Below are 54515 nucleotides of genomic sequence, written 5' to 3'. Positions count from 1 at the left end.
AATGAAGATCTGCAAAGCTGTCATTCAGAATAAACTCTTATACTGTTGAATCCTTCTATACTGTTGTCTTGTCCCACTCCTTCATGTTCCTCTTCATACAGGATTCTCAGTTGTGTATCCCACTGTTTCAGATGTTTTGACGTACAATGTTAAGAGTATACTAACCTTCTGTAGCTTGCTTTTCTCTCTCATTCTTTATTGATGAATATTTAGGTTGTTTATTTTTCACCGGGACAAGTCAATGGAATGGAATTTGAAGTGCTTAGAGCTCAGTATCAGAATCAAGTGAGAGCACTCTGGTAGGGTTTTCATACTTTGATTTTTCTTTCTGTGAGGTACTTTCAGTGTCTTGAAATACTGATCACAGCAAACTATATTTCACTGTTGTAGAGAATTTGTCTTATCTAGATGCATAGTTTATACTTCAGTGAACTGTGACTCCTAGATTTTCTTCTCTGTAGTCTGTGAAACTGGAGGGAAGCTTTCTCATAAAATTCTGGGATGGCAGATCTGTATTCCTACCTAGCGTTTACATTCTACTAAACATGCAAGTTAGAAGAACAAAACATGATACTCAAGAAGCTAATGATTTGCACTGTACAGTCAGAAGGTTTTTTCTTGTTTTTTTTTTTTTTTTTTTTTTTTAATTTAAGCTGTCCTGTTATACAACACAGGCTGGCCTAGAATACTCTCAGTAACCCAGACTGTCTTTGAACTCGTGATCTTCCTGCCTTGGGATCCTGAGAATACAGGAATATACCACTGTAGATGGCTAGGAATTGTATGGGTATTCTTACAGTAAGAAAACTCCCTGGATATTGATTTGGTTAGAATGAGCACTTTACACTTTCCCCAAAACTCATCATTCTATATTTCAATTTATTTCCTTAATTTTGTCTTTTATTCTTCAGAGTGCTAATTACACAGTTATTATACAAACTAATGAGTGAAGATTTATGCTGTCACAGTGAGTGGTTGATTTGGTTTGTGATAGGTGTTTCCTGACCACTTTGTATGGGCAAAAACAAAAGTTCTGTTTCAGTCACAATGTAAAAGAACAAAAACTGACATTAAACCAGCCAGCACAATTACTAGGTTATGTCAAAACTCAGACTATCCTACTAGCCATACTGTAATTTTTGCAAGAATACTTTTTAATTTTACTCCTGTTTTTTTTGTAATGTGGTACTTTGAACTGATTGCTTTTGACTCGTGACATTCCTTTCCTGAAAGCCTTGTATTTTGCTACTTCACCGAGATACAGAAATCTTTTGCCTAGCATGCACTTACAAAAAATATTAATGTCCTCAAATACAGTTTAAAACTGACCCTTCCCAGAAAGAATTTCTTGGTTGGGTATCTTTTAAAGGGTATTAGCTAAGTAAGGCTTGCAGTCTGTCTTGCACAAAACCTTAAAATATGAATTATAACAGGAGCCTCATGTTGGTGTGCTATCTGTAGCATGTCTTCTTAAATGGGCTGTGTACCTAGATGTTGATCCCTGCAACCTACGATTAGCAAGCTGACTTCCTATTTCCTGTAGTGTGTCAGTAACAGTATGCTTTACCAAGATCAGTATTTTCTATACATGATGTGATTTAAAACAGTTCTGTAATAATTTGTAGATTCAAAGCACTGGTTTCCTATTTACCAGACTTACAATGCCTACAAGTCATTGTATGAATGACTTGACACTGACTTGACATTGGCAAGGTCACAAGTTACAGAAAAATATTGGAGAGCTTTTGGAACATCTTCTATTATTACAAACCTTTCACTATGGTCATTTTAAACACAGAAAGAATTACTCAAATGCTATATTGTTTCCTATGGTTGTCCTTAATTAGCCTAAGATCTTTGCTTTTTAGGAACATTTGTAGTGAACCAGACTGCAGCACCTTTCTTTTAAAGCTCTCATTACCATGTTAGGTTTCCAACATGCTAAATAAGGAAGTATCCTGACTATCTGCAACACATATCTAACTCATAAAAATGTAACAGAAATATAGTATATTCAGGTACAGATGGTCCCCAACTAAGATTTTTTTTTATACTTCAAAATGGTGTGGTCTAGTTTTTCATTTTCAGATCTCAGGAAACTATGCATATTATTTATTACTAAATAGGCATATGCTATCGATAACTTTAACTAGACAAGGCTAGTAATGTTTAAGATAAGCTAGGTTAAGCCAGGATGCGACATGTTCAGTGTACTTTTTATCGCTAATGGGACTTGAAATCAGGGCGTGGGTGCCATCCCTGAGGTCTTTCACTCTACCATTTTGAGCCACAGCACCACTTCGGGATTTCTGGTGGTTAACTGGAAATTAGAGTCTCATGGACTTTCCTGCCCAGGATGGCTTGAGATCCTCAGATCTCAGCCTCTTGAGTAGTGTTACAAAGCATGCACCCTGTGCATTTTTGATCTTTAATGTTTTCAATTTAGAATGGCTTTATTTAGGATGTACCCCCTTTGTAAGGCAAGGAGCAGCTGTGTATCTTGGAAAAAACAGAAGTCATGTCAGACAGAATTCTTGATTCCAATATTCACTGAGATGACCTTTCTAACCACAGGCTTCACAGTTGTTTGCACTTCTAGTGTCCTCCTCCCCCCACCCATCATTTCCTTAGGTCAAAACTTATTACAGATCACTCTCAAATTTAAGCATACCACACTAATATTTGCTTCCTACATTTCTAGGTTATTCTTTGTAGTATTCAGTGTAAATGTTGATTGTTCCACATTTTAACTATCCGTCCCCTTTTCTTATGTAATTTCCCTGCTTACCTACCTTAAATCCCAGACTATCACTGCAATCTTATCCTTTTCATCTTGGGCAAAACCACAGCCTTCGTTAATTCAATCCATGCACTCCACACCTGTACTTAGTGCAGCTTTCCATTATTTGCCACTAATTGCAAGCTGCATTTCCTTTTGCCTAACTGTCCAACTGCTTCCCAGGCTCAGTCACTTTCCTATTCTCCAAACTAAAAGCATCCTCTTCCATATTTGACTGTTACATGGTATTACTCATAAAAATCTTAAACTGAGCTCCTAACTAGCCCAGGCTTCTGACCATAACCACTTAGTTGGTCTGTCCAGAATCTTCTGCAATTCCTCAAAGCCCTAAGCCTCCTCCTTGGTTGTTTTATCTCATGTTCCACACCAATCTCTCAGCAGATTTCTCATTTTACCTGCAGCTTCACCAAGTCTATAGCTACCCATGGTCTGGCTAAGCCAACACTCTTTCAACTGGACTACTAGCTCGCCTAGTTGTTTTCTCTGGTTCTTTGATTCCATATTTTAGCCTATTCAACACAGCAGCTATTAGAGTTGCTACTCAAATTGTAGCCATAAGCTTTAAGGTATTTTAGATTTTCTTCTTTAATAAGGTGCCATTTGTAGACTATAAAAGACAAGTCTTTGGTAAACATGATTTTGCATTATGTTCTCAATTATTTTGACTAAAACTTATTTTTTATTCTATATTATGTAACTAGAGCCAAAGTATTGACCTTTATGGGATATAAGCACATAATAGCCCAACTGACCCAACGAAGCTAATCAATTACAAATTTTATCTAGTGGTTACTTGAGAATCACCATCAAATTTTAGAAGTCTTTTTTAAAAATAGAGCAGATAGTAATAATGTTAGCAATTAATTTTCCCTAGCAATCCTACTATGCCCAAACTAGTAAAACTAAAGAGAAAATTATTTAGCCAAAAATGTCATAATTTCGTATTATATTCTCAGTGGTTTCAAATCTCAAGATGATTTTTAAAAGAAACAACATGCTTTGAGAGAACTTTTTAGAATCTATACAATTCAAGCTAATGAAATATTTTATTATACATAATAAAAGTGGGGTTTTATTTGTTTTTCTTTTTCTTTTTTTTTAAGAAACATTTCCAGACATGTAGGAGTATGTGAGGAATGGATTCCACTCAATTATAAGAAGCAAAACTACTGAATGAAACCATAAAACTCTTTGTAGTAAATACTCACATTCACTACAGGCTTGAAACTCCTGTAGTATCAGTAAATCTACTTTAAAAAATATTACAAGCATGCTTCTGATGCATAGGAAGATGGGAAAAACGTAAAACTATGTAACTGCATACCATATGTACTCTCAGCTTTCCTAATTTAAAACCAGTTAAGAATTACAATATCCAAAGAAAGTATCTTAAAATAGTATATGACTCACTGGTAAGTGCTTTTTCTACTCAAATAAATAGGAAAATTTTCATTTTTAACATCACGTTGAATTTAAGTACTTATCAATCCAAGGAAAAAAATAAACTGAGACAGGCTCATGAGTTCAGGATTATATATATTACAATTTGCCTTGTTATAATACATTTGTGGCTTTGTGATAAAAATAACTCAGGGACATATGGAATTCAAGCTAATTTGCGTAACTGTCACAAGAAAAAAAGCATTAAATGCATTTCTGAAATAAGTATTCTCATTTAATTTCAGAATCTCAAAACAGCAATAGATTTTGGCCTTGTTTTTTAAAAAAAAGTTTAGTTAAACACTAAGCTAGCTAAATAACCTTACCGAAAGGTCTAAACATAAAGTGATCTAGAAAACACTTTCCCTCTAATCTCAATCTTTCATCAGTGGAAGAGGTGAGGAGAAAAGGTAGACAATTTCTTTAGCAGCATACATGGCTAAGTCCATCAACCACCTTAAACTAGAATGTCCATTAGTGACCCCATTAAAAAGAATTGGGCTAATAGCAAAAGTTACCCATTTCGTAAGCCAAAAGGTAACAATTTTAGGGTTACAGTAAGTAAAATACTTTCGAAATACTTCAAAAACTTTTCACCATAAACTAGAGGAATCATCTCTTCATTTTAAGAAAGGAATAACAAAGTAAGAGGCATTTAAACTAAATTCATTTTCAATCCTCTTAGAACAAAAGAAGTGAAAAATAATGGTTGATTAGCTAAGCTTTGTGCTCTAACCAAACTAATTAATTACAGTGATTTTAAATGGCAACAGCCCATCTGACTGGGCAGTCTGACAGTTCTGAATACTTTTGCAATAATTTTTTTTCTTAACGCAAAGACGCTGAAATGATCCGGTCATGCAATGTTCATCTTATGCATTCTGCATCTCTTTGCCGATCTTGTAGCTAAGGATCTTGTTCCAATCAATCTTAGTACGTGTAACTGGCAACTGTCGACGTAAGGCTTTGAAAGTAGTATCCGACATTGTCTGGTAATTCTCACTGATGGCAGTCTATGAAGAACAATAGTTAGAAGTTTAAAGTAAATGAAAGGAATAAACAATTTACAAGGCACTTTTATACTTTTAAATTATGATTATTAACTTATGATAATTATTAAATTTAATGGAATGAAATTATAAATTGGATTTATTTATATTTTACTATTTCCATTAGAACAATCACAAATTACTGCGGGTGGCTCATTCCTGTAATCCTTGCTACTCAAGCGGCTGAGATCTAGATGACTGAGGCTCATAGTCAGCCTAGAAATAAAAAGCTTTTGAGAGATTCCATCTATAAAATAACCAGCAAATGCTGAGCAGGAGACATGGTTCAGCAGTAAGCAAGTAAGCAGAGCAAGTATGAAGCCCTGAGGTCAAATATCAGTCATCACTAAAAATCAAGTAGAGCGCAAAATATGATCTAAACAGATTACCTAGAGTCCAAATGATTTACAAAGTATTTAAATTGAAATTTCAATCAAATAAAATAGCCATTTAAAATCTTGGAATATTTGACCAACATTTAGAAACTATAGTTAATTAGCTAAAGTTAAAATTTTTTTTTTTTTTTGAGACAAGGTCTTGCTTTGTAGCTCAGGCTAGCCTCAAACTGAAGATCCTTCATGCCCAGCCCTAATGTTATTTTTCTTTTGACATACTGGAACTTGAATTCAGAGAACCTTACTATTTAATTCACATCTCTGGCTCTTCTTGCTTTCATTACTTTTTGGACTAGGGTGTTACATTTTTGCTGGCCTGGACCATGATCTTCCTATTTATGCCTACCATGTAGGTGAGGTGACAGGCTTGAGATATCACACTGAGCATTTTAGTTGAGATGCTCAGACTGTCCTTGAATCACAATCCTACGCAGCGAGAATTACAGGTCTGAGTCTTGACATCTTGTTAAATACAAAATCTTAATTGAATTTACTATATTTAATATCCTTTTAAACTGTTTTTACAACCTCACCGTTGTACTAAAAGCAAACATACAACAAAAATAATCTTGTATAATAAAGCAATCAAAATACTCAGGAAAATTGTAGTATTGTTCACAAGTGAACACAGATTAATGTTTCAAAAAAATCATACCTGGTATTCATTTTCTGCAGCTTCTACAATCTTTATAAATTCTTTTGCTGTTTGCACCTCATTCTAAATGGAAAAAAAAAGGAACTGAAACAACAATTTAAAACTAAGGCATTATTATTTAAAATATGTATGAAATGAAATTAATGAAATGTAATTTAATAAATAGCCCAGATGAGGATTATAACAAGGGACAACTGTAATACTGATCACTCTATGTTAAATGTGAATAGGCAAAAATATGATAAAAGTTGATAAAATAAGCAGTATATTTCTTGTTAAGGTAAGTTAAATCTTAATAATCACATGTAAATGTAGCATGTAACATGCATGCCATATACAACCTTTATGTGTAAGAGGTTATCTTTGATCCAAAAAACAAAACAAAAAACAAAGAAATCATAAAAATGTACCCTACCAAACAGGGAGAATATATTTTAAAGTTTAGGGTGAATTTTACTATGCTACAACCACAAATATTACAAGTGTAATATTAATCAAGTTTTAATTACTATGACTAACACATATAACTCCACAAATCTATTATTTTCTAAACATTTCTCTTAAGAAGTAACTTTCCATGTCAAACTCCTCAAAGAAGATATATCAAAGGTACTTTTGCTATATAAATAATACAAGTGACAGTTACATACAATATATAATTATACTAAATACAATGTCTCTTAAAAGTCCACACATTATTAAATTTCACTGCAAATTCTGTAAGGAAAAGTACTACTTGGCACCAAGTAGAAATCTCCCCAGTGTTAATAAAAATATTAAAAAAAAATAAACCAGAAAACCAAAACATCCAGGCTATACTGTAAGATCTTGTCTCTAAAATCAAAAAGAAACAAAAATCACTAACACACAAGAAAAACTAGTTCTCTGTCTTCTCAGGTAACATATTCATTCACACATGCTGTATATACAATTAAAAGAATGGTGAAAGAACTCTGTGAAAAAATAAAATCCAGTACAAAAAATCTTGAATATAAGTGCTGAACTTACAACGTATAACCCAGTTTAAAAATTATTTATAAAATCAGACACAGGAGAAAGCAGAGGTAAGCTTTATGTCCTTTGGTTAGGGAGTAGTGGCCATTAATATGCCAAACGCACTTTAAATGACAAAAGAAAACCAACCACAGACCTACATGTGGAACATACAAACAAATTACACATATTATAGGTAAAAAGGGTATGTCCATACAATAGATTGACAACTAGAAGGAATAAACTACTGACACATGGTTTGACTTTTTATGTGATTCTAGCTACATGAAAGGTCCAGAATAGGCAAATCCACTGAGGCAGAAAGTAGAATAATAGTTTATTTAGTACTGGGAAAGATAGAAAATGATTACTCATTGGGATGGGTTTTGCCTAAGAAGCATGAAAAGAAGCTGGTTCTGGGGTCATGCCTATAATCATAGCTGCTCAGGAGGAGTAGCTGATATCTGAGGGTCACGGTTTGAAATCAGCGAGGCAGAAGGGACCTTCAGACTCTATCTCCAATTAACCAAAAAAATACCTGGTCTGGAGGTATGGCTCAAATATGCCAGCCAAGAGTAAAAAAGCTGAGAATGAAAGGTCGTGAGTTCAAGCCCTAGTACTAGCATCAAGAAAATGAAAGGAAGAAAGAGGAAGAAAAGGGAAGAAATAGAAGGGGAAGATGAAAAGGGGAGGGTGAAAATGCTCAAAAATTAGGTATGGTTATTGGAGCACAACCTTATTAGTTTAAAACCATTACATTATAAAAGCATGAACTGCATGGTATATAGATCCTAAAAATGGTTAGGCAGAGAACGGCAATTCCCTACCAACTTGAATTATATGAAAAGCATATGAAGCAAAAATGTTCACTCAGAACCTGTCTTAATTTACAGAAGTATTTGGTTGCTTTAGTATTATAGAATTACTTACAGACACTGTTAGAAAATCTTGTATATCTTTATGACTCACTAGCTGAACATTACCATCTTCATAATAATGAACCTATTAGGAAAAGAAAGTAAGGAAAACACATTATAGGAATCATCAAGATCCTCAGGTGCCAGCAATCACACTGAGGCAGCTGACCACCAATTTCAGCTCTAGTCCCAACTTCCCAACTCCAGTGAAAGTCTTCCTACTCTTCAATCTATAGTGAGGAGACAGATCAAAATGTTCCTGCAATTGGGAGATAGTTAGCTGTTTTTACTTCATTGTCATTGTACATAGACCAACACCCAAGTTGTCTAAAATTGAGCACACAATATTCTAGCACTCCTTCCATTCCCACAAACTATTTACTTGCCCAAATTCAAAGACAAATTATTCATGAAACATTAATTCACTACTATAAATACTACTACATAAGTTTGTAAACATATAGACAAAAAAACAACAAAAGCCAGGCACCAATGGCTCACACCTGTGATCCTAGCTACTGGCAACTAGGATATGAGGAATCTGGTTCAAAGCTAGCTGGGGCAAGAAAGTCTGTGAGACTCTTATCTCCAATTAACCACCAAAAAGCTGGAAGTGGAACTGTGGCTCAAATAGTAGAGCACTAGCCTTGTGCCTAGGCCCAGAGTTCAAGCCCCAGGACAATCACAAAAAAAAAAAGGTAAGAGATATGTACAAACAATTAATAATACTCCAGACTTCCTCAGAGGTTAAAATGGACTTTGGCATGTATCTACAGAAAGAAATGGAGGTATTTATGGTTGGAATGCATAGAAGGCAGGGGTGAGGGAATAATAGCTAGAGAAATACATAGGTTGTACACAACTCAACTTGGGCCTTGTACACTATGCAAATATAGGTCTTGACTACTAGCTAGGTTAAGAATTAACCATTAAATAGTCTTAAGTTGCTAAATACTATCTTCTAATAGCAATGTGAAAAATGGACTGCAGGGTGCCAAAGTAGTAACTCAACAAAATAAAGAAACAGTTAAATTATATGCTAAATGTTGAAGATAGAACTATGAGATCCAATCCCTATTTCAACAAGTTTTGGTCCAGTTCATCATATCATTTTAAGATAGTGATGTAATTATCTAGGTAACAGCTATTAAAGGCCTACCTATTAATGGGAACAGTGTTAATGGTACTGAACAACTGTGTCTGACATTGTCCTCACCATTCCATATTAACTAATCCTCAAAAAAAATCATGCAAGTTTTTTGCCTTTTATTTTTTGGTCAATGTTCTGATACTGGGGCTTGAACTCAAGACCCAAATGCTGTCACTTAGCTTTCTCACTTGAGTCTGGTACTCGACCATTTGAGCCACAGCTCTACTTCTGGCTTTTTGCTAGTTAATTGGAGATGAGAATCTCATAGACTTTTCTGCCTGGATTGGCTTTGAATCTCAATCCTCAGATCTTAGTAGGTAGATTATAGGTATGAGTCACCAGTGCCCAGCCACACAAGTTTTAAAAACGCTGTTCTTTAACAATTAACAAAATAAGCTGAAAGAGCTTAATATGACTTCCTGATGTCACTGGCAGTGCTGGGATGCAATTTACACAGTGTGATTTCAAACCCCAGGCCTTCAATTTCTATTTTCTGGTCCTCAATAGACCAGGCACCAAGACTTAAAGACAATGAGGTAAAAAAGACTAGAAATGTATATCAAAAGCAATGGAGCTGCAATGTCTGATTTGTCTAAATTCCTTTGTAGCTAGTAGCATACAACTTTTCATAAATAGTTGATCCACAAATTTTTTGATCAAATAAGGAAAAGACGAGTCAGTACTTTCCTATAACTTATGTAAAACTAGTAATATGTACTAGTATTTCTATTCAAATAATTATTAAATGTTCTATATAAACAGTAAAGGGTATATAAACAGTATAAACAGTATATAAACAGTATATTTATATAACAGTATTATTTATATATCAGTATCTTTATATAACAGTATATATCTATATAAACAGTAATTTAATAATTCAATTCCACTGGAATACCAAATACCAGTACAAGAGATAGTTAAAACATAGATGTAATATATGTAACAAAATATATATACAATATGCACATGCAATATATATTTATGCATTCCCATGCATACATTAATATTATGCTTCAACCACCTACACTCAATTTATACGAGAACATAATTCAAACTCAGATACTTATGAACAAATTCTATGAGAAGAGCAAATGGTAACATCTAATTTTAGCTGTGTTTTAGAATCTGTCAACTATCTTTGCAGATTTTTGATGATAAGGGAACAAAATGCAATGTTACTTAACATGGGAAACAGCACTAGTTGTTTTTCTCTTTGCCCTAAAACAAGTCTGGACGGAAAAGAATATTATGTACTACGAAAATGTAAGCTTATAAATTAGCTGGTACTTTTGTTTAAAAAAATATGGACAGCATAAACAAATTCCTTATTGTGTACCTGAATTTTCAAGATGCCAACCACTTGAGTGCTTGAAGGACTGATTGTAAACTTCCATTCTGACCTCCAACGACCATTCCTTAAAAATAAAAACAGCAGCTGTAAATAAGGTAGGGAAAATAATTTGAATCAATATTAAATTTCAAATTTAAATTTAATGCTATAGTATGAGGGAGTGTGAAGAAGAAATGCTGGACATTGTTTTTTTAACCACCAAAATATTCAAAAGAATCAAAAGATTAAATTCAGTTATGAAACATATTTAGTCTTTACCTTGCTAATAAAATACCTGAGGCCAGGTGCTAGTGGCTCACACCTGTAATCTTATATACTCACGAGACTGAGATCTAAGGATCATGGTTCAAAGCCAGCCCTCACAAGAAAGTCTGTGAGACTCTTAACCACGAGAAAAGCAAAAGTGGCACTGTGGCTCAAAGAGGTAAGAGTGCTAGTTTTGGGCAAAGAGCTCAGGGACAGCACCCAAGCCCTGAGTTCAATCCCCATGACTGACAAAAACAAAGAAAATACCTGAATAATAGGTGTAATATTAGAATGGTAAAGCTGCTAAACTTCAAATCTAAATCATGTAAAATACTTCTTGAAGAAAAATTTTAAGGTATTTCTTCAAGTTAAAAATGGACTCTAGGGGCTGGGAATATGGCCTATTGGCAAGAGTGCTTGCCTTGTATACATGAAGTCCTGGGTTTGATTCCTCAGCACCACATATTTACAAAAGCCCAGAAGTGGCGCTGTGGCTCAAGAGGCAAAGTGCTAGCCTTGAGCAAAAAGAAGCTAGGGACAGTGCCCAGGCCCTGAGTCCAAGCCCCAAGACTGGGGGGAAAAAATGGACTTTATCAGAAGTAGCATAACAGTCAAGAATAATCTGAGTAACATTTAGATTATGGTATTATGGTGGCCTTTTATCAATACAATTAAAACAGTTTAACAAAATAGAGCAGTTTGACAATTTTATTGTTATTATTAAAGTGTTGTACTATTATTAAAGTATTATTATTAAAGTGTGTAAAGTGTTGCCATTTCACAACTCAGGTAATGAGTACAATTCCTTTTGGACAACATTATCCTTTCCGGGGCTGGGGATATGGCCTAGTGGCAAGAATGCTTGCCTCGTATACATGAAGCCTGGGGTTCAATTCCCCAGCACCACATATATAGAAAACGGCCATAAGTGGCACTGTGGCTGAAGTGGCAGAGTGCTAGCCTTGAGCAAAAAGAAGCCAGGGACAGTGCTCAGGCCCTGATTCCAAACAAAAAACAAAACAAAAAAAACCCCAAAAACCCCAACATTATCCTTTCCTTCGCTTTCCCCAAGTTTTCCCTGCTTGTCCTTCCCACAAGTTGCAGTTTTTTTTTAAATTGCTAGGAAATGTTATATCCGTTCAGACTTGTTTTAGGGCAAAGAGAAAAACAACTAGTGCTGTTTCCCATGTTAAGTAACATTGCATTTTGTTCCCTTATCATAAAAAATCTGCAAAGATAGTATACTACTCTATAGTAGATTTTGATCTTTACAACTGAAGAATTGTAGTGTTTTAAATACTTTAACCAACTTTAGGATTAAGTCTACATATAGGAGGTACCAATTTCCAAACAAGTTTGGTACATGATACATATTCATGGTTAGAAATTGAGAAATTAAAAACGAGAATTGTAATTTGGGACCAGGATTGCCTAGTATGGATTCAAACTCTAGAAAAATAAGTGAATTAAAAAAAAGAATTTTATAGCATATCTTTTTCTGAGTGACCCATCCAAAAATATTCAAAGCAGCTTGGCTGGGAGAGGGAACAACAACCTAAGACTATGTACTTTTGTTTTATGAGTCCAAAATAAATTATCTTTTTAATTTAGGTATTAATCATGCCTAGCAATTCTAAATATATTATATATGTTAATGACAGCTATGACAATATACGTATTTCACCACTGATTGTGAAAAGAAGAAAAAAAATTGTGGTACCAATCTGAGAACTGTATCTAAAGATTCCTCCAAGTACCTGTTTATCAATGGAGTAAATGCCAGATGTCATAGTCTGTAATAATATTCTGCCCCTCTTTTATTAACTCTCTAATTGTAAATACATACTCTTTCAACTAACACATATTAAGTCCCTAATAATACTAGACATGGAGGAAATTAGAGACAAAGAAGAGAAGGTTTCTAGTTCAGCTTAAAAAGTACCTGAGACTAGTCTCTAAATTTTGTTCTACCTATATTTTGAAACACATTTCTTTGTAATGAAACACTTAGAGTTGACTGAGATCCTTGTGCTATAATAATTATCACTCTGGAGAATAATGTAAATTTAATCTTTTTCAGAAAGTGCAGATCATTTTTAACTTCAATGATGGTGGTTTAGAAAATAATACTAATAATGAAAATAGAAAACTCAACATTTTCTTTATTTTATGTATGTTAAAGTTCAAAGGAGTTGTGTTTTTTGAAAATAAATGTAGTTTATTATAACACCAACAGATTTTTCAATTAAAACTTACTAACAAATTTTCCTTTGGTAGTTGAAACACAAATTTAATGTTTATTATATTCCTATAAATTAATAATTTCTGCAAAGATTGATTATTTTAAAAATTTGATAGATTCATGTTACAAAATTTTGGAAATGTAACAGACAAACTATGATAATGTTAAGTAAATAAAAGTACACATGCATGCCAGAATCGTTAGGAAACTACTGCTTGCCATTAAGGCATATGTTTAAATACAGAAATGATTTTCCTTCAGTGATGGATTGGCATTTCTCCAAATATTCTTGATTGATCGTGTAACACTTCATTTATTTCTGAGATAGTTAAACAGTGAAGCAACCTTGAGCCATAATCCAAACTGGTCTCACAGAGTCACAGAATTCTGTAATTTTCCCTTAACAGCATCACTAGCTAATAAGACTAATGAAAGAAAGACTAATATATAACAAACAGTAGCTCAGAAAGTCTTATCTAACAATAAAAAGAACCAAAGATTTGTCAAACATTTTTACAAGGCATTACTGTAATTTTATTTTTTTGCAACGATCAATATCTAGAAAAATATCTACTTCAGAGTCCCATGTTCACAAAGAATCATCATTCTTTTTTGAAAGTTGTCTCTGTCCTCCTCCCTGACATAAATTTCATTTAAGTGCATCCCCTTCTCAGAATGAGCATATGGGCCTGCCAACTGGTCTGCTTGCATGCACACATGTTCCCTTAGGTTGTTGCCTGCTAGTCTCCAAAAAAAAAGATGCTCTTCTATACTTTTTTCACTAAATGCTACCTTTAATGAGTAGGCTGATTATGAAACAGATACCGTTTATACATCAGAAGGCTGAAGTTTTATATCATTTTCATGTTGCTTTTAGTCAATCCCACACAAACAAGTTATAGTTCCAAACACTAAAGCATTACAAAACAAATAAACAATGTCCAATTTTCTCAACACATAAAACTTCTAACTTACCAAAAGTTTTTTGCTTGGAACTGATGGCTTTCTATACATGCAATAATGGTTTGCTGTCCATCTATTTTTTTACCATACACCTTATTGGTAAAGAAAATAAGCACAAGAGTAAACTTGGGAATATAAAATGGTCAATTTAAAATGTCCATAAAATCCTGAAAATATGTACCGCAGAAACATAATTGAATACAAAGTAGATCCTCATTCCACAAAGTAACTAAATTCTCAAATATGCACACTCAACCATAATCTGTAGATCATAATAAAGGCCACAATTAATAAAATACTGTTGAATAGAAATCGATATACTATAATTGACAAGCATCCTAGATATATCATGCATTCATTATCTAAACACAGGTATCATAAAAAAGTGAATGATTTATTTTAGACATATAGATGCCAATCTGGCTGCTTCAAGTAAAAATGGAAGTGGTTATTACTAGCGGTTATTTTGTTGACTTTACATTCTTAAGAGTTATAGCTGAAAGTCACTTAAAAGAGTATTGAGGTGGTGCTAGTAAGTCATATTTATAATCCTAGTTAAGAGGCTAAGATTAGAGCAATCATGGTTAAAGTCAGCCTAGGCAGAAAAAAAAATCCACAAAAATGGAAGAAGCTGAGTGTGATAGTACAAAATTGACAACGTAGCTACTATGGGAAAGTGTGAAAGAGAAGAATATAGTCCAATGAGAGCATGGCAAAAAGAAAGACACTATCTCAAAACAAGTGAAAAAAGGGTAGAGGCATGGGTCAGCAATAAAGCACCTGTTAAGCAAGCTCAAGGCTCTGAGTTTAAATTTTAGTACTTTCAAAAACAAGTAATGAGATAATTATGGACAGTAATTTACTTATAACTGAGAAAGCCACTAAGAAAATGTCCACGTGATGTTATGATGCTTGCCTTTTGCTTTAAAAGTAATGAATAATTTTGTGCCTTTCAATTTTCCATTAATAAATCTCTCAAGACTAAGAGATCTCAAACATAGCAATTCTCTTATTCTTACTGAGATTTTCTTCCAAAATAATCCTATTCAAGTAATAACTAAAAGGTTAGTTATACTGCTGTATTTCTTAATTATTGAAAGGTTACTTAGATCATTATATGAATTGTCCAAGCTAGGAAATTTCTGAGAAAGAAATGGGATCCTACTGTTGACAATAATTATAGAGAAAGAAAGGTATAAACTATCATGTATGTCAGCAGCAACTGGGGCCAGGATTTGTAGTTCAAATATCTTGTACTATACCGTAAATAAAATCTTAGATTTCAAGGAGGGGATTTTCATTATCTGATCTGCATTTCCAAAGATCACAACAACAAAAGAGAAGAGCACTGAATACAAAGTTTGGTCTTTGTGTTCAAAGTCTGTCCTGGTACAACCTTATGAAAGCTCAAAAAAAAAAAGAAAAAAAAGAAAAAAAGCAGCACTCCCATTCTGTACAGCAGTACATTCTGACAATATGATAATACAAAAATGAATTTAACTTACAAGAGAATTATATAGACCCCACAAAAATTTGATTGTATAATACTTGAGGAGCAAGCAGTTAAATGGCTCACACTTGTAATCCACATTACTCAGGAAGCTGAGGTCTGAAGTTCAAGGTTCAAAGCCAGCTTGGACAGAAAAGTCTGAGAGATTCAAACTCCAATTAATCATTAAAAAGAAAGATGTACTGGAAGCATGGTTTAAGTGGTAGAGCCCCAGCCAAGAGTGGAAAAAGCAGAGAAAGAACACGAAGCCGAGTAAAAGACTCAGTATTAGCATGTACACATGTGTACACAGAAACACATAATAACTTAATAAATTAATAATATGACTCTACTTATAAGTCATTTTGAATTTAATAAGAAGAAATTTGATTTATACTTAACTAAGGTCATGAATATGGAACTAAAGAATCTCACCATACCCTCTAATCCTATGTATTAGAATTCGAATTTGGATTTAATTCAAGGTACAATTAACTTTCCATTTCTGGACATGACAATATATTGTTTAATTTTTTGTTAAAAAAACACACCACAAAACCAACCTGGTACCTTCTTAGGAGTACTTGCCTCAAGAATAACAAGTTGTATTAATTACTTATTAAGTCTATGCATTACTGAAGATTTTAAGAAATTATAGAACTCTGTCATTGTTACAGAAGACACAAAAGAAACCAGGCACTGGTGGCTCACACCTATAATCTCAGCTGATAAGGAGGTTGAGATATGAAAAATGCAGTTCGAAACCAATCCAACCAGATGAATCTGTGTAAGACTCACATTTCTTTCTAATTAACCATCAAAAAGCCCTCTCCCTGACAAAGACACAAAAGATAAAAATCTAACAGCTAACCAATGGTGAACTTACAGTGCAGACCCCATTTGGGTAATGTTCTTTTACATAAGCTCGCAGAGCAGTTTCTACTGAAGTTCTCCAAGATTCGATTGCATTTTCTGCTTCATAAGGTCTTGGATCAGTTGCTTCCTTTCTTAAGTGATCAAATTTGAAGCAGATTCTGTTTTTTGGATCCAAAAACTTTCCATTTCCCAAGTCACCATGTTCTGTTATCAATACCTTCAAGGATGGAATAAATTTAGGAAATAAGTATTTAATACAAGTAAATAGTGATACACAATATATACACTTAAACTTTTTCCTTGAAAATATACAACCATTTTATTTTAAGCAACTGGTTTAATTAAATGGTATGACTATAAAATTCCAAATGAGTAGACCACAAAGACAATGAGACCCTTTTTGATCAGTGTAGACAGATTTTTTCTCCCAATATAAGTTCTAGCTACTACTGAAAACAATACATCCTCTATACTATACTGCTGGAGTCAATCTTCCTCTTGGAGAACTATAAACTTAATATTATTGGTATAGTGATCCACTTCAATCAGGATGGTTACAGAAATTAAGTTCAGGGAGGAAGCCCCTGCTCCATGGCCAGAAAATCACCTGCTCTTAAGCATCTGCTTTGGGTTCTTGTAAACTAACCATTGACAGTTATTCAAAGAGCTCAAAAGTAATTTTTTTAAACAATGTAATTTATCAACTTACATTTAAATTAAATATGTATAAATTTGTTATTTTGTATTTTACTGTAACATTTTTCCCTTTTCTTCTTCTCTTGCAACTCTCCCAATCTTTTGACTCTTCAGGTAATTATTTCATGTATAATTTATGTGAAAAACACAGAACACATCTTCCTCAATTTCTCATGGCTGTAAAATTCCACATGGTAAATACATACACACGTCTATACATGCATGTATATGTATCTAGCTTCTCTACCCGATACCTTAATGAAATTTCTGTCTGCTAAAATATCTCTCAACTTTTTATTTATTTTTTTCTTTTTGGTGCTATCCTGGGACTTAAATTCAAGGCCCTGGCACCATCCCTGAGATTTTTTTATTTAGGGCTAGGGTTCCAACTACTTGAGCCACAGCCAACTTTCAGCTTTTTGCTGGTTAACTGGAGACAAGAGTCTCATGGACTTTTCTATCCAAGTTGGCTTTGAACTATGATCCTCAGATCTGAGCCTCCTGAGTAGCTAGGATTACAGCCATCAACATCTGCTCATTCCTTTGAATGGTTGTATAATTTATTCTTCCAAGTATGCTAGTTGCATGCCATAATCAGTAGATTTACAGATTGTTTTCTTTTATGGAAGAGGAAAAGGCATCATTAGCAACAGTAAAATAATTATTGTTCATCCTTTATCAATGTTTATATTTCTAATAGGTCACTTTCCTTTTCTATTTTTAATTAACACCTAGTATGTTTACATATTTACAGAGCACTAAGTGACCATTACATGTGTACAATGTGCAACAATCAGATCAAATGATGATCTAGCAAGCTGAAACATGAAATTTGTCATTATTATTGGCCTTGCTATTAGAAAAGGATGTTTTCATTTCTATTGGATAGATTCCCAGTAGTACTGGTGGGACAAAAGGAAAATGATACATACGTTAATTAGATTACTTTGCAAAAAGTTGATGAGTCAATCCACATTTCTACACTGCTATGCTGCTGAATAGTTATCACAACTGTTTTCGGTATAATGGGTATTTAAATTGTATTTCTCTGTTGAAAGAGCTTAACAGTGTTTCATGTTCATGGGCCATTTGCTCTTCTGTGAGTAAATATTCTTTAATATTTTTTATCTGGGTTCATATTTTTTTATCAGCTGATGAGTTCTTGAAGTATCTCTTTCAGTCTATAGTTAAAAATATAACACATAGCAAAATGTTCATCTTTTATAGTTTGAATTTCCAATCCTGTTTCACATGGTTTTCCCATACTTAGACCATGTAGACACTTAGGTCATCTTATATTTGACATTGTACACATTTTTCGTATATCTATTTCTGTATATTATATAAAACAACTTTTTGTGGTAGGTATCAGTGTGCCAGATTCTATATAAGTTTTCACGTACTCTAGAACTAAATTCGCAATCTGTATTTTTCTACTCTGGGTTGTTTATCATGTGTGTACATTACCACTTGACCTTACACTTAAGTATCCTCCTCACTATTTTGATTCCTTTTACATTTTTCTTGGTTATTTCAAGCATATCTTTTTTTCAAATAGAATCTTATGAAAATATTGACCAACTTAAAAATACTATGAGGATTCCAATTCAAAGTATATCAGATTTATTAATCAACTTTTCAACAATTTAAGTTTCAACTTAAAAATGAAATGCAATGTACCACCATTTCATCTTATTTTGTTACATGAAGACAACCACAATTTTCTTCACGATTCTATGTTTTTCTTATAAAGCTTATTTCTAGATTGACATATTATACTTACCATTATTTTAAATAAAATTCCCTGCATCATCCTTCCCTTCAATAGTTCTAGTGAATTTCTAGTGAGAATAAGTACTCTCATTTTAGGTGCTCAGTTGCTGCAGCAGTGAACTCAGTAATGAGTTTGTGTATAGTACTTACCTTAAATTCAGCCATTTCCCCAAATTTATTTAAGTCTAGTAGTTTTGGGACTTTTCTGGTACCAGTCCTGGGGGTTTGAACTCAGTGCCTGGGAGTTGTCCCTGAGCTTTGTAGCTCAAAGCTAGTGTTCTACCACTTGGGCCACAGCTCCACTTCCAGCGTTTGGTGGTTAACTAGTTAAGATCTCATGGACTTTCCTGCCCAAGCACGTTCTGAACTATAATTCTCAGGTTTCATCTTCTTGAGTAGCTAGGATTACAGGCATGAGTCAATGGCACCCAGCTAAGTCTAATAGCTTTTTTGAGGTTGGAGGTTAAATATTACTAGAGTGTCTTGGTATTCCTAAATACTTCAGACAGTTACCACCAAAGAATTTTCTTTTTGCTAAGTTTTATAAATTCTCACCTTACTTGCTATACTTTCATCTATGATAACTAAGGAGACAAACCTGTAATGTTAAGTGAAATGGTTTTAGTCTTTGTTATTCATGATATTATTAGTTTGGCACACAATTATATTTAATAAGCTTACTTCACCTCTAGTTTTATTAAAGGTTATTATTTTTAAGTGAGAAATAGCAGCTGGGTTTTTCAAATCCCTTCTCATTGACTTTACACTGATATTAGACTTTTCTTCTTTATTGGGCAATGTGTAAGACCAATAAAACTGCCTGATAAAGGATCATTCCTAGAGTCCTCTAAAAAATTCTGTTTAGGGCTGGGAATATGGCCTAGTGGCAAGAGTGCTTGACCCATATATATGAAGCCCTGGGTTCAATTCCCCAGCACTACATATACAGAAAATGGCCAGAATTGGTTATGTGGCTCAAGTGGCAGAGTGCTAGCCTTGAGCAAAGAGAAGCCAGGGACAGTGCTCAGGCCCTGAGTCCAAGGCCCAGGACTGGCAAATTAAAAAAAAAGAAAAATTCTGTTTAATCTTGGTAAATTAACTTTTTAATATATTTTTGGATCCTATTTGTTAATATCTTACTTGAAGTCTTTAAACCTATAGCTATATATGAAGTTAGTATGAAGTTTACTATTTGATCTTTGTAGGTATAAGTATTAAAATAATGCTAGGCTGAAAAAATGACACTGGAAGCTAGCCAACGTTTAAGAAAAATGTTTTCTCTTGGCCAGCAAATTTTCTCTCAGGGATTTATCCCCCAAAAAAACTATCAGTGTGAACAGTTAAAAGATAATACATTTTATAATAGTAACAGAAAAAGAATCTCTAGAGAAATAAAATGAATTTAGTATAGTAATATAATGAAATGCTATGGATATCTATCCATATATCATTTCATTATAGTAATTATGTTTTATATGATGATACACATGCATATCTATATATAAGCTTAAATATTCCCTTAGTTATATTACCTTTAATTTACCACAAGAGTAAAAATAATGAATGAATGTCAGTTCTTTCCTCATATACATTATACTTCACATAAGCATTACTGAAATTAGTACAACCGCTGTTAAATTATTAGTAACAGTAAACCAAAAAAATAGAGAGCTATAGATTTTTTGTGGCCTATTTTAGCTTAGTAATTCTAACTTGCATTTTGGGAAAAAAACTTAATTATTACTAAATTCTAGTAAAATTACATAAAGAACTGTAGAATTCCAGAGCAACCAAATTATGATATAAATCTTACTAATATAGTATATTCTAGATTTGGGGTTAATTTAGAACTGACACATTTTCCTACAAGAAACAATTAAGGAAATGTAAAATAATTGTTTTCTAAAATCCTGAATTAAATTTGAGTCTTCCTAAGAACACAGAAACATACCTGATCTTCATAACCTTCGATTTTTACTGGTGTAAACTGGTCCAAATTATACTGTGCAAATGCACTAAAAAAGAAAAAAGGTACATTACTTAGAATCATATTTAATGCTTTTTTTATAAAATGACTACCAGTTAATAAAATTCTCTTCCTGCATTGTACATGGCTAGATTAATAAAATTATAAATCTGTTACCATCTCATACTAACTACTGCTATATTAGATGTAAGTATTATAAAAACTGATCAGCCAGGCTCTGGTGGCTCAAGCCTGTAATCCTAGCTACTGAGGAGGCTGAGATCTGAGAATCACAGTTTAAAGTCAGCCCAGGTAGGAAATTCCCTGAGACTCTTATCACCAATAACCACCAGAAAACTGGAGTGATGCTGTTGATCAAAATGAGAGAGCTCTAGCTTTGAGCAAACCAGGGACAGCACACAGGCCCTGAGTTCAAGCCTCATGGATGACAACAAAACAAAACAAAACAAAACAAAACAATGGTAAGTCTTCAGTGCATATCAAAATAAAATAGACAGGTAAATATAACTGGCCTCTCAGTAAAGAACCTGAAAGTGAAGATTTGTAAAATATGTGTCCAATTATTTGGTTTATATATATTAACAGATCAGAAAATATAGACATAACATAAAGCAGAAAATACCACTAAAAGACTTAATGCACTACAGAGAACACACACACACACACACACACACACACACACACACACTTAAATATTACATTTGGTCAAGACAAGCGTAAGCAGAGAAGAGACCTGGTGCAATTTCATTATGGATATGATATTAAGAAATAAGCTTGGGGTTCTGGGGATATGGCCTAGTGGCAAGAGAGCTTGCCTCGTATACATGAGGCCCTGGGTTCGATTCCCCAGCACCACATACACAGAAAATGGCCAGAAGTGGCGCTGTGGCTCAAGTGGCAGAGTGCTTGGCTCAAGTGGCAGAGTGCTAGCCTTGAGCAAAAAGAAGCCAGGGACAGTGCTCAGGCCCTGAGTCCAAGCCCCAGGACTGGCCATAAAAAAAAAAAAAAAAAAAAAGAAAAGAAATAAGCTTGAATAACTAGATAGGCTCTGGTCTTGTAGACACTAAAATGACTGAATATTTCAAATGAGACTGGCCATGTTCAGGGTGGTATGACCATAGATGGCTGTGTGGATGGAATTAATTATTTGAGAGGTAAAACAGCGTCACAGAAAGTTTTCTGAAAAAGGACAACAGAAATGATTTTAAAGATGAATTTGGCATTTTAAAGATGAATCTGGCAGAACTGGGCATCGGAGCAACTAGACCTAGAAAACACACTGATGCTGGTTTCAATGTCCATGTTACAACTGCAGAAAGAAAGCAAGACAGTGATGAGGTAGACTCAAGCATAAAGCTTCTCTATCCTTGTATGAAGAATAATGTATGGCACGCCAGATAATTATTATATATATGACAGAGGAACATTCTCCTAAGATGGAAAAGTATCTAAAAATGACACAAAACTCATACTCTATTCTATGAAATCTGCAACACAGTAAATTACCTCCACTTAACAGAAAAGACAGTGGAATTATCTCTAAAGTTAATCGACTTAAATGCTTTTTAGGTTACTCTGGATGGCCAAATGTCTTCTGAATCTTCAACTATTAGCTCCAGAGTCTGTTCAGAAAGGAAAGTTCAGTTGAACACAGCATTACTGATGAGTTAACAGGAGACTACTAAATGTAAAAATAGCAAAGTAGAATTAAATTACTAGCTGTCAAATTCCTGACACTGCATGTTCAAAGAAGGAGGGAGGAGGGAGGAAGGAGTAAAGGAGCACACTGAAGGTGAGGGACAAAGTAGTATTCATTTCTGATTTTAAAAATTCATAGAACTGTAATTTTCCTAATAGCTTCAAAGTGGCCAGGGAGTAAGTATCTTTAAATAATGTACCTGAAAAATGTTTGTAAACTAAATCATTTGGAATATTCATTTTTCTAATAAACGCTAAATTTAAATGATAACTGTAAACAGTAATTTGGTTCCAAGATGAAGTGAATTCTTTTTATTGACCCTTATCATCAAACACCATTTACCTCTAGCCTAGAGAAGGGTAAAAGAATAGAAAGCTCATAAAGGAAACAACAGGCATGTGTAGTAATATTTGATCTTAAATACTTAAAGTAAGCTAAAAGCTACTATGCAGTATAATGCAAAAGTTAGTCACTAACCCAGGAGTCAGATAATCTGAGTTTTGTTGCTACACTATCATTAACTACTATGGACTTACTCCCAAAGTCTACTCCATTCAGAAAACTCACTTCATACACCTACTCATTCACTCATCCACCCATCCATCTCTTTAAGTATTTACTGAGGTCTTATTGGTACATGACCAGCACTTTACTACGCACAGTACAATAGTCTCCCTGTCCTGTTGAGTTCTGTGGCCCTATGATTCATTTCTTTTCTTTGTTAAATTTAATTTATTCATGTCGGGGGAGGGGAGAGTGTTCTTGAGACAGGGTGTCACCAGGCAGATCTCAAACTCATAATCCTCCCACCCTAGTCTTTCAAGTGCTAGGACTACAAGCATGTACATTCACAGCTGGCTACTCAGATCATTCATCATTGTTCCTATCACACTGGACACTTTCCCTCATGCTTGTCTTAGTTAAGTCACATTATTTTTCTTATTCAATATTCAAATCTTAGTTTGTCATTTAAGAACCTGCTCAACAATTATTACTTCTAAATAGAAACTGAAATAATTTTCTTGCTTTGGGCTCTGCAGGCCTTTATGAGGACTTTTAATATATTTTATCTCATACAGCCTGGTATCTGACATACCTGACTTTCCTTTGGAAAATCCCTAAGAGGATTATTTATCTTAACAGTGAACTTTAACTTTCTGTTTCGTCTGTTCAGTCAAAGGGTATTTCTATTTCAAAGTATTATAGATTTGACAGTACCAACCCCTTGGTAAGTTTAATTGTACTCAATATACTGAGTTTGTGCTTTTCGAAAAAGGTGTCCCACTAGAAGAATGGCCCTATTTTTCCCTACAAAAAGAAAAAAGTTGAGAAAGATGAAGCAACAGGGCAGTTTCCAGAGAAATGCACTGGATACATTCTGACTGTCTTTATGATGCTTTCTATGTTTATACTATGCAATTTGTGCACAGCCTTAATGACAGGTGACAAACCATCTTTTCTTTTTCTTTTTTTAAATTTTTTTTCAGATACTGGGGTTTGTACTCTCATCCTCCTGCTTATTATGAGTGCTTCTTACCACTGGGCAATGCCTCTATTCCTAACTTTTGCCTATTATTTTTGAGATAGAGTATGCATGTTTCCTTCCTGGGCATGTACATGGGTGTTAGGCTTTCCTTAACTAGAGTAACAGATGCTCTATCTCTGTTGAGAAGGGGGTCTGGTGAACTTTATCTGCCTAGGCTGACTTTGAACCACAATCCAACAATCTCAGCCTCCTAAGTAGCTAGCATTACAAATATAAGCCAAAAACCTGGTTTCATTAGTCAAGCTTAGACATAAATATGTATGTGTGCATGTATATATGTATGTGTGCATATATATACACAGACGCAAGCATATACATACATATATGTGTGTATATACAGAAAAAGAGAGGAGAGTGAGCAAACATAAACTTATATAGAAACATATCTAAGCTGGGAATTAATGCTTAAATTCCACTTTTCTTTCCTTTTATATTAATATAATATAAAATACTTACTGGGCTGCTCCTTCCCTGAGAAGATTATCATTATTAAGCAATAACCGAACATCTGCAAAATAAATGTTTCCTATATTAATATATCTATATTATATTGTTTTAGTCATGTGTTAGCACATCCAGAACAAAATAAAAAATTATCACCCCAATGATCAAAATATCCACAAATACACATCATGTTTTGTTCTTTTCTTTTTGGTACCAGTCCTGGGACTCGAATTCAGTTTAGGCACCGTCCTGAGCTGTTTTGTTCATTCCTTACACTCTACCACTTGAGCTACAACTCTTATTTCCTGCTTTTTAGTGGTTAATTCGACTTTCCTTTCCAGGCTGGCTTCAAATTGCAACCCTCAAATTTCGGCCCCTTCAGTAGCTAGGATTATAGGCGTGGTCACCAGCACCTAGCTACCACAGTAGTTTTTTTTTTTTTTTTAATAAAAGATTTTCTGTTAGGAAACAGAAGACAAAGTTAAACAGAAATACATTCCATTTTGTGCCTTAATATTTGATATAGGTAGACCAGTACCTCCATTGAAATAGAAGCAATTAATGTAGACATGTAGAGCTAAGAGATGTAAAGACAGGACTATGCCTATTGGCAAAACAATCGTCAGTTTTAGATGAGTCTGCTCTAAAGGAAAAGTAGTTAAGTAACATTTTGTGACTGAGTTGAGACATGGGCATTTTAGTAATATATTGACAGTACTTGCATTAAGTTATTATAAATTCTCAAGCAAAGTGGTGTGAAAAGGATTCTACAGGCTGCTTTCTTGGCAAATATTTCAGTTCTGTCATCCTCACTACAGAAGCTTTATAGCAACCAGGAGAATGTAGAACAGTTAAGAATTCTGGACTAGGCTGGGAATATGGCCTAGTGGCAAGAGTGCTTGCCTCCTACACATGAGGCTCTCGGTTTGATTCCCCAGCACCACATATATGGAAAATGGCCAGAAGGGGCGCTGTGGCTCAGGTGGCAGAGTGCTAGCCTTGAGCGGGAAGAAGCTCAGGCGCTGAGTCCAAGGCCCAGGACTGGCCAAAAAAAAAATAATAATAATTCTGGACTAAGAGGTTAATAATTTTAAAAATGCTTGCCAATGAAGTCTAAAGAATGGTATACTGTGAAATGACTCAGGAAACATAAGTCAATACCTAATGGTTCTTACATATTATCTTCTAAAAACAGTAAAAATGTTTACCCTATGTTTAATTGGCTGTTCATATTTATCTAGAAGTTTCTTTAAGAAAAAGAAATTTTAATGTATTATGTAATTCTGAAAAATAAACTGAAAAACTATTTTTAAACTATTTAAATGTTCCACTGAAGAAATATCTACTGTAAGTGATCAATGTCTTACTTAAATAAAACAATTTACACTAAACATGAGTGTATATTCTCAGAATATTATACTCTTCTTAGTAACTAGAATAAAATTAATCTTGAATTAACACATTATAAAGAAATTGTCACATATAGAATGGATACACTGTATGTACCCATTATAAAATCCACACTGACAAATATTTTCACTGTAATTCAGAAAATGTATACTGTCCTTAGCATAGTTATATGGGTGGTAATAGTTTTGATTTTTGTTTTGCTGGTCCTGGGACTTGAACTCAGGGCCTAAACTCTGCCCCTGAGCCTCTCTGTGCTCAAGTTAGTGCTCTGCCACTTGAGCCTCAGTGCTACTTCCCGCTTTTTCTGAGAAAGTTATTGGAGATAAATAAAAGTCTCAAGGACCTTCCTGCCCAGGCTGGCTGTGAACTGCAATCCTCAGATCTCAGTCTCCTTAGCAGCTAGGATTACCAGAGTGAGTCACCAGTGCTGAGTTAAAAAAACAAACAAACAAAACACAATAAATCAAGTGCTTTAAACAAGTGATATATCAAGCCTTAGTATTAAATACTCACCATTAAAAACTTCATTAAATTCTCCAGGAGGGGCATGAATGATGAACTTTGCTGCTATACGTACCTGAAACAGAAATGATGGAATAAAACATTACATAGCTTATATCTTTGCAATTAACAAAAAAGTACAAAAAACATACAATTTTCAAGTTGTACTAAGAATATTTTAAAAACAGTGATATTTCATCACCCAAATACCTTTAAATTTCCTATTACTGTTTTAATCATTGATAATCACAAAATAAGGTTGGATATAAATTATATATACAATACATATGGCATATAAACAACATATATTACATATATAGTAATTATAAGAATGCAAAGCTGTCTACAGATAAGCAGTTTCTTGTAACTTTATTTTTTTAAGCCAAAATGCAAAAAGAATGAAAATTTTTGTGAAGAAGATATGTTTAGGTACATTAAAGAAAACTGATATTTATATATTTACAAAGCTACAAATTAGTAAAAAAAAAATATGGAAAGATAAGGGCAAGAAGGGAATGCATTAGAAGCAAAAATGTTTCTCCCTATTTTTCATCTTCCCCAACTTTTACCCTTTAATACTAAAATAAAACCTTGCTAAAACTTTTATCCTTCGAAACGCTTCTCATGTGTGCCAACAAGTTCTGTGTGTGGTAAATGGGGAAACTGAAGGAAACCATCATTTCTCATCCAGTGATATGTCCAACTGTTTGAAATAACATAAAAGCATTATTCACACTTTCTCTTTTTTTGTACCAATCTTGAGGGTTGAATTCAGTCGGATGATGTCCCTGAGGATTGTTTTTGTTTTGGCTTTTTTGTTGTTGTTGATTTTTTTGGCTCAAGGTTAATAATGCTCTACCACTTGAGCCTCAACTCTACCTCCAGCTTTGGGTAGTTCACTGGAGTTTCAACTGACTTTCGTGCTTGGCCGGGCTTTCAACTGTGATCTTCAGATCTCAGCCTCCTGAGTTACTAGGATTACAGTTGTAAGACAGTGGTGCCCAGCCCTACTCTTTAAAATTTTGTCTTTCTCATGGGCTTTTTAAAAATAACAATAAGAGACTGGGAATGTGGCTTACTGGTAGAGTACTTGCCTAGCATGCATGAAGCCCTAGATTTGATTCCTCAGTACCACAGAAACAGAAAATGCCAGAAGCGGTGCTGTGGCTCAAGTGGTAGAGCGCTACCCTTGAGCACAGGGAGGCTCCAGGACAGAGCCCACACCCTGAGTTCAAGCCCTAGGACTGGCAAAACAAACAATTAAGTATCCTACAATTCAAGCAGGAAACTAAGTAATGAGAGTAACAGATGGTAATCCAGAGTAAGAATCCATGATTCCATACTAATATAAATGAATCAACAAATGGGGAAAAAAGGTAAGTTCCTCGTTATAGGAAAATGTCAACTAACAAATGGAGAAGGAATGACTGAATTAGTTCTCAAAACAAAAATCACTAACAAGATGTCAAAAGTAGTAGACAAAATATTAAAACAACAGGATATGAGCATGGTTAGTAGTTACATGGTACTTAATTACAGAGGTATAAGCAGCAATTTTATAGGGAAGACATTTTTATATCAGAATTACCAATAGTATTAAGAAAATTTTACTTCATGTGTTTTTGTAGAGGATACACTGAAAATACATCACTTCTGTAATTTTCCTGCCCCAAATTCAGACTGAACCTAATCAAGAGGAAGTATCAAACAATCAAGATTGAAACAGTCTAGAAAATAAATTGTTTAAGAGTAAAAAGATAAACAATGCTACAAAACGGTTCCAAATTAAAGATTAGACTCCACACTAATTCAGTAAGATCCTGTTTAGGATGCTGAAGCAGAACTAGAAAGGTTTAAAAAAACTGCATTATAAAAATCAGTGGTAAAATTTGAATAGGCTCTATAAATTATATAATAGTGCAGTATAAATGCTTTAATTCTAAAGTTTGATAATTTTACTATAGTTATAATAAACTATCCCCTAAACACAATGAAGTATTTAGAAATAGGGGGAAAAATTCTTCTCCACTCTTATCTTAAAAGTTTTTTGTGTTTGCATGAAAATTTTATTAAATCTTGGGCTGGGGATATGGCCTAGTGGCAAGAGTGCTTGCCTCGTATACATGAGGCCGTGGGTTCAATTCCCCAGCACCACATATACAGAAAATGGCCAGAAGGGGCGCTGTGGCTCAAGTGGCAGAGTGCTAGCCTTGAGCAAAAAGAAACCAGGGACAGTGCTCAGGCCCTGAGTCTAAGCCACAGGACTGGCCAAAAAAAAAAAAAAAAAGAAAGAAAGAAAATTTTAAATCTTTAATGATTAAGATCTTTAATCTGCCCAGGTCTCACTTTTGTGTATGATACGGGGGAGAGGGGTGATTCAGTTTTTATTGTGACATGGACTGATAAAACCTTCTAGTCCTTTTGTTAAGGAGTAATTCTTCTTCCACACTGGATTTGTTTATTGTTTTAAGTACTTTATGTTCAGCCTATTCTTTGTTTTTTGTTTTTGTTTTTTTGGCCAGTCCTGGGCCTTGGACTCAGGGCCTGAGCACTGTCCCTGGCTTCTTCCCGCTCAAGGCTAGCACTCTGCCTCTTGAGCCACAGCGCCGCTTCTGGCCATTTTTTCTGTATATGTGGTGCTGGGGAATCGAACCTAGGGCCTCGTGTATCCGAGGCAGGCACTCTTGCCACTAGGCTATATCCCCAGCCCTGTTCAGCCTATTCTTAAAATATCAATTACTTTTCTTTTGGTGTTAGATATAAAAACCCCATGTTAACACATTTTAATAAATTCACCAAATTGATTAAACAGTGTCTAACAAATTAGTGTTCACCTTTCAGGTAGTAATTGCTATAATGGGTTCTGAAACAAACAGAGAAATCTAGGCACCATTGGCTCATATCCATAATCCTAGCTACTCAAGAGGCTGAGATCTGAGAATCACAGTTGGAAGCCAGCCCAGGCCGGAGAGTTTATGAGATTCTTATCTCAAATAAACAACTCAAAAAATGCTGACAGTGGAGTCATGGCTCAAATGGTGGAGCACCAGCCTAGAGCAAAAAAGCTCAGGACAGTTCTTAGGCTCTGAGTTCAAGCCCTAGGACTGGCACCAAAAACGAACAGTAATTTTAGCAGCATTAGCAGAAGACATATTAGCAAGAAGACAAACTATCACAGTATTTAGTAGAGGCTAAAATCATCTCAATGTTAAATAATATAAGAGCAAATTGATAACCCATTTTTCTTCACCAACTTATTTTGTTTAAGAATTTCCAATGTTTATCTTAAGTAACTAATAACTTTTTATTAAAAATTCTACTAAAATCATTTATTACAGACGTAAGCCACCTGCACTTGGCATCAGCCACCCTCTTGATACTACAAAGCTTGCAAGTCCCTGCTTGTTCATTTCAAATGCCAGCCTTCTGTGGGCCTGCACAGTGTGCTGTGTCCCTTTCTGGTGAGTTGTTAAATACATGAAAAATAACTGTTGTCATAGAAGGAAATGGAATCTTCCTCAAAGTAACTACAAATAGAATAAGCAGACAAAAAATCATGAGAAACCAAACAAAAGAGACAAAAATACAAAAAGCAGACAATGCACGTGCACAGCAACACTACATATACATGACCAAAAAATAAAAAAGCCAAACTACTAAATTTAGAAGCAAATGTATTTGCATTCCCAGCTCAAAAATGTTCTACGTGGGAAACACATTCTGAAAATGTTTCACTGATTAACTTAAATTCAGATTTACCCAAGTACCTAGTGGCATTTTATCTGAGAACACTATCTACAACCCATATAATTTCTACAGGCTGGACAGTATGACACATAGGTATGTGCTCCATGATCAAGGAAGGAGACATTAAGGAGGGTAGGCATTTTCCATATATTGATGTGTCAGAGTTACCTGGGAAGCTTCTGAAAAAAACAGATTCCTAAGCTCCATTCCAGGCTTACTAAACTAGGGGTGGAGAAAGTCAGGCCAAGGGCCATATAAGGTCTGAGAAATCATTCTGTAGGAAAGAGAACAAACACATATGCTTCTCATTGGCTGCCTCAGGTCACCTGTCTATACTGGTAATTTTACATGGCCTTTGAATTATGTTATATCCAAATAGCCCTTGGCAGATAGGTTCCCTGCTCTTGAAAACTAAAACAATTTCCAGACAATTGGGACATAGAAATCTACCTCTCAGAGACTCTCTCCAAGAGATTCTGATGGAAAAATAGATAATGCAATCACCTTTTTTCTTCTTTACTGTACTCATCACTCAAATGAAAAGTTGAGCATCCTTAACCCAAAGAAAATGCTCCAAAATATCACACATTTTGAGAGCTGACATGATACAGCTGAAAAAATCCATACTATGAAATTTTGTTTCATGTTCAAAATTATTAAAATTGCTATATGTCATCATGTATACTCACAAATATTCCAAAGTCTAAAAAAAAATACCTCTGAATCACTTCAGGTCCTCAATTTTGTTGTATGGGTTTTTTTTTTTTTTTCCCCAAGTGTTTTTAGCAAGTGAATGAATGTGGAGAAAATTTCAAGTTATTTTCCATAAGAAACCTTTTGAACTACAATATACAAAAAAGTTCTGTCATTAAATTCAATATTTAACACAATGAAATGTCATATGGGCAAGTATGTTAAGTTTTATTTCTAACTTCCAAAATAAAATATGAAACTCATTCTTAAGGACATCCACAGTATTTTATGGAACCAGTTATGAAAATATATGCATAAATCATTTGTAATAAATTACTGCTATAGGCAACTGATTAGGCTTTGTAGATCACAGTATGAATTTTCAATCTTAAAAGTTATTTTAGCCAGGCACTGGTGGCTTACATCTATAATTCTAGTTACTCAGGAGGCGGACATCTGAGAATCGAGGTTCAAAGCCAGCTGAGGCAGGAAAAGTCCCGTGGAGACTCTTATCTCCAATTAACCACCAGAAAACTGGAAGTAGCTCAAAGTGGTAGAGCCTTAGCCTTGAGCAAAAGAGCTTAGGGACAGCACCCAGGCCCTGAGTTCAAGCCCCATGACTGAATAACAACAACAAAAAATTTGTACTTTACCCTTGGTGCTGTTGATTTACTTAATTTTTTATGTATTTAATTTATGCTGGTACTAGGACTGGAACTCATGTCCTCATGCTCTTCCCTGGCTTTTTCACTCAAGGCTCGAGTTCTACCACCTGAGTCATACTTCTACTTCTGGTCTGTTGCTATTTAATTGGAGATAAGAGTATTACAGACTTTTCTGCTCAAGCTGGCTTCAAACTGTGACCCTCAGATCTCAGCCTCCTGAGTAGCTAAGATTACAGTTGTGAGCCATCCGTGCCCTGAGTACTTAGTGCTTTCATATCTGTGTTTTTAGACTGAATTACAAAAGTTTATATATTGTTACTTAATATAAAAAAGCCTCCTAAATGTACTAAAATGTACTACAAATTTGTCTTCATGGGCAATGTTTGAAAATTTTCACTGGTATTATAGTGCCTATCAAGTAATTGCCTACAGAAGGAATCAGTTCAATCAGAACTCACCTACAGAATCAGATTACAGATGAATATTTTCCAAACCAATAGCTTTATGGTTGAATGTAGTTTTTGGTTAATAAGAACACTGCTAATTTTACATTGTGATGAAATCCAAAGGCAGCTTATATTATTTTTTATAACCCTCGAATTTCTGAAGTGAGTTATGATTGTACAGCAGCATATCAATTGCTTACGAAGAATATTTAACATTTGAATTCTAGTCAAAATCATCTGTACTTTGGAAAGCACCACAAATTTCATTTGACTATCTAAATCTTTTCAATCTATAGTACTACTCAGAAATAAAAAAAAATTAGCCATGCAAGATGTTCTTTCAAAAACCTATCATTGTAAGCTACTTCTACTTTTCATAAAACTTACACTGTCACTCTCTCCGTGAAATATGCTACTTATCACATGCGGACTAAAGTAGATGCCAAGTGTTTAGCATCACTTTCTGTACTTAAGAATTCCAATAGAAAGGGAAAGGCAAATAAAAAAGTATTAACAGTATATTCTTTATTAGAGATGTATACTAAAGTTCAGAGGGAGACTGAATGTACCATATGATTTGAACAAAATATTGAGAGATGAGTAATATTTTTATCTTTCGAAAAAGAGAACAGACCTAGGAATACTCAACAGAAATGTGGCATCTTGAACAGAGAAAAAATACCTACCATTAATTATATAGCATTCAACTCAGGAGGCCCTTATTTAGTACCACCAGCAACAACAAAAAGTTACTTGTATAAGGTAGATATATTGCTTGCAGCTCCTAGCCTCAAGCTCTCACTTGGTGTTTTCCCTCACATTTGGTGCTTTACCACTTGAGCAATGCCCCTACTTTTAGACTTTTGCTTTTTATGTGGAGATAAAAGTCTCTTAGATTTGTCTGCCAGACTTTTATGCCACAATCCTCAGCTCTCAGCCTCCTTTCTGCATAAGTAGGGTTATAGGCATGAGCTACCAGTGTCTGGCAATGTACAGGACATATTTTTGATGATAAAAATGACAAAATTTAGAGCCAGGTCTGTTGTGTCACTCCTGTAATTCTAGCAACTCAGAAGGCTGAGATCTGAGGATCTCAACCAGGGCAGGAAAGTCAGTGAGACTCTTATCTCCAATTAATCACAGGAAAAGCCGGAAGTGGCACTGTGGCTTAAGTGGTAGAACATTAGCCTTGAGCAGAAAGGAACTCAGGGACATTGCCCAGGCCCAGAGTTGGAGCCCCAGGACAGGCAAAAAAAAAAAAAAAAAAAAAAAGACAAAATTTAGACTGTATAAGATAGTCTAAATTAAACTGAATGACTAGAACAATGGGAATAAGGAAACTTTCTGCCTTCCTTTGGGGGTAAAGAAGAAGGTAGGTTATCAATCTGCTTTTAGGAAAGTTTTACTGAACCCATCTAGTTAACTGCTTCCTGTGAACATAACCAGAAGCTAAAAATGTGGGACCAATGCCTAATGGAGTTAGAGCTACAGCTTTGTACTTGAAATACATCTGCAAAGACATAAATGTTGAAGGTTTGCAAGCAGATTATTATAATCACTGGGGAAAGATGTGAAGGGCAGGAAGAAGAAAGTAAGATCCTATCAATAAACCTTCCTTCTGAAAGGTTTGGGGAATCACTTCTTATTTAGGCCCTATGCCATATTGCATAAAATTTCAAATTCACTAAAATACTTTCTGGGAAATACAGTTACCCCAAGAACAGAAAATGAAAACATTTTTTTAAAAAATTAGCTTCTGTAACTATGTACAAAGTCTGTGGAACACCATATAACATTAATGAAACTTCACTGTACTTCATGTAAATTTACTGTCTATTAACTCAGTGGTCCAAGGAGAAAAGGTTATTAAATTTAAGAGTTATATCCTCAAAAAAGCAACTGGACATGATTTATGAGGCAAAACTATTCTAGATTCACTTCTCCTTTTGTTTTGCTTCTCTTTTTTTAGACAGAATTCCACTATGTAGCCCAATCTGGCCTCAGAACTCAAGATTCTCCTGCCTTAGAAGCCCAAGTGCGATGCAGGTATGGACCACCACAACAGGCTTAATTACTAAACTGTTTTCTACCGCAGGGCAAACACACAAATAAAAAAGGGGAAAATATTAAATTATAAAATGGTATAAAACATTTCAGTGTGCTAAACAATAATAAACTTTTATCTAAAGTAATAAAACACAAATGTAGAACCTGATACCTATGCTTGACAACAAATTTACAATTTTTGTTTAAAAATAAAAATAAAAAAGAACCAGCATGCTCTCCCTTTTTCAAAATTAGCTGTCAACCACCGAAATACAAGCCTAGAAGACAGTCCTATAATAAGAGAGCATGATGTCATTAGAACATGACTCCTGGAGTCAGACAAACTTGGGTTTAAATTTCCCCAATTTCTATCACTTCTTTCCTAGCTGTCCTTGGGCAAAACACTTAAAGCTTTTGAAACTTTACTAGTCTGTTTAACAGTAATAATAAAACCACCTACCTCAATCTTCAAGCAATATATCTATATAGCTATATATGTGTACCTACTGGTCCCTGAGCCAGGTATACAAAGTACTATATTTACATCTTAACCATTTACTTCCTTTCTTACAGATCCAAAAGCTCCCAAGTAATAAAAGCTTATGTCTGAAAGTTACAAAGAGGCAAAATAAGTAACATGATTTTTAAAGTATTGTTTTTTTCTTCAAATCACCTAAATCCTCTCCATTTCCTCCTGAACCCATAACCAGCACCTTCTTCCCAAAAGAGTAAAAGAATACTTAGATAACTAAGTGACAAGGATGCTAAAATTTCAATTCATATTGAATTCCTGGAACTTAAGCTCAAGGTTTAGTCCATGTTTTCCTTAGGCTAGAAAATACATACACAAAATCTATATGTAAGGTATCTACAGAATATTCTTAGAAAACTCAAGATTAAAATCAAGAAGACCAAACTTGTAAAATGTGTTTTTTATTCATTTGTTCAAACATTACTCTAGAAGGCAAATTTAAAGACTGCCCCTGCCCCAGGAAACAGCAGCCTGACTGCCATATAAGGAATCTTGTCATCACTCTTTTGAAAAATGCTCACTATTTTAGGTCTACATTGACTTGCACGCTGAGGTACTCTTTCCTCAGCTATCTTTCCAGCCACTTGGGCCACTTATAATCACTTAAGAATGGTAGGATAGAAAATGAAAAATCCCTTTTCAAAACTTCCTAGTACTACTTAATTTTTACATATATGTATGTCTGTGTACACTCATTTTCACCTACCAACTTAGGTACATGTGAATTCTGCAGGGAGATGCATGGATTTGCCTAATGGGTCTGTGCGATATACACAGTGATGCTGATCTCCCATTTTGTTGTTTTATTATCACTTTCACTAACAAGCACAGAAGAAAACATTTCCTAAGATGAAGATAGTCTAACTTCTACATGCTCACATCTGGAAGAAGACAGAATCTTACATTTCTGTGCAAGAACACAATATAAAACCAGAGTGCAGGGTTCCGATGGAAAAGATCCTTAGGTTTATGCGATCATTTGTTAAACACCAGAATGTAAGTATGTGTTTCCTATGTGGATGTACTGTTTTGGAACTTAAAAAGGAAGAAGTACTGCTAAGAATGGACACTTCAAAAACTAACTACCAATTCAATTACTTCTAAGCTGGGGGCCCATCATGGTTCTTTTCCTGGAAATACTGCAAATAGGTAGGGTTCTCCTCGCCCCACCCTCCGGCCTCCCAGGTAAGGGGTCTTCACATTAGCCACCGGAAATGGGCAGAATAGGCGAAAACTAGTTCCATGATCGGATTTCTTATTTTAAATGAGAACGTGAGTCGTTGATCTGGTTCCACTGCTGTCACCGCATATAACACACAATAAAGGAGATGCACCATCTCCCCCTCTTCGGGAAAAGTCTAGTAGGATGGGGTGCCACCAAATTGTCTCCCCTGAGGGGGACCAGCTGCCAAAGCTGGGCAGAAAGCAACTACGGGCGAGGGTCTTTTTGTGACCCACGTTACAGCTTTCCAGGGACTATGAGAGCTGCAAAGCTTCCTGATCAAGCCGAATAGCAAAGAAACAAGGGGGAGGAGGGGGAGAAAAGGGGAAGAAAAAAAAAAAAAGACGGGGGATGGAGGTGGAGTTAGAGATCTCCACCAGGAAAGGAAACACCCTAGAGAATCAGAAAAGGAAGCATTCCTCTTTGGGGAGGGGAAGTCGAGGGGAAAAGTGAAGGTCTGCTTCCTAAGCCATTTTCTCCCTCGCCCCTCACTCCCAAGCCAGGCCTTCGGGCCGGGTACGGTTCGTGGTCGGCTCCGGGGAACCGGACACAGAACAACCCCTAGGCGGTAGCGGGTTCCCCGCGGAGGGCCCTGGACCCAGCCCTGGTCCCCGCGGCCTCCGCCCGCGCCCGCGCCCCCGCGCAGGCCGCCGGGCTCCGCTTCCTATTTTTGGAGCACACACCCTACAAGGCGCGGAGCTAGCAGGCCTGGTGGAGACCGGCCCCCGCGCGGGGGCCTCGGGGGCGGACGGGGGCCGGACTCGGGCGCAGGAAGGGGGAGGACGGGCGCCGGGAGTACAGCCCGCGGCCAATGCCCTCCCTCGGCTGCTACACTCGGGCCAACGCGCCCCAGCTCCGCCGCCTCCATCGGATCGATTCCCCCCCCCCATCCCCCGCTGCCGCTCTTACCTTCTCCTCATCAGACAACTGCTCCTCCAGATCCGCCATCTTCCTTCTGGCGACAAACCGTGGCGGCGGCGGCAGCAGCGGCCACCTGACTTCCCCCTTTCCGTGCGGTCCTGCGCGCCGCGCGCCCCCGCCAAGGGAGGGGCCGGTCTCCCAAGCCGCCGCGCACGCGCCTCGAAGCCCCGCCTGCTCCGACCGGCCTGGGGACCGAGCGCGACCACACGCATGCGCGGCGCCTCCGCGACTAGGAGGGGACCAGACATTCCTAACCCCAGTGACAACAGGCTCCTCAGCATCCTGAGTGCACGTTTCTCTCCTCTCCGATGGCCATATGCACCCCGACTGTCACGGGAACATGCTGAGCCGTTTGGGGATGTTCCGATCTAGTGCTGAACGACGCCAGCCGAATTGTGAAAAACCGCACCAATGTAAAACATTTTTAAATATTAGGAAATATATGGCTTTCATTAAAATAGGTACACACACAACCCAATTACAAATTGGAAGTTTGTACTTGATCTTTCATTTATCCATCCAATAAATATCTATTTTTTATTATTAAAGTGATATACAGAGGGTTTACAGTTTCATACATAAAGCAGCGAGTACATTGCTTATCCAACTCATTACCTCCTCCCTGATTTTTCTCCGACCTTCCCTCCTCCCCATTCCCCTCCCCCTCCCCATGAATTGCATAGTTGGATTACAGCATATAGTTTTGTAAGTATTGCTATTGCATTGGTTCACTTTTTATCATTTGTCTCTCCATTTTGATATTCTCTTTCTCTTCCCTAGTTCCAATAAATGTATATACAACACCCAGGGTACCAGGGTCAGTTATAGTGACACCATGAGGAAGCAAAATGAACTCCCAAGTTATAGAAATAATTGGCTTATTGCTGTTGTTATTTTCAACATCCCATGTGAAATTATTTATTGATTATTTTATGATATGCTGGCCATTGTGCTCATCTCTGGACCTATACAATGTACAGGAAAACAAAATAGAGCAAAAAAGAAACAAGAAATACCTAGAGAAAATACGGTGTTGAGTTGGTTGTGGATAGTATGCCGTCCTGCATTGACTTTCGAGAAAACTTTGAAATGCATAAAGCATTTGAGACATGCTAAAACATTATCCATTGTTTTCCAGTTTAACTGGATGTCCTTTATTCTGTTTAGTAAATCTGACTGTTGTAATGCTGAAACTTCCAAGTTTACAGGACACCAAAGAAACAGTTAAAATTGAACATCTTGTTAAAATGAAAATTTTAATCTAACAGGCTGGCAGTGGATCTATATGTTAAACATACTCACAGGTAATGCAAATATTATTGGTCTGGAGGCAAATTTTAGTAGCAAGGTCTTAGATTTACATAGTTAATATTCAACAGAAAATGAGAAGCACTTGAAAATGTTTCAATAGTGACAGTATAGGATTAGGAATATGTCCAGCAAGATCAATCTGAGAGTTACATATAAATGACACATGAGAGAACCTTACAGAGTTCAAATAACTAACTAAACACTATTATTAAGTGATTTACTGAGTGTTCATTTGGGGAGAAAACAAGAAGAGGAAGTATGCTGACACAGGCAGGAAAAAGCAGGTATCAGGTATCCTGTTGAAGATAAACCTTGTGAAGAAGACATGAAAAAATAATCACCATCATTTGGCCAAGGACCTCACTGGCTGGAAGACAATAACTATTTTATTTTTACAATTTATAAGCCATAGCTTTATTAATTTCTCACTGAACTTCCTGAAGTAAGGTGCTTAATAGTCTTACTGTGCTCAGAAGAAACACCAAGGCTAAATGATTTGTCCATCATTGAGCAGTTGCTGAGAACATATAATCATTCTACGTCCCATGTTCTTTCCACTGCATTCTCTTCCCCTAAAGTCTAGGGATACCCTCCCCCATTCAATCCCCCCTGCTGCCCCACAGAGTTATTGGTGGTGATTTTGCTAACATCCCAGCAATTCATTCATGCCACATGCTGCATCAACAGAACATTCTGGATTTGAGGTTATTCCTCCAATGATCGTCTGGTTTACTCAGCAACACTCAATGTTTCACTGTGTAATATGTACACAGTGATTGTCCTTTCCTCTAGAAATCTCACCCAAATCTGGTAGTGTCTGGCAATAATTTGAGTCACAGTAGGATTATAATTGTAACCTTGGTGATTTTTAACATATAGTTCCCATAGTGACTCAAACAGCAATTATGTATAATTTCTGATAATCCTTTTAGTAACCTCCCTATAACCACCCTCTTGACATAATTAAAAGGTACAATAGAATTTATGTAACCTTTGTATTCAAGGAAGACGTTAAGCTGTCTCAAATAATCAGTATACATATGAAATGAACTTTACATGAAAGCAAGGGAAAATGTAATAGTATTACTGACAATCAGTTATTTTATAATGAAAAAGCCCCCCACATTTCTACCTAAGAGAGACTATCTTTTTTTTTTTTTTGGTCATTGTGGGGTTTGAACATAGGGCCTGGGCACTGTCCCTGAGCCTCTTTGTGCTGAAGGCTAGTACTCTATCACTTGAGCCATAACACCACTTCCAGTTTTTGAGTGGCTGATTGGAGATAAGAGTCCCACAGGGACTTTTCTGCCCTGGCTGGCTTCCAACCACAATCCTCAGGTCTCAGCCTCCATGGTAGCTAGGATTATAGGCATGAGCTACTGGCACCTGTCTAGTGTCTGTCCTTTCAAAGGATAGACCAACTCACCTTTCTTCTATTTAGCAGCATATTTTTAATTTTTCTGATTAACAGCACCAGACCTGTTTGTTTTAGGTTGCCATTTTGCATTGTTATTTCTTCTTTGGTTACTTATATATTTCTAAATCTAATTTCCTGTAGCTATGCTTAAAGTTCTCACCTACATTTTAAGTATGTCATGAACAGAGTTACCAAATATCATAGAATCAGTCTTCGAGTCCATCTAGTTCTCATTTTGCATATAAATTGTATCTCAAACGAATTGATAAAACTGGATACATACCCCATACTGTTTTAAAATCCAAGAGTCCTGTTGGTCACTCACATTTGTCTATATATGTGAATACACATATATCTTCAAATATGATATATAAATAGTATATGAAGATATTTTGTATTACTGATTGACCACTAAATAGTAGCACCCAATATAGACTTCCATAATTCTATTTTATTACATATCTGATGCAGTTAGACCCACCTTACCTCTGAGAAGAACTACTTGTGTTAGACAACTAGTGTCTGGTTGATTCTGAGTCTTTTGATCAATTAACATAATTGATTTAGGAGTCCTTATAACTATAGAAAAATGTGAAAAACATTATAGGATTTAATAGCAATTGCCTTTCTAAATCAAACAGAGGCTTAAATTACTGGTTATTTGTAGTTGAGTATCTCCTACCTATGGTCCATTTATTCAGACAGTTTTGAAAACAGGCACACATAGACCAGAAGAAGTATCCTAGAAGCCTAATAAGGATCATTCTAGAAATTATTTAAGAACTGTTTAATCTCCTTGACCTTCCAAATGTAAATCATCACAGAGTTGAAGCATTTGCACATCTGTATTTATAGTAGCACTAGTTACAATAGCCCATGTATGGAATCAGCCTTGGTACCTATTAACCCAAGAATAGATAAGAAAAATGTGATACCAATAAATATTATTCAGGCACAAGGAGGATGAAATTATGGCAGGAAAATGAATGGAACTAGAAATTATTACATTTAAAAATTCGCTTTAGTTATAGTTTGTTCTTTGAAACCCTCATTAAATTCTGTAATAGAGCCAGTAACTTTTCTTCTAGATCCCCATAGACAATTTTCTCTTGATTTTTTTGCTATGAACCTTAGTGCTAAGGCATACGGGTTTTATACTCATTAAATTCTAGGTTTTGTTCTTTGTTCAGCTCCATTTTATCTCAGGTAACTTATTCTGGAAGCTTCCATTTCTTCATCTGTACATAGGAGATAATAATGGTACATCTCTCCCTTCACAGGGCTGGTAGAAGGAATTAATGAGATCATCAGGCATAGCGCTGAGCACTCAGCACAGGCATTAATAAAGGTCTCAATAATGCTAGCTATTATTGTCATATTATTATACCAATCTGCTCTTTGAGGATATGGCCTATGTCTTAATTAGCTTCTGGCACATCCAGTGTCTGACACATAAGTGCTTAAAGACAAAAAGAAAAGAAGCCTTGTTGGAATGAATACTGATTGACTCTTTCATTTCACATATCTAATTGGGAACTGAGCTAACAAACCATATGGAGTTTAGAGATTACCTAAAATATAGCCTTGGGACTCTAGAGTAGAAGAGTGACTACTTGTTTATGGTGTCTGATAACACATTTTAACACTTATTTGGTCTCAGTAAATGCATAGTATCAGTGTATCAGAAAATGAGATTGTCATTTGCCTTTCCCCAAAGCCACCCAACCTGTAAGAAAACAATTCTTTAGCTGAGGTTAAGTATAAAGTATTACAATAGTGCCCTACTTTTCCCCTCTTGGTTCTTTGGGAATACTACAAGTGGCTCATATGCTTTCAATGATGCCAGCCTTTCCTTTCACACCTTCACCACCTCTGTGGCTCTCTATCTCATCAGGTGTTTCCCACTTTTCCCCATAATCTCCCGCTTGTAACATAGGTGATGGATGATGACATCCACAGAAACTGTCTTGGCCTGTGTGTAATGCATCCAGTTTTCTATGGTCTTCATTTGTGAGCTGTTTTGATGGGTATAGCTGCAATGGACTAAGTGTTATGACCAGATACTTTTGGGACACTACTGTGCTTCTGTGCATTTTCTTCTACTACACATTATCTGTAGTCCTTCTCTGGAAGATTGTTCTGAAGCTGCTTTGTCAGCAAGCTGAGAGCTAGAAATTTGGCTTCTCTGGAAGCCAAAGCTCTTAACCATTGAGAACCAGATGCTAGAGTAAACAAACAAAAACCCACTCCCTTGACTTAGGACAAGACAACTCTGACGTTTTGTGTGTAATTTCCGTTCCACATTTCCCCTCAGGGAGAATAGCAAGTTCAACTTTGTTTTTCTTTTCCCCAGAATCCTGGGCAAGACTGACACAATAAGAAAATGTTACTAGATTAGGTTTGGGAACAGCCATAAGATACTGGGTACCTGAGGGGGTAAGATGCTACTCATCAGACTTGGAACTTCTCTTCAGAGTTAGACTAACCTTGAGAAAACCTAATAATGCTGAATTTTAAAGGGCTTTATAATTTACTTTTGCCTAAGGATAGAGAAGGGACAATTATTCAGGCATTTTTAAAGGTGGGGGGAAAAATGGAACAAAGTCAGGAATTCAACTAATTTGGGCTTCACTTTAAAAAGAGGTAGAAGAGAGAATTATAAATTGTAAACTATCAGATATGTCATTTGTCCGAAAGTAACTTATATTCTGGTTGTGCAAGGCTATATATTCAATATACAGAAACATAATCCTTTTAAGCAACCTATATGTGCAAAATAAATGACAAAATTAAAGCTGCTTTATATGTACATATGATATCTATCTATAAAACATTCATATGTATTTATGAAGTTATTCCATATATATAATTTTGAAATAATGAATGAAAGGAGGAAATAAAAATGCAAATTTTACTTGTTTAAATATATTCCTTAATCTAGCACATCCTTCACTAAAGGGTGAATTTAAGACCAACTGCAGTGTTAGTGTTTCAAATTATAAATATTTATTATTTTATTTAAATTAAATTCTATAGCTAAATTGACATGTGATGGTTTCTACGAGTTTATATGTCAATCACATACTATGTGAGCTAGATTATTTTAGGAAATAGTTTCTTAATTTTACAGTATCTGAAATAGTAAAACAAAAGTAAGTAAGAGCTTAATGTATAGTGAGACATATTATAACATAATGTTTCAAATAAGATTGAAAGATGTAGTGCTGTGGCTCAAGTGGTAGAGTGCTAGCCTTGAACAAAAAGAAGCCAGGGACAGTGCTCAGACCCTGAGTTCAAGCCCCCGGACTGACAAAAAAAAAAAAGTACTATCTCTCAAACAAGATTGAACAAGAGGATGTTTGGCTCTTAGAAAGGCAATTTCTTTTATGAAGAGGCATGTTTTCAGTATTACATGTCTGTGTTTCAATTTGTAGGAAAATTAGCTGTGTGGTTTCTTCCTAGTAGTCAAATCATTTAGAATCTCAATGTCATCTATTAAAAGGAAAACAATGGTAACATGTACCTCATTTGTGTTCTATGAGAATAAAATGAAATATAAATGTTCTATATTCTACAAATATAGTGTGCTACTATTTTTTGTTCTCAGACCAATAGAAATTGAGTTCTATTTAAGATCCACTGTGATAAGTATAACAAGATATTTTCACAAATAAATATTTTTACTTATCATCTAAATCACATGTCAAAAATTTACACAGTTTTGCTTTTGACCTTATAATTATCACAGATAAAAAGAGACATAAAATAGAGTAAGAAAGATTGAATTTGAATGCTCAGGTTTCAGGACTCCTTTTTTTCCATGTAAAATGTCCACTGATTTTGGACAGGTATTTTAACCTCTTTACCTAATATGTTGTGAAGTTGTGATGAAGTAATATGTAAAAGATGCTTTGTAAATTAACAAATTACTGGATACATGCAAAGAATATTAATACACATTATGTCTTGGGACATCAGTAACAACCAGTCATTCATCTTTCTTCTGGTTGTAATAGTGTACTCAAGTCTGAAAATCAATAAACAGTTCTTCAAAGAACATTTATTACACTAATATGTATCTATACTCTTCTTGTCACTGGAGATTGAAGAAAATAGGCATGGTCCTTGCCTTGAGACAACTGATTATTTAGAGAAGAAATAGTAAGTCAATGATCATAGGACTAATTGTGTAATTACAACTATGATAAGGAAGAATGTATTATGTCACCTGACCATATTAATTCTTAGTGGGAGTTGAGTGTTTCTGTAGGTTTACCTAAAAGACTGTTTGCCCATTTTGCTGGTTAATTGGAGAGGGGAATTGCTTGGATTTGTCTACCTGGGCTGGCTCTAAGTCACAGTCCTCAGAATTCAGTGGTGTGTAGCTAGTAAGAGCCAAAGTTGGTTGGTATAGATTATCTTTTTAAAGGAAGTTTACACAGCCTTAGGCTATTGCTCCCTCCAGAACAAAACATATTCATGCTTACAGGCGTTTGATTAAGTAATTGAGTTTTACTTCAGGATGATCTGACTGGGACATTTTGTCTTCTTGTTTTGGTTATACCCTTAGAGCATGATCTGATCTTCCAGAAGAGGAAGAAGCCATATGGAGACAACTGGTTCACTCAGGTATTATCTTAATTCTTGTTTTGTATGGTATCTTGGCCTTCAATGGTGCTTGGTATCCATCATTCCAAAGTTCCTTCAATTTGATCTCCGCAGTGAATGCACTTCTGCTAAGGTGAGGAAGGGGCCATCACTCAGCAGGATTGAATGGGGCAGGAGATCTAAGGCTCTACCTCTTTCCAGGCAGGTGTTTCATCCTCCTGATTTGGGGTCCCCCTTCACCCTCCCTACTCCCCATTTACAGAAGTACTTGATACTTTCAATTGTGGAATTTTGGAAGAGTTTTTAGTTACAGAATAGGCTGGTTGCCCCCACGCCCCCAAAAAAGCTGGAAGTGGCTCTGTGGATCAAGAGGTAGAGTGCTAGACTTGAGCAAAAAGAAGCCAGGGACAGTGCTCAGGCCTTGAGTCCACACCCCAGGACTGGCAACAAAAACAAAACAAATAAACATAAAAACAAAACAGAATAGGCTGGCCCCGGCTTTCACTACCATCAATTTAGGATTGGCCTATGAATGATCGCAAGATGCCCTAGAATGAGATGAATATAGTAGTTAGTTTAAATTAAAACAATTGATTTCGACTCATTAAATTATGAAAACTCATAACTGCTAGTTATGCCCTTTACTATAATAAACCTCAACATCGCATTTTTTGTATCATTAATAGGAATGTTAATATTTCGATCTCACCTAATATCTTCTCTTCTGGGTGGATTTGAACCACAAGTCTCAAATCTCAGTCACCTTAGTAGCTAGAATTACAGACATGAGCCACTTACATCTGTCCGCTTACATCAGTTTTGGATTGATCTTTTTGTAGGTTCCTAGTTAGCTAGCATCCCCCATTTTCTTTCTCATCTCCACATTTTTTTCTCCTTTCCTTTTTTCCACATCCTGTATTTGTTAATTTTTTTAAATGTGTTTTTTAACTTTAAAAAATGGCTTTTCATGGGTTTTGGAAGAGAAAAACTAGACATATGTGTTCACCAAATTTGCCTCAAATCTCAAATCCATTTACCACACTGCTGATGGAGGGAATGTTTTGTTTCGTTGCCATGGACATAGCATCTATCCTACTGCTGTGAGAACATTCAGAAGTTTTAGTTTTAGTTTTTAAAAGCACAGTATTCTTCAAAACACAAGTCTACTAGGAACACCCTTTCTACCTTTTTTAAAATTTTAGCAGCTTTCTTTTTATAGCGTTTAGATAGAAGCAGAATTCTTAAGCATCACTTCCAAGATTATAAGGTGCATATATATTTCACCATAAATTTGTAAATATATACATATACATGCATCTATACATATATGTCTATACATGAACTATACATATATTTATACATCTCTATACAAAGATATGTGTATAAATGTATACTTGTATATGTATATATGTATAAATGTATACTTGTGTATATTTATGTATGCATGTATAACTATATATACATACATATATGTACATATACACACATATACACACATACACACATATACATATATATGGTGTATATTGCAGCATGGTGTTATTTTGTTTTGTTTCAAGTTCAAGTTGAATTTGAATACCTTTCACTAAAGCTTACACTCTCCACTTTACCATAGGTTCTGACACTGTCTCTTGTCCAGCTGTGGTAACTTCACACCCGATTTGCCCAATCCTCCCATCTCCAAGTCCTTTACCTTGGACCTATGTGTTTGGGATATCCACCTTTCAACACACTTACCTCATGTCTTCATCCTTTTCTCTGCTGGTTTGTCTGGTTTCTTATTAAACACTCATGATTTTTGTTAGCAATATGGTAACAAGCAAACCATAAATGCTAGGGGAAAAAACCCCAATAATATGAGAATGTAATATAAGAATGTGGCTGGGCACTGGTGGCTGGTGCCTGCAATTCTATCTACATAGGAGGCTGAGATCTAGGGATTGAGGTTTAAAGTCAGCTTACCCTGGACAGTCTGTGAGACTCTTCTCTCCAGTTAACCACCAAAAGACCAAAGTAGAGCTGTGGGTCAAGTGGTAGAGCACTAGCCTTGAGCAAAAAAGGTAAGAAACAGTGCTTAGGCCCTGAGTTCCAGTTCAAACTCAAGATAGGACAAAAACATTAAAAAAAAATGTGAAGCAGCTAGGGCATGCATGGATCAACTAGTAGGGAACTGGCCTAGCAAATACAAGGCCCTGAGTTCAAACTTTAATATTTCCCCTAGTTAAAAAAAAAAAAGAAATGTGAAGGCTTCTCCTTCTTAAATATTTTAACAATTAGACCCACTCTCCCAAGAGCTCTAAAAAATACAAGTAGAAAGTAGAAATGGAGCTGGAGGCACACACTTAGCAGAAGAGTAACATAATGGAAGCTTATACAAACTCAAGTGCAACTTACAATACTTAATTAGTTTGGTTCTCTTTTGATGGTAGTTGAGAATTAGATACACTAACATTTTTTAATCCTGAAAGTTGTTTTTTCTTTTTCATACAAAAATGTTCTGGTAACACGTGGTGTTGGTGGCTCACACCTGTAATCCTAGCCACTCAGGAGGCTGCGATCTGAGGATCATCATTATAAGCCAGCCTGGGTAGGAAAGCCCATGCGACTATTATCTCCAGTTATCCACCTGAAAAACGGAAGTGGAGCTGTGACTCACAGTGGTAAAGTGCTAACCTTGAGCAAAAAGCTACAGGACATGTCTCTGGCCCCAGAACTTAAGTCCCATGACTGAGGACGACAACAACAACAACAACAACAACATTTCTGGTTGTCACCCTCCATAGCAAGATAAAGCCATTGGATTATACAGCAAAATTACATTACATGATTAGACATTAATGTGTCATATATAATCTTACAATATACTAGAACTTTAATAGAATGTTTTAGCTTTGAAACAATATGTACAGACATGCACATACAATTATTACATAGTTACTACTTCAAGTAAAATAATTAAAGCATGATATATTAGAATCAGCTTTGTAACAAGCTGCTCTGAATTTAGCCAATTTTTTATTCTTTTCTTTTTGTGTGGTACTGGAGTTTGAGCTCAGGTTGTTAAATTAAACTTCTCTGTCAGTTATCACTTTTAGTAATAAAGAATAGTGGCAAGCTTTGGTTCTGAGATCATTATTATGCAGAGACTGAGAGTTGAGAAAGACATGGTTCTCATGGTGACTTAAAGTGGTGAGATATCAGGTACAGGAGATATCCAGGTCTTAGTAGAAAATAGGCACCCACATCTGAGCCTCCTGGAGACCAAGCTCCTTCAGGACCTCTAGATTATTACAGACAGATACTTGGCAGCTCTTAGGCTATTCATCTCATTCATCTCTACCAAACCCGGAGCCATTCATTTCTGCCCCTTCAGCTCCCACTTCTAAAGCCATAATTCACTCCTATTCCTTACTCCTCTTAATTTTCAGTTGTTTGAAAATGCAAAAATAAATAAATAAAAGAGATAACCTCGAAGGAAGTGAGAGGTAAACACTACTCACCGTGTTCTTTGTTAATTCCATGGAGAACTCTGGTTATTCAAGGTTCTTGCTCCTTTAAGTTCTCTACTGGTTTTCTACTTTTTTTTTTTTTGCCAGTCCTGGGGCTTGAACTCAGGGCCTGAGCACTGTCCCTGGCTTCTTTTTGGTCAAGGCTAACACTCTACCACTTGAGCTACAGCACCCCTTCTGGTTTTTTCTACATAGGTGGAGGAATCAAACCCAGGGCTTCATGTATATGAGGCAAGCACTCTATCACTAGGCTACATTCCCAGCAGGTGTTCTACTTTCTATGTGTCTACTTCACACATGCAGTTAAATGACTGTCATGGGTACAGTCTATGCTTAGGAAACTTCTCTAGGATAAGTTAAGGTGTATGTCTTACAATAAATGAAACAACCATGAAGTGACACACTGCAAGTAGTTCTCTTCCTCTTCCTCCTTGTCCTCTCCTCTTCCTTTTTTATGTCTCTTGCTCTTCTAGCCAAATCATTTGACTAAGTCAAATTATTGACATATTTTAATGTGCAAATGTGAATTACTAGTGTATATACTAACTGTGCATGTAAATCACTTCAACACTCAGAAAAATACAATTCTGATTCAATAGGTCCTGGGGTAGGGCTTCAGACTGTGTATATCCATTGAATTCTTAGGTGAGGCCCTAAGACATGGCATCATAGTTTGTATAAGAAGCCTCTATAACATTCTTAGTAAGGACTTCATCAGTATAAATGGGAAGGCTGCTGACATGATTAAATTGATGACACATTTCATAGATTTGGCATCAAAGCAGAATTTATGATGGACTAGAAGTCTACATGTCAGTTCCCCTTTGTAACCTTACTGGTGTGAGTTGCGGGGGACAGGATTGCATTGTGATTTGAAGGGGCTGTAGATACATTATGTTGTGGAACCTTGCCTCTCTAAAAAAATGCACAAAAGGTATTTTTGATTGCATTATGATAAAGATGAATGTGATCCAGGTTGAACTTATTACATGTGAACATTAATATAATATTAATTAAAATAATGTATTACTATATTATGTATAGTATTCTGATTTTCACAGAAATGAAACTTAGAATATTTTTGTGGGACCCTGAAAAGTTCACCTTGCCTACTAGAGAAAGCAACTATGGTAGAAATGCCTGTTGGACCAAATACATACAACTATGAGAAAAATACTTCTTAGAAATAGTGTTATCTAAATTCCTAAGAAGGATTAAACATATTCTCAACTGCCTTGAATTTGCAAAGCATCTCCCTTTTGGTGTCATTCCATTAATATTCCGAGGAGGAATTAATTCAATTTGTTCCTTCTCCTCCCTATTGCTTTCCTAATTGTGCACATTTGGATTTTTAATGAACGAAAGAAAAGGGAATGATATTTTAAAGACTGTGCCCTTAATTACAAAAAGAGGAGCTTTGAGACTCTTCTCAAGAAAGCACTTGATTGCATTGAGATTCAAGCACCTGCAGTTCTCTTTCTTTTCCATTATAGGTATATTCTTACAGTTGTAATAACATATAACAGAAAAAAAAATGTAACTGCTCTGGTTGAATTGGTGGCTGGAGTCCTGCCTTTATAGTTTCCTTTTTGTGCATTCTGCATGGCCTAAGATATCTTTGAAGAATACCAGAGCTTCACTGACACGGATTTGTGAAGCAGCCATTGCATCCACAACCCCATAGAAGGAATCAGAGAGGCAGAACACGTGTGTGATTGTGTGTGTGTGTGTGTGTGTGTGTGTGTGTGTGTGTTTGCTAGTACTGAGGCTTGAACTCAGGGCCTGGGCACTGTCCCTGAGCTTCTTTTGCTCAAGGTTAGCAGGCTATCACTTGAGCCAGAGCACCACTTCTGACTTTTTCTGTTTATGTGGTACTGGGAATCTAATCTAGAGCTTCATACATGCTAGGCAAACACTCTACCACTAAGCCACATGCTCAGCCCTGTGTGTTGTTTTTTTAAATCATGAAGTTTGATGTGTTTATAAATATTCTTGTTTGGTAACTTGGCTACTTACATGCATTCCAGACAGAATGGTGACTTACTTTGTTCCTCTCAGTGATTTTTTTTTATTCCAGAACTACCCCCTTGATCTCCTGGAGATTTAAAAAAGGCTGGGACAGAATTGTCAAGACAAAGTCCTCTTCCCCAGGAAGAAATAACAGTAGCATATATCTATGTAAAACAACTTTGATCAGGAACAGTTCTGGTTTAACGCGATGCATGTTAACTTTATGCTTCATGGCAGTGATAATGTGAAACTAATCCATACTTAGGCACAGAGAATTTCAGTCCAAGGTGGTTATTAGTTGTGGAGTTAGGTCTTGTGTCATCATCTTGTGTCAGGTCTTTGATGTTTCCATCTCAGTGTTGACATTTTCTGCTTTAGTGAAAAGATTTCCTTTTTCACTTGATTTTTGCTGTCTTTCCAAATAGCTGACAAATAAATCATCATCAGCTTTTCTTTTCTAGTGATGCATCTCAACTTATTCAGAATCCATCAGCAGGTAAGACAATGGGTAATAATTTTAATTGCTCTGGGCACTGCAGGAGTCAGAGTTAGAGCCAAGTGAAGGCTGTCTCTGGTCTTCAGACTGCTTTCTTTCTTGATATCCTGCAAATCTTCCCACCCAGGCACAGTCTCCATGCTTGGACAGAATGCCTACGACTTAGCATTGAATACTCTCAGGTGAGTACTTTACCGATAAGTCAGGCTCTACCCATTCACAGACAGCAGTGTGACACACAGATGTCTGGCCACTACTCAACCTGGGTGTCTCTGGGAAGTATTCAATATTAAAGCAGAAGATAGTCTCCTGTAGATTCAATGCTAGTCTATCTTGGAGAAGTTGCATACGCAACAAATCTTTGTAGTCTCAGGAAATTTGAGAATTTATTGTAGTGTCATGTCACTTGGCTGTAATGAAGAATGAATGTGATGATATCCATAAAACACTCTGAACAGTGTTTGGTGAAGGGTGAAGAATTAATAGTAGTTGTTTTATTATGAGATGTCTGACAATTGCAGAAAAGACAAAGTGAGCATAATGTGAGATTTGAATTATATATATATGTATATTTCACTATTTGAATGGGCCCTTTTTCATTATATAATCAAAGAAACCCAGATATCCACATTGAGGATGAGAGTCTTCATATGGACATAGTGCGTACAGTTAGATGTAGACGAAGCTGCAGCACAGTTATCAATGTTAATTTCCTGGGAGTTGTTTAACTAGATCACCCCAGGAAGCTGACTGCACAATGTCTATTAATCTTAGTCTGGGTCATATTACCAAATCATGTCTGAGTCACTGGTTCCAGCAGCTGAAACCCATGTGTCACATGATGGACAGACACTCTCAACCTATGCTTTGTTTTCTTTTAGATGTATTCTTGTTGCGTCTGAGATTTGACACCACTCCTAATCAATGAGCTTGTATAGCTTGAACTTTCTGGCTAATGAGTTTCTCTCTTCTTTCTGTCTTTCTTTGTCTCTGTCTCTGTCTCTGTCTCTGTCTCTCTCTCCTTTCATCTTTACTGTACTGGGATTTAAACTCAGTGTTTTAAACTTACTAAGTTGGTGCTCTATCACTTGTGACATGCTTCCAGCCCTGATTTTTTTCGTGTGTGTGTGTGTGTGTGTGTGTGTGTGTGTGTGTGTGTGATCACAGTCATGAGTCACTGGTGCCCAGCTTTGCTGGTTGTTTTTGAAAAAGAGACTCTTGAACTTTTCTTCTGGAGCTGGTCTCAAACCTTAATTCTTTTGCTCTCAGCTTCTTAGGTAGCCAGGATTACAGTTGTGAGGCACTGCCACCCCATTTAAATAATGTTTTTGTTGTGAAATATACCAGGCATAACACTAGTGGGGTAGACACTGGATATACTGCTCCATTTGGGACTTCTCCCCAGATGCTCAGTGTGTTGCTAGTAGAAGCTCTCAACTGCCAGCATCTTGGGGAGAGAGTTGCTTTGCTTTAGGTCAAGATTTTCTTCTAGGTGACCTGAATGCAGTAACTGTTTAGTATGAGTGAATCAGCACAGGACAACTTTTAAAAGATAATCAAGCTTCAAAACTCTCTACTTTCTTGGCTAAGACCTCCACTAAGATGATACTGCCAATCTGCCTAACTTCTTTCCAATATGCTTAGTTCTTCAATTCCTCCTTATAATTACAGAAGGGATTCTCTCCAATAAATTTCTTGTATACTAATCTCCATTTCAAAGTGTTCTTCCAGGGGCTGGGAGTATGGCCTAGCGGCAAGAATGCTTGCCTCGTATACATGAAGCCCTGGATTTGATTCCTCAACACCACATATATAGAAAAGACCAGAAGTGGTGCTATGGCTCAAGTGACAGAGTGCTAGCCTTGAAAAAAGAAGCCAGGGACAGTGCTCAGGCCCTGAGTTCAAGTTCCAGGACTGGCAAAAAAAAAAGTCAAATTGTTCTTCCAGGTAGTTACAACTTGTGACAATTTTACAAGAATTTGTTACTTAAAAAGTAACACATCCATACACTTTCTTTGTTTTCTTTCTCTCCTTCCTTCCTTCCTTCCTTCCTTCCTTCCTTCCTTCCTTCCTTCCTTCCTTCCTTCCTTCCTTCCTTCCTTCCTTCCTTCCTTCCTTCCTTCTTTCTTTTGCGCTAGTCCTAGGGCTTGAACTCCAGGGCCTGGGCTCTGTCCCTGAGATTCTTTTGCTCAAGGCTAGCACTCTACCACTTGAGCCACAGTGCCACTTCCAGCTTTTTTTGTTTATGTGGTGCTGAGGAAACGAACCCAGGGCTTCATGCATGCAAGGCAAGCACTCTACCACTAAGCCACATTCCCAGCCCCTCCATGTGCTTTCTATCTAGCTAAAGACATAGAATATTTTACTAGCACCTTGAAACCCACTATGTATTCCCTGCATCCCATGCATCTCCTTCCCTTCTCCATCTGTACCCTCACCCCAGATAACTACCATTATTTTCTTATTCTATTTTTATCTCATATGTAAATATTACAAAATATAAAGCTTTCTGGTCTTTTTGAGCTTTAAAAAATTGTATTGCCACACCCATCTATATTGTGGCATTTGATCCTTTTCTTCAAAAATTTTCTTTAGCTTAGATCAGACTCCAATGCAAAAGATGCTCCATGAATATCTGTTCTCAAGTTTGCAGAATAGCACATTGTATTTAATCCTCAGGTCTCCTTAAGTTCCATTGGCTGTGACCTTTGTGACCTTTTCTTGGATAATTTTAAAAAGTACTGGTTATACCTTGTATAGACTGTCCTGGGAAATCATCAGAAGGAATCAAGCCTGCTAATGCTTTGATTTCAGATTTCTAACCTCCAGACAGTTGATTTCTGTTGTTTAAGCCACTAGGCTTATGGTACTGTTACAGTATCCCTAGTGAACTAATACTCTCTTTCCTCTTCCACATAAATGACACAGCTCAATCATGAGGAAAAAAGCAGTCACAATTAGATCTGTATGTTCAGAGATCTCTGACTTTGTGACATAAGTACCAACCTAAATTGTTGGACAACTTTCCAAAATAAGTCCACAGTAAGGCTGGAAAAATCAGCCTTATTGTCCCATTTCTGTTAGGAGTAGAATTGGGGAAATGGTAAAATAAGCAGCAGAAACTAAAACAGAAGAGTTCTGAAAGCAGAAGTGGGCTGGGCTGGGTTGTGCTACCAACCTAGTCAGCTTCACAAATGGAAGAGCAGGAAACATGGCTGTTAGTGGATGCTAGAGTTAAAAGAGTGGGAAGGGAAAATTCACACTTGGACAAATGGAAACTCAACTAGGACAGATGCTGGGAATCAGAACTTGGTGACCAGAGGTAAAATCCAAAAGGTTTAGTAAGAGGGTAAAAAGGCAAAGACAGAATTGAGACAGTAGAGTGAAGGTCTTCTCCACTAGCTCTTCCTCTTATGACTCATGAGAATATTTATTTTACTAATCACATAAGCATTTGCACAACTTTAAAAACAAATGCATATGTACCTACCTTTATTATGTATCGTCTTCAGTGTATAATAGTAGGATCACACATGGTAATGTTTGTACAGAAGTATTCTGAATTGGCCTTCAAATTTATTATTTTGAAATTCATTTTTTTGTGGTGTATTATATTGCCTTACTACTTACCCTTTTCCACAACCACCTTCCATCTGAAGCAGTCATCCCGTAAAATTGTCATGTGTCTTTCTTCCTTGGGGGGTGTTATCCTGATAACCTTAGGGGTCAAATACACAATGGATGAGAAATAGGCATATGGCTCGTGAGAGCCTTTGCCATTGCCTTAGGCCTTTGCTAGATCTATAAATAAAAATGGAAGCAATAATATGAGGAAAATTATATAGAAAGTGTAACTGTACTAATTTGATACATTCCCACATTTAGCTTTAATTTCTGCTGAGTATTTCACAAATGATCCGAATGATAGAATGACAAGGCCAGGTGAGCAAGGGTAAATATGTAGGTAGATAATTTTTTTAAATAAACTATTTTAAAAGTTTTACCTTTATAGAAGCAATGACAGAAATAATATCACTTCTTTCCATGGGCCCCACCCCTTCTTTCTCACATTATTAACATCTTATGGTATTATATTAGCATATTACTTTTGTTTATCAGTTAATAAGCTGGTATTGATATATTATTGTTTACTAAAATTAATACTTTATTCAGAGTTCCTCTCTTTCTGTTCTGATATTTATAGAAATTTACTTTACATCTTAGGTTATAATCCGATACTCCTCTGTTTTGTTACTCTAACTAGTCT

General features: G+C 36.0%; 1 protein-coding gene and 1 long non-coding RNA gene across 2 annotated transcripts; one reads left to right on the top strand and one right to left on the bottom strand.

The window, feature by feature from the left end:
• Positions 1-4319: 4319 nt before the first annotated feature.
• On the bottom strand, positions 4320-37040 carry Capza2 (capping actin protein of muscle Z-line subunit alpha 2). Its single transcript, XM_048340115.1, has 10 exons — positions 36886-37040; positions 26638-26701; positions 24727-24778; positions 20990-21053; positions 16580-16786; positions 14217-14296; positions 10739-10817; positions 8263-8334; positions 6340-6402; positions 4320-5253 (listed from the first exon to the last, which is right to left on the bottom strand). The coding sequence occupies exons 1-10, from the start codon at positions 36922-36924 to the stop codon at positions 5113-5115; spliced, it is 861 nt and encodes a 286-aa protein (XP_048196072.1). The 5' UTR covers positions 36925-37040; the 3' UTR covers positions 4320-5112.
• Positions 20733-25628, top strand: LOC125347059. The gene is made up of 3 exons (XR_007210092.1): positions 20733-20924; positions 22180-22189; positions 25584-25628. It is a non-coding gene; the product is annotated as an uncharacterized LOC125347059 (long non-coding RNA).
• Positions 37041-54515: the final 17475 nt, after the last annotated feature.

The sequence above is a fragment of the Perognathus longimembris genome, chromosome 2 (genome assembly GCF_023159225.1).
Source record: "Perognathus longimembris pacificus isolate PPM17 chromosome 2, ASM2315922v1, whole genome shotgun sequence".
NCBI classification, from domain to species: domain Eukaryota; kingdom Metazoa; phylum Chordata; class Mammalia; order Rodentia; family Heteromyidae; genus Perognathus; species Perognathus longimembris.
This window is presented reverse-complemented; position numbering and strand designations above follow the sequence as displayed.

What these genes read in the sequence shown, in the direction of transcription:
- Capza2 (XM_048340115.1), bottom strand. Translation starts at nt 36,924, where the DNA reads ATGGCGGATCTGGAGGAGCAGTTGTCTGATGAGGAGAAG. An exon ending in ATTTAATGAAGTTTTTAATG is followed by an intron (nt 24,779 to 26,637) that starts GTGAGTATTTAA and finishes TTTATTTTGCAG; the next exon opens with ATGTTCGGTTATTGCTTAAT. An exon ending in CTCAGGGAAGGAGCAGCCCA is followed by an intron (nt 21,054 to 24,726) that starts GTAAGTATTTTA and finishes TTTCTTTTTTAG; the next exon opens with TGCATTTGCACAGTATAATT.